General features: G+C 34.9%; 3 protein-coding genes and 1 long non-coding RNA gene across 4 annotated transcripts; all 4 read left to right on the top strand.

Moving 5' to 3' along the window:
* Positions 1-644: 644 nt before the first annotated feature.
* Positions 645-13,936, top strand: LOC121429152. Its single transcript, XR_005971874.1, has 3 exons — positions 645-727; positions 13,001-13,115; positions 13,610-13,936. It is a non-coding gene; the product is annotated as an uncharacterized LOC121429152 (long non-coding RNA).
* An 11,321-nt stretch (positions 13,937-25,257) lies between these two features.
* LOC121429082 lies at positions 25,258-31,939 on the top strand. The gene is made up of 5 exons (XM_041625986.1): positions 25,258-25,331; positions 29,641-29,714; positions 30,555-30,662; positions 31,411-31,536; positions 31,883-31,939. Exons 2-5 carry the CDS (start codon positions 29,658-29,660, stop codon positions 31,937-31,939), a joined length of 348 nt encoding a protein of 115 aa, XP_041481920.1. The 5' UTR covers positions 25,258-25,331; positions 29,641-29,657.
* A 10,302-nt stretch (positions 31,940-42,241) lies between these two features.
* Positions 42,242-44,567, top strand: LOC121429084. The gene is made up of 4 exons (XM_041625989.1): positions 42,242-42,336; positions 43,178-43,285; positions 44,034-44,159; positions 44,511-44,567. The coding sequence occupies exons 1-4, from the start codon at positions 42,280-42,282 to the stop codon at positions 44,565-44,567; spliced, it is 348 nt and encodes a 115-aa protein (XP_041481923.1). The 5' UTR covers positions 42,242-42,279.
* A 17,300-nt stretch (positions 44,568-61,867) lies between these two features.
* LOC121428494 lies at positions 61,868-66,522 on the top strand. The gene is made up of 4 exons (XM_041625126.1): positions 61,868-61,937; positions 62,782-62,889; positions 65,876-66,001; positions 66,348-66,522. The coding sequence occupies exons 1-4, from the start codon at positions 61,881-61,883 to the stop codon at positions 66,402-66,404; spliced, it is 348 nt and encodes a 115-aa protein (XP_041481060.1). The 5' UTR covers positions 61,868-61,880; the 3' UTR covers positions 66,405-66,522.
* The last annotated feature ends 5,567 nt before the right edge of the window (positions 66,523-72,089 follow it).

Below are 72,089 nucleotides of genomic sequence, written 5' to 3' on the forward strand. Positions count from 1 at the left end.
AACGAATCGAAAAGAAAAAAACTAGATAAGACTAATAAATATTACACATATTTGAAGGCTATAACTCTTTTATTTTTTTTTAATAACGTTTAGTAGAGATTTAGCTATAATTTTGTGAGAAGAAAAAAACTTTTTTTTTTGGGGGGGGGTGACAGATTACAATATGACAGAAATATATTACATATGTTATGTGATGTATAATGTATTATTCCGGGGATTAAGGAAAAAAATTACAATTGATTTTCATTTCACGCTTAGGAATGGCAAATCAGCATGGTGAAACCAACCCTATTGACGAAAATCACGGTGAAAAAAAGGTAAGGAAATAGGAATTTTCTAATTAGACAATGAATGTATAAGGCAGTGATATAAAGTGTGGATTTTCTCAAATAAAAGTATTCAGTTATTAAAAGTCACTTTGGACATACTGATTTGGAGATATCTTCATAATCTTAATTCTAATTGATGATGATGATAATGATGATGATGCACAGCATTTGTATAGCGTCTGTCAAAGATAATTACTATATTTAAAAAATCAATTTACTTTCGTTTTTATGTGATATTTTTCGAGTGTGTATGTATATTGGTTTGTATTTTATCAGTCTTTTATCTTTTTTATTTTTCTTTGTTTTCATTTTGGTAGATATCGATGAAGATTGACATCCATACATTCACTAGGCCTACGACGAAGTTCAATAAAACTGTAGTAGAAATTGTGCTGAAGGTGAATATATCAATAAAAACGGGAAACTTCACTGCTCACTGCAATATCATTCGAAATTATTAAAACAAATGATGTCATAGAGTTTAATAATGCACTGGAAAAAATAAGCAATATGAATAAAGCTTCGGATGGAGATAATACCTCAAGAACAAAGTTGATAAATGTGAATGTTGCACCTGATATTTTAAACTTTCACCAACTCAAAATAAAATAAAAAGTGCAGCTACTAACACATAGGCTTATCGAAATTTCATTTTAAGTCAAACATTTCTACTATGCAAACCTCATTAAGTATGTTAAAAATCCTCTCGGGTCTATTCTTTTTAATGGCTATCAATAGATCCTAAACATTAATACTGGCACTTTCCAGATCACAATATGAATAAAAGCTCCTGATACAAAATAAAACTTAAAGAACAAAGTTGAAAAATTATAACGCAGCCCTCTAAATGCTGTTTCAAAACAGTTTCCAACTCAGATAAGGTATCAGAAAAGTACTACACAGAATATACTTATTGATATTTTTTTAAGTTAATCATTCCAAATAATGCAAACGTTAATAAATATGTTAAAAATCGTATTGGGGCTATGTCATGACATTTACGGGTCGTGTACGTGGTTAGAGCATTGGACTCATAATAGTATAAAAGTTGAGAGTTCGAATCTTCGTTCTGCAATTGTCTCCACTTTGATAAAAGACCCGAGAGTAATTTATGTTGTCTATGCCTGATTGATGCAGGAGTCACATTTCCAATACGATGTCCGCATGATGAGTCGAAAACAGCCGTTTTAACAGATTTTTACGTTAACCACATATATAAATATACTAAAGAAGCAGTTGTTAATCAGGCAGCATCATATTATGTCATAATTTCATAACGGCTACTTCGACAAATTAGCCAAGTCTGTTTTTTCATTTTTATGTGATTGGTGACTTCACAAGGAACAACTGAATAAAATGAATACTAGACCATGTTAAGGGTCATATTGGGTCAATGTAAGTCAATATTTAATAAAATAATGCCCTGATTGTGACTCGTAAACTTATTTGTGTTGTTATACTAAGCAAAAGATGTGCAGTGTACATAGACGTCGACTTCATCATTGCGTTATCATGGTATTGCAGGAATACCTCGATACGACTTGACAAACCCTTAAGGGGGTTTTACACAGAGATCTGCGTAGAGTTGCGTACCTATGCGTAGAGACTACATGTACGCAACGCAACGCCTCCCTTCGTTTTGCCTTCGAAACTCTACGCACAATCGGTACGGGGGCGCGCAAAAATTAAACATGTACATTTGGCGCACTGATGAAGTCTGCGCAAGTCGACGCAAGCCAACACAACACTACGCACCTGTACGCCAATCATACGCAACACTACGCAAATGTACGCCGTTCCTACGCAACACAACGCCAAAACAATGTTTCTCAAAACACTTTTTAAAACTTGCGCATGGAATGGCTGAAAATAATTATATCTTAAAAAATAGCCAGGAACATTGATGAAGTGGGCTGATGATGAAATGCACCCTACTTATCGTTATTTCACATTTTCATACAATGTGTACGATATGTCTTTCTGACAATAAAGTAAGTTGCAACAAATATCCAATGCATAATTAAATCGGTTACCAATACTTTCCTTTTAAATTCTTGGTAGACAAAATTGGAATAAGCATAATTTAATATAATACAGAAGAGCAGGTAGGGATATAATACCATTTTTTTTAATATTCATATTACATATAGCTGTTTTACTGTAATAACTATTACAATGCAAAAATGTAACATAAATTTGTTATTGTCCGATTTTGATCAAATTTTTCAGTGTTGTGATTGTCTGTATTTTCTTAATCTGTTTATATAATATTATTGTAAGCCCGTGGTATAAATTTGGTGTGCTCATGCTGTATTCTACTGTTTCTCTCCTAACCCTCTTTTTGGGGTGGGGGGGTGTCGCTTGCTTAGCAGAGCGCTGATTTTTCGACGGTGGCGGTGGCGTCGTCAACATTGAAATCTCAACCAAAGTTAAGTTTTTGAAATGACATCTTAACTTCGAAAGTATCTTCAAACTCGGACATAAGATTAATCAGTATCAGTGAACATCCTGCGTGAGTTTCAGGTAACATGACCAAGGTCGAAGGTAACTTAAGGTCAATGGACTTTGGTCATGTTTAGGGTAGTTGTTGAATTTCCATCATGACTTTGAAACTTTGAAGTTTATGGATATACTAGTAGTTCATGAAATGTGAACATGAGTGTAATCAGATAGCACGAGTCTTAGGTCACATGGTCAAGGTCACACACTCGAAACAAATCGGTCAAAATGACTATAGTTAATAGGGAACAGGTTTTTCTGACCAGAATATACGTGAGAAATGTTACTAGACATGTCAATTGCAACCAGGGGAGTATTTCATCAACATTTTCATCCGACAAGTTGTCAGATCTGACATCTTTCTCTGATGTTGATTGGCTGAGAGGTACTGTTACTATGGTAACTGCCGGATAAAGTGGGACTTGTCGGAAAAAAAGTCCGACAAGTCCTTTCATAGCTCGCCCCCAGTTGATTACTGATTTAATCAATTTGACTGATTTGTTTTCAGAGTGCATTTTTCATTGTGATGGTGGATGGTTGCTGATTTTCTTTCTTGGTTTCTTCCTACTTACTGAGCTGCCTGGAAGTTTTTTTGCCAGAAAGAATAATCACATGTCATTGAAGTAAACCATGGCAAGGTTCTAAAACGAAAGTTATCTCTCTTGTTTCACCAGTTGGCGCATTGTCCACCCTTGTCTTTGGTCATCAGTCCAACATCGTCATAATCATGATGTGCTCATTTTGCGAGCCCCAGAATCCGGGATATTATTAAGACTGATGCCTAAGATTCTGAATTTAGCATCCTATAATATAATTGCGTCTACCATAATCAAAAGCATACATAAACGATGCCAACTACATCAAACATGTCTTTGATGCACCTGGATGGCCAAACCTACATTTGCTTAGGCCACATCTTCGACAATCCTAATACTAACTTGAACAAGAAATATATATATCAATAAACAAGGTTTGACTCGAATTGACTACCATTTCGCTTCTGACTCTGCATAGCCTACTACATCTATCCACTTGTATTATTGGGTTGCAACAATATCATACATTACAAACCACAATAAACAAGAGTGCAGAGATGGTCAGATAACAACATATCAAACAATTTTACACTGTGGTCACCAGCAACTACATATCAGCACACCGTAAGATTGGTTTTAACCCCTGAATATACCTTTAATAACTTATCATGACCTGTTAAATATATAAGCATATACACCTAAAGTCAAAACAATACATATCGCCCTTAATCATAAATATTAATGTATATTGTTCTCAAATGAGCTCACCTCCCCCCCCCCCCTGACTCTTTATATCTTCTGGATAAGGACTTCTGAAGATAAACTTTATATCAATACCGAAAATAATAATAAAAAATACATAAACAAAACACGAATAATATACGAAAAATGAGCTTTAAACACTTTTAGTGTAAGTCAATTAAGGGTATTGGGTTTTGTACACTTTTTAGTTCAGTGTAATAAGAAAAACACTATGATTTATCACTGACAATTCGGGAAATGTTCAAATATTGACCGCAATTTACCCCCATTTTGACTCCTCAGATCACTGGCGTACCGTGGGTCACGGCATGGGGGGGGTGTTACACCCACAAATGTAATAATCGCCCACAAATGTAATAACGCCCACAAATGTAATAACACTTTAACCACAAATGTAATAACGCCCACAAATGTAATAACACTTTACCCACAAATGTAATAATTTCACCCACAAATGTAATAATGCACTTTACCCACAAATGTAATAATTTTTGATCGCCCACAAATGTAATAATGACTTTACCCACAAATGTAATAAATTTGAAGGGATTTTTGGCAAATCCGTTCTGAACTAAAATCGTATAGTAATGCGTTCATTTAGCACAAAAGTGCAAAGTCTCTTTTCCTGACCCGGTCAATTAACAAATTATAATATAAATCTAAAGTCTTTATTCCAGACCCGGTTGTTTCAAAAATAATAATATGAGCCCAAAGTCTTTATTCCAGACCCGGTTGTTTTCAAAAATTATAATATAAATCCTAAGTCTTTATTCCAGACCCGGTTGTTTCGAAAATAATAATATGAGCCCAAAGTCTTTTTTCCAGACCCGGTTGTTTAAAAGATATTAATATGAGCCCAAAGTCTTTATTCCAGACCCGGTTGTTTCAAAAATTATGATATAAATCCAAAGTCTTTTTCCAGACCCTGTTGTTTCAAAAATTATAATATAAATCCAAAGTCTTTATTCCAGACCCGGTTGTTTAGAAATAATATAAGTCCAAAGTCTTTATTCCAGACCCGGTTGTTTAAAAAATAATCATATGATCCAAAAGTCTTTATTCCAGACCCGATTGTTTCAAAAATGATAATATAAGTCCAAAGTCTTTTCTCCAGACCCGGTGGTTTCAAAAATTATAATATAAATCCAAAGTCTTTATTCCAGACCCGGTTGTTTCGAAAATAATAATATGAGCCCAAAGTCTTTATTCCAGACCCGGTTGTTTAAAAAATATCAATATGAGCCCAAAGTCTTTATTCCAGACCCGGTTGTTTAAAAAATTATAATATAAATCCAAAGTCTTTTTCCAGACCCTGTTGTTTCAAAAATTATAATATAAATCCAAAGTCTTTATTCCAGACCCGGTTGTTTAGAAAATAATAATATAAGTCCAAAGTCTTTATTCCAGACCCGGTTGTTTGAAAAATAATCATATGATCCAAAAGTCTTTATTCCAGACCCGATTGTTTCAAAAATGATAATATAAGTCCAAAGTCTTTTCTCCAGACCCGGTTGTTTCAAAAATTATAATATAAATCAAAAGTCTTTATTCCAGACCCGGTTGTTTAAAAAATAATAATATAAGTCCAAAGTCTTAATTCCAGACCCGGTTGTTTAAAAAATAATCATATGAGCCAAAAGTCTTTATTCCAGACCCGATTGTTTCAAAAATGATAATATAAGTCCAAAGTCTTTATTCCAGACCCGGTTGTTTAAAAAATAATAATGCAAGTGCAAAGTCTTTTTCCAGACCCTGTTGTTTCAAAAATCATGATATGAATCCAAAATCTTTTTTCCAGACCTGGGTGTTTAAAAAAATCATGATATAAATCCAAAGTCTTTTTTCCAGACCCGGTTATTTCAAAAATTATAATCTTAGTCCCAAATGAGATACATTAATGATATTCCAGTGGAATAAAAATGAGAGTCGAGCTTAGTCTTTTCTCCAGACGCTAATGGTAAATTGAAAATCAAGCATAGTCTTTGCTCCAGACCCGGTAACTAAAAGCTGAAACTTTATAGTAATGTGTTTATATAGCACAAAAATGCGAAATTTTTTTTCCAGACCCGGTTAATTAAAAAATTATAATATAAGTCCAAAGTCTTTTTTCCAGACCCATTTATTTCAAAAATTATAATAATTATAAAAAAAAACAAAGACCCACGATCCTATTTATGTTGAATAACATGAAAATGTAGCGTAGTCTTTCTGTCAGACCCAGTTATAAAAGTCATTAAAAACACAACAACAACAAAACAAAGACCCTGCAACCATTAAAGGTCAAGTCCTCTTCAGAAAAAATGTTGATTTCAATCAATCGAAGAAAATCAGAAAAGCACAATGCTGAAAATTTCATCAAAATCGGATGTAAAATAAGAAAGTTATGACATTTCAAAGTTTTGTTTATTTTGAACAAAATAGTTATATGAACGAGCCAGCTACATCCAATGAGAGAGTCGATGATGTCACTCACTCACTATTTCTTTTGGTTTTCATTGTTTGAATTATACATTATTTCAATTTTTACGAATTTGACGATTAGGACCTCCTTGCCTAAAGCACAAAATTTTAAAATAATAAATTTCCACGTGTTGCAGGGAGGAATGAAACTTCATTTCACATGACAATGACGAGAAAATAAAAATACTTCATATTTCATTTAAGAAAATACAAAAGAAATAGTGAGTGAGTGATGTCATCAGTTCCTCATTGGCATACCGACCGAGATGTGCATATAACTGTTTTGTGAAATGAAGCGAAACATTAAAATGCCATAACTTTTATTTTTAATTTTACATCCGATTTTGATGAAATTTTCAGTGTTATGCTTGTTGAATTTTCTCTTTTTATTCAAATCAAGTTTTTGTTGGGGTGGACTTGTCCTTTAAAAAAAATAATTTATTGTATATTCCTTCCTTTTTTCTATGAAAAAACCTAAATAACAAAACATTAAAATACATATGAAAAAAAATGAGAAATAAGATATCAGTAAACAATATGGGGATTACTTCCCGAAAACGATAAAGTTGTTTATTGACGATCTATGATATATTATATAAAAGAAAAACATTTTAACAAGAGGGGATAACCATTCCATTCCATGTTTTTATTTGGCAATAAGTCATGATTGACCATTTTTGCCACCCACTGTATGAGAAGTAGGGTAACAATTTTATTTAGTATTATTTTTATTACTTCTTTTTGTCTCACCTGCATAGCAGAGTGAGACTATAGGCGCTGCTTTTCCGACGGCGACGGCGGCGGCGGCGTCAACATCAAATCTTAACCTAAGGTTAAGTTTTTAAAATGACATCATAACTTAGAAAGTATAAGAACCTAGTTCATGAAACTTGGCCATAAGGTTAATCAAGTATTATTAAACATCCTATCAGAGTTTCATGTCACATGACCAAAGTCAAAGGTCATTTAGGGTCAATGAACTTAGACCATGTTGGGGGAATCAACATCAAAATCTTAACCTGAGGTTAAGATTTTGAAATATCATCATAACTTAGAAAATATATAGACCTAGTTCATTAAACTTGGACATAAGGTCAATCAAGTATCACCAAACATCCTGCATGAGTTTTACGTCACATGACCGAGGTCAAAGGTCATTTAGGGTCAATGAACTTTGGCCGATTTGGGGTATCTGATGAATTACAATCAAAACTGAAAAAGGTTTTGAATCTGATTCATGAAACTTGGACATAATAGTAATCAAGTATCACTGAACATCCTGGGCAAGTTTCAGGTTACATGGTCAAGGTCAAAGGTCATTTAGGGTCAATGAACTTTGGCCGAATTGTTTTTTTTTTGTGCGAATTACCATCATAACTTTGAAAGTATGTTGGTCTAGTTCATAAAACTTGGACATAAGAGTAATCAAGTATCACTGAACATCCTGTGTGCATTTTAGGTCACATGACCAAGGTCAAAGGTCAATGAACTTTGGCCATAATGGGGGTATCTGTTGAATTACCATCATAACTTTGCAAGTTTATTGATCTGACTTTTGAAACTTTGACATAAGAGTAATAAAGTATCACTGAATATCCTGTGCAAGTTTCAGGTCACATGATCAAGGTCAAAGGTCATGTGAGGTCAATGAATTTTGGCCACATTCGGGGTATTTGTTGAATTACCATCCTATCTCTGTAAGTGTATTGGTCTAGTTCATAAAACGTGGAAATAAGAGTAACCAAGTATCACTTAACATCTTGTGCGAGTTATAGTAGTTTTCAAAGTCAGCACTGCTGCTATTTTTGAATCGCGTGATGCAGGTGAGACGGTCAGAGGCATTCCACTTGTTTATTATTATTATTTCTTGTATATTCATTCCTTTTTTTATGAAAAAAAAACACAAAACCTTTAAATACATATACAAAAAACTGAGGAATAAGATATCAGCACACAATATGGGGATTACTTCCCGTAAACGATAAGGTTGTTGATCGACGATCTATGAGATATTATATAAAAGAAAATCATTCTTGCAAGAGGGGATAAAGTTTTAACAAGTTCTTCGGTATTTTAAATTTTCAGTGTACCAAGCACCATTTGCAATATATTCAGCATTTCTTTTTATTAGTTACAATTCCAATAATCTCAGTGGCCTAAGATATATTTTCTGCGGTTATATTGACCCGTTAAGTAAGTAAAGAGAGAGAGAGAGAGGATTTATGTGATCAAGAAGTGATAAGATAAGAAAAAAAAAACTGATTTGAAATGACTGAAAGAGAGACAGGCAAAGAAAGAAGGGCCCCCTCCCACACCCGTACCAGAGTTACGGAGTTAGGCTGTCCCGTCGGTGGATTCAGGTCCATCAACATCTTGAGGTTTAATCTTTCCAGGGGGCAAACGTGTGTGTGTGTGTGTTTGAGTTTTGTCAGACGTGTCTAAATCAGATATGATTATTTACGTCTGGGACCAACCTTTAACGTCACCATCCGAAAGACGTGACCAGGGCTCAAACCTCAAACCTCTGCATCAATTTGTAACTTCCCCACATAGCTTGGATTACAGGCGCACGCCACAACGACCAGTGTGTGTGTGTGTGTGTGTGTGTGTACTTGAGTTTTGTCAGACGTACGTGTATCAATCAGATATTATTATTTACGTCTGGGACCGACCTTTAACGTCACCATCCGAAAGACATGACCAGGGCTCGAACCTGGACCCTCTGCATCAATTTGTAACTTCCCCACAGCTTGGATTACAGGCGCACGCCACAACGCCCAGTCTTTAAATATGGTGTAGTCTTTGCTCTAGACCCATGCAGTTATTTCAAAATAGGAAAATATTAGAAACGATAAAAACAGACAAACAATATTAACTATGACACCACAATATCATTGATGTAGAATAACGTTGTTGTTGTTGTTGTTATTTTGGGTTTTTGAGGCGCGTACCATTCAGATCTGAATATTTACGCCTTTTATTAATTTGACGTTTTTGTGGTATTCAATTCAATTCAATTTTATTTATTTCACTTCCATCAAACAAAAACAAGTTGTATACCAACTTACGGTATGCCTTATTACAGGGTTTTATAGTTTGGGAGATGCTGGTGTCTAAGTTTTTAGATTAATCTTTTGCTTAACTTGTATTTTAAGAGAACTGGATGCGGGGTAAAGACAACTCTCTAAACCCAAGCATTTAACTGGGTTTAATTTTAAAGATTGGTCTTAGCTTTGATTTTTTTTCAATATTTGTTTATCTTATAAATAGCTGGGTCTAGACGAAGGACTAAGCATAATAATAATGTTATTCAACAGGAATAAGAATATGACAAAGCCTTATGTTTTTAAGATTGTTTGAATTAATTTCTAAATGACTGGGTCTGGAATAGAGACAACGCTCTAAACATGTGCTTTTGTACTTGGTCTTAATTTGGAGGATTGTTGGTTCTTAGATTCGTTGTTGGGGGTTGGGTTTTATTGTTTTTTTATTCTTGATATAATTGTGTCTGGAGGAAAGTCTACAGTCGATCTCCATGTTATTCCACAGTAGTTAGATTATTGGGTATTTGTTTTAGACAATTTTATTTTTAAATAATAACCAAGTCTGGAAAATGGACGTTTTCTTTGCAAATGCATAATTACAATGTTTTGTAGGGGTCTTAGTATTATTATACAAAAGAATCTGGGTGTGGGGTACAGACATGTTTTTTACTGGGTGTAACTTTTGAAAACTGGTTTTAGATTTGATTTTCTTTTTTAATTTATTTCTTAGATAACCTGGTCTGGAGGAAAGAGTACGTTTTACAACTCATGTTATTCCAAGAGAATTATGATAGGGTCTTATGTTAGATTTTTTTCGTAATTTTTGTAATAATTAGGTCTGGAATAAAGACAACATTCTAAACCTCTATTTAAAAACATGTTCTTAGGTTCAAGGATTGCTTGGTATTAGATTTGGAGTTATTTATATTTTTACTCTTAGCCTTATTTTGAAAAACAAATGACTGGGTCTGGCTGAAAGACTCCGCTATATGTCCATGTTATCCAGCATTAATAAGATTATGGGGTCTTTATACGGTTTTTGTTGTTGTTGTATTGTTATTTACAATTTTTGAATAACAGGGTTTGGAGAAAAGGCTAAGCTCGATTTTCTTTTTTTCCACTGGAATATCATTATGGTATCTTAGTTTGGATTTATATTATAATTTTTGAAACAACCGGGTCTGGTGAAAGACTTAAGACTTATATTATCATTTTTTAAACAATCGGGTCTGGAATAAAGACTTTAGGCTCATATGATTATTTTTTAAACAACCGGGTCTGGAATAAAGACTTTGGATTTATATTATAATTTTTGAAACAACCGGGTCTGGAGAAAAGGCTTTGGACTTATATTATCATTAAACAATCGGGTCTGGAATAAAGACTTTGGACTTATATTATCATTTTTGAAACAATCGGGTCTGGAATAAAGACTTTAGGCTCATATGACTATTTCTTAAACAACCGGGTCTGGAATAAAGACTTTGTACTTATATTATAATTTTTGAAACAACCGGGTCTGGAATAAAGACTTTGGGCTCATATGATTATTTCTTAAACAACCGGGTCTGGAATAAAGACTTTGGATTTATAGTATAATTTAACCGGGTCAGGAAAAGAGACTTTGCACTTTTGTGTTATATGAACGCATTACTATACGATTTTAGTTCAGAACGGATTTGCAAAAATTCCCTTCAAATTTATTACATTTGTGGGTAAAGTCATTATTACATTTGTGGGCGATCAAAAATTATTACATTTGTGGGTAAAGTGCATTATTACATTTGTGGGTAAAGTGTTATTACATTTGTGGGCGTTATTACATTTGTGGGTAAAGTGTTATTACATTTGTGGGCGTTATTACATTTGTGGGCGTTATTACATTTGTGGGTGCAACAGGGGGCACCAGCAAAATTTCGAGTCACTTAGGGAGCACGCGAAGCGCGCTCAGTTGCCAAGTATACTGACCTAATAAAGACTTAATAAAGACATTTTAAGGACATGCAGTGCCATTAACGAATATGTATCTCACTGATCAAATAATGTGAGCGCGAGCTGATTTTTTTTTCATATTTAGACCTAAAAAGGGACATTATAAGCAATTTTTTGTAATCATGATAATTATGTACCTGTCTCGCTAAACAAACAATGCGAGCGCAAAGCGCGGGCTAAAATTTTTGTATAAAATAATATTGACCCCAAACAGGGACATTTTAAGGACTATATTTTAGGATTCCATCAAGAGTATAAATATCTCAGTATAGTCATCTAATGATAGTGCCATCCTTTGCTGATTTTGTTTGAATTACATCTAAACACAGAAGCACTTTTTGTGTAATCATGAGTATAATACGCATCTCACTAATCAATTAATGCGAGCGCGAAGCGCGAGTTGTTGTTTTTGTTTAAATATTTAGATCAGAAAATTGTAATTTTAAGGACCGATTTTAAGAATTCATGAAGAGCAGACATCTCACCAATCAATTAATGCGAATGTTAGCACGGACAGGAAATGTTTTTTATTAAGACCTTAAAATAGAGTAATCACTTTAAGTAGTCATGAAAAAAAAGCAAATGTCATTACATAAAACAATAATAACTCGAATTGCGAGTAAATATATTTGGTGTATTCTGACTTAAAAACATGGGGTTTTAGTACAAAAGGATTATATATCTCATTAAACAGTCTATGCGAGCACCAGGAACAGTGAAGACATAGGCCCAGAACAAATAATGTTTCATAAAGTTATGAAAAAATGCTTCTTATGTAATATAACATAACATAATATGATATAACATAAAAAACAATAATTTCTTCTTTCCCCACTACGTTTCTCTTCATTCCTTCCTCTTTTTCTCCTCTTTTCTCCTTTCCCCATTTTTTTTGCCAGCCGATGGGGGGGGGGGGGGCACGTGCCCCCTATGCCCCCCGTAGTTACGCCACTGCCTAACATGGTCAAGATGACCATTAGAAATATGTCACCAAGTTGAAAGTTGTTCCTTGTGATGTCAGCATTTACAATAAGTGAATAATTATGCTGCCTGACTATATTTCGGCTCTCCGTACGGCCAGCGTTTGCCAAATGTGACTGTCCCATAACTAAGAAGAAAAGTGATCACTACATTGGCCTTATTGATTATGTACCAACTTTGCGGGGACAAAAACTGTCAGAAACTCTATTCTAACTCGATATGGGCCCAATTTAAAATATGCATGAATGCTATCACTTCTCTCATTTCACGTTTTTCGGTGAAGCTAAATGACGGGAGAAATTAAATAAAGTAAATTACGCATAATTTCTCAAGTATATAATAGTCTTCTAACTCCATCTCATCATTTACTTTACAATTAATTTTCTACATTTTAAAGGAAGAAAAGGAGGTCGTGACAATGGACGTAGAGGAAGAATCAAATATCAGTGTGGGAGTGGACACTGCTCCCGTAACTTCGGGATCGGGGACACTTGATGAAGAACCAATGTCTTGTAAGTAATACAGAGGTTCTTTCTATTACTCTGTTTTTCTTCTCCGCGAGAGGGGAGTAATAGGGGGGTAATAGTTAATTTTGGCCAAAGCTACAGCGTTGGAAATTATGAATACATAGTCCGTAGAATTTCATAATACTCGATTTTCGAGAACAAAGATTTCAGAATAAAGATTCGGTCGACTATATATCAATGGCAAACACTGCCGTACATAAAGCGGGGATGGACCCCAAAATTTTTACGAAAAACGAGAAACGAAAACGAATGAAATATGAAAATATCTTACGAGTGTTATGTTAAGATCTAAGCAAAGATAATATCTTAATAGGGTCAATTTGGTGCTCGTTCGCAGCCTTTAGAAAAAAATATTGCCCCATACGCCATTTTGGCCCCCACAAAATGTTCGTCTCATTGTGCTACTTGAAATGGTATGTCATATTTATTGTTCATTGTCCTACTTTTCAATTTATCATGTTTCCATTATTCCATGATAGGGTCTTCTGTGGACTGATGGAGGGAGACAAGGTTCTCTTGTATTTTCAGAGGATCATCGCAGATTTATTTGGGAGAGGGGGTTGTACATGTTGTAGGGTGGGTTAGACAATGGATCTGATGAAAGGAGACGTTGTTCTCTGGGATTACCAGAATTGATCGTGATCACACTCTTTAATTTGGAAATGGGGTGGGGAAGGGTGGATTGTAAAACAATGGATCTGATGAAGGGAGACAACACTGTAAAAACGCTGTTCAAAATTTTGAGCACGTTGTTTAAGTCCGTCACTAACAACTACCGTTTAAACATTTTAAACAACTGTTTAAAATAAACAACTGTTTAAACTTTTTAAAAAATTGTTTAAACTTTTTAAACAACTGTTTAACCTTTTTTAACAAGTTTTTAACAACAGTTTAAAATAAACAACTGTTTAAACTTTTTAAAAAATTGTTTAAACTTTTTAAACAACTGTTGTTTAAAACAGTTTAAACAAATTGTTGTTAGAGTGACAGGCTTAAACAACGTTATTTTTTGTTATTTTTGTACTTTGAAGGTTCCCTTGGATTATCAGGGCAGTGATCGTGATCACATTCTTTAGTTGGGAGAGGGGATGGGGGTGTATGGTATTGGATTTGATAAGGGGAGGCAAGGTTCTGTTCGATCAACAGAGGAACGATACCTATTACTTTACAAATTGCATATTTCCAAAATTTTCTGAAATAAACGCTTGAAATATCTTACTACAGTATATTTTGCATGTGCTGCATTTAATTGACTACGATTTCCCCCAATCAATTACCATACCTGTATGATCTACTAAAAGCAACGCGTTTTTGTAATCATGGTCTACGCAAGGGTATTTTAATGGGAGGGGTGCCGAAATATGCATCTTGATTTATGTTCTTTTATCAACGCATGTTCAACAGAAGAAATTCTGAAACACATTTTCTTACACAGCAGTACATTATTTTTTTATTCATAATGCTCGGTAAAGTATGTTGTTGTTAAATGTTATTTGTCTTCATTAATTTTGTAAATTTCATGTGTTGATGTATTTTTTTCTTACTTGTAAGACATATTTTGGGGGTTTAATGGACAAATTAAATTATGTGTAATGTATAGTTCGTATAATTCAGTAATTTAATATTTGTACAGCGCATAGAGTCTCTTGACTATTATGCATATTATTACATAATGTAATTAAAAAAATACCTTGTTCATATTTGCGTATAAACAATGATTGCACATTTCGTCGGCCTTATGCCAAAAGGGCCTTAACTGCTTTTGGCCATTCCGAGATAATGGCGTTTATAAAGGTTTTGGCCTCTCTAATAATCAAAAGTTTGTGGTCGTTTTTTTGCTTTTGAAGCCAATTTCGATAAACGTGTTAAGTTATTAAGTTTTACATGAAATGTGTTAAATTTATTATAAAATATTCAGAACCCCTAAAATCGGGTTAAGGCCCTTTTGGCATAAGGCCGACGATTTATTCCTCTTGAGTGTAATACATGTGAAATTATGAAGCAATATTATGTTATATCATAATGCTGAATGCACAAACAGATGTCGTTTATACGTTTGAATATAAAACACTGGTAGTTGAGCTTAATTCGATTTATTTGATTTATTGTTTTCTTTTGCATTGTGGATGACAACCAGAAATGTGATGATGATGATGATAATGATAATGAGGGTGATGAGGGTGATTATGATGTTAATGATGATGGTGATGATGATAACACCGATGAGAATGACGATGAAGATTATTATGACGAAGATGAAGATAATCATGATGACGATCATGATGATGATGGTAATATCACTGGTAATAATGACGGTGGTGGTGAATGATGTTAGGAATGTTATTAACTATTTCCTCCGTTTCCCTCCTCTCCTTTTTTGTCTTCTTCTTTTTTTCTTCTTCTTCTTTCCTCCTTCTTTTCTGTTTCTTCTCACTGAAATATTGTGATAAAACCTGGCACATAAAATTATTTGTCGCTAAAAATGACAAAATAACAGGATATTCTTTTCTCCCCCTCTCCCTCTCTCTCTCTCTTTCTCCATCTATTTTTTCGGTTTTCGTGTCTTTCATTACGTTCTCTTTCTATTCCCTTCTTCAAACTACCTTTCAATTTCCAGTCATTAAAAAAAAACAGTAGTGGATACGTCACATTCTCCTACACTCATGTGGCGACACCTTTTTATTCATCTATTTAGATTAAAAAGTATTATGAGCTCATATACTTCATATAATAGAAAGGTGGCTTAAACAATAAAATGATATAAATTTCATTAAAAAAAACGTCAGATACATTGCAATGCATGATATAACATAAAAATGAATATGAATCTTTTAAAGATTCAAGCTTTTACAATTGGCAAGGATGGGGAAAAAATAAAATAGAGTAATTGAAAGTAAATGATTAAGAACCGGGTAAATAGCTAAATCATAACTTACTTGCTAAAGATATATTGGATCGCGAAAAAAAACATATGTTTCACGTCAATATACGAGTATCGGGATTATAGATTTGAGGTTTAGGCCCATAGATAACATACTAAGATTAAATTTTATTTTATTTACATTCACTATATATTAGGTAGGTGTATGAATAAAATACATAAATTCAATTGACACTAAACTCTCAAGTCAAATTTTACGAAAATATTGTCGTGAAAATTATCAAAGTGATAAAAAGAATATACTCCCAAAGGGAAACTTTACATTCCATAACATTTAGAATGATTGTATTAATATATTCAACACAATATTGTTAATGAATGGACACCGATGAAGATTCTTTGTGATTATGATCGGAATCTCACAGGAATCGAACCTGTCCCATCTCATCAACTTTATTGTGTGATTTTTGGTTTAGCCAAAAATTGAAAGGTGCTGTATTACAAGCTCAAAAAATTGTTATTTCCTAAACAAGTTTGACCAGCTACCTTCGGTTATTTCTTACCCTACCACAACAATGAGTCCCTTGGCAAGGCCTACATTTGGAACTCTCAACCCAGGTGTAGTAAATGGGTACACGGTAGGAAAGAACTCCTTGAATGCTTGAGCACCCGATTGAGGTAGCGGTGCTAGATCCAGGATAACAGTAGGCCTATGCTTTGCTTAGAAACATTAAAAGCGCCATGTACTACATGAGATCACGTGATATCCCATAATTCCCAGTCATGATTTCTGATGAGTTTCGATGTAAATAAAATTTTAACTCTGTTACTTGGAATCAACAAAGGGCATTAACCACCCACACCCCCATTCTTGACAAGCCTCAAGCAAGATTGGTGCCGATGGCGCTTCGACCTAGCAACCATGAATTATTGGGCGCCATTTTGAAAAGTGGTGCGCAGGTCGGTTGGAATGTTACAATAAATACCTTCTTATTGCTAAGAGTCCTGATTTGTATTGGTTGGTGTGAATCCATAAGGGTGGGGTGTAGCGGGACGGAAAGGGGGGGGGGTGCTGTAAGACTGAAAGAGGGGATAGTCTTGGTAAGGGAATGTTGTCAAAAATTATAATAATCCAGTCTATATATCAAATTCTCTACCAGTCAAGTACATTCACAAGTACGATAAACTACGATTTCAAATAGTACACTGTTAAAAAACCCTGCTTTTACAGAAAAATAAAAGAAGATTTTGCAGAAAGCAATACCAGAATCATTCTTTAAATTCATGAAACAGGAATTTTTCTGCAATTTAACAGAACAGGTCTGTTAGAAAAAGGGGAAAAGAGTGTTTTATTTAAGGAAATTTGTAAGATTACACACACCAAATACCAATTTCCTGTAAGATTACGCAATCTGGTAAGATTACAGGTGTTCTCGAGACTCTGCTGCAGGAACTTCTTTTAGTTTAAGGATAAATTTTCTAACAGTGTAGACATGCACGATGATGTATCGAATTTCATGAGTTCTTTAACTTAAGGGGGTACGAGCACGATCATAAAGAGATCATATCTTGTCGAGATTAAGGTCCTTCTCATTACAATTGTATAAATATAGCTTTCTTTTTACTTATGTAGATGTCCTATCGCTAAGGACTAGGACTAGACTTCTACAAGTGCAATAATGAAAAAAGTTAGACAACATTTACAGTCCAAAAATAAAAACCTCGCATGATATGCCCTATAGTTTTATCGGAGGATATACTATCTTCTAAAAAATGAAATAATTTTTGTGCAAGGAACAGCTAAAGAGGGAGAGACAGGAAATTCAAAGAAGTGTTGATACAGATCACACGTTCGTTCCCAAGAAAATATATATATCCAGCACGTGATTTATTGTGCGTATATAACAGGACACGTGACATGGGCCTAATTTTATTAGTGTATGTTTTACTTTGATTCTTAACAAAAATTATACACAAGCAGTTTCTACTCACATGTTCGATCTTTAATACAGCATGTACAGATGCGCATACATTCGTAATTCCGAAGCTTCGTAATTCCGAAGGTTTGGTTATTCCGAAGGTTCGTATTTCCGAAGGTTCGTAATTCCGAAGGTTCGTAATTCCGAAGGTTCGTCAATCCGAAAACGAAACAAGGTTCGTAATTCCGAAGGTTCGTTAATCCGAAAACAAAATGAGGTTCGTAATTCCGAAGGTTCGTCAATCCGAAAACGAAATAAGGTTCGTTAATCTGAAAACGAAATAAGGTTCGTTAATCCGAAAACGAAATAAGGTTCGTAATTCCGAAGGTTCGTTAATCCGAAAACGAAATAAGGTTCGTAATTCCGAAGGTTCGTTAATCCGAAAACGAAATAAGGTTCGTAATTCCGAAGGTTCGTTAATCCGAAAACGAAATAAGGTTCGTTAATCCGAAAATTAGATAAGGTTCGTATTTCCGAAAATGAAAATTATTCAGTTTGGTAACAAAAACGGTGTTGTCATTACAAGATTACACGATATTCTGCAATGATAGTAATAACGATCGATGATACATGCGTGTGTTGTGGCCAAAAGCATGTATTTCATTAAGAATAGGCGCCCTGATCAAGCAATTGCTGCCTAAGCAAATGGTTTAAAGATGCAGGGATCAAGTGTGTTGGTCGCGTGCGAGTAACCATAGATAATAGAATTTGTATTGGAGGGGATGTCATTTTTTATTACAGCTTCTGCTAGTAATAAAAATGAAAATAATACTAATAATGATCCTTGTGAGATGTTGAAAGCGCGAATTTGTTTATATACTGACCTGGGGCCCGTTGCATAAAACTTTTTACCTGAGAAAACTCCGGTTGTTTTTACCGGAGTTTTTGCTCTGTGCTAAAGGCATAATGGCGGAAATCAGACTAACCTTAGTTTTCAGTTTTTACCAGTTTTCTCAGGTAAAATGATTTATGCAACAGGCTTCTAAGTAATCTTTTAAGGACTGCATTTAGTGACTCATGAATAGAGTATATATCTCACGAACTAAATAATGAGAGCGCGAACCGCAAGCTTAAAATTTGTGATATTCCACCTGAAAACTGGACATTTTTATACTTTTTTGTAACCAGGAATAGAATGAGTTCCTCAATGAACAATATTTGATACGAGCGAGAAACATGAGCCAAAATATTCCGATTTTCCAACCTGAAAACTGGACATTCTAAGCATTCTTGTAAAAAAATAATAATAGGTGGGAGAACAGTTTTCAGAACTGAAGTGGCTTCCCAGGGTAAATAATATCTATATCATAATTATCATTATTATCATTCTAGGCCTACATGAAATTTCCAAAAGTTTGAGCGCGTGATTCGCTCGCAACATCTCACAAGGATGCCCTTTTAAAAGTAATTGACCATAAAGGCGAATACATCTTCATATTTGGTTTCTTTCCCCCAAACCACTTGCTCGCTACGCTCGCAAAAATGACACATAGATATATAATTTATCAATCAGTTATCACTTAAAATATTTTGCTCTATGCAATTACTACAAAACACACAACCTCTTTACACAGATGATAATCTCATGGTGAAAATATACGTTTGCCCCAAATTGCCCCTATTGGCCCCTTTTTTGGGCTTTGCTCTCCCCCCCCCCCAGGAAAATATGTTCCGCCGCCACTGGTTGAAACACGCATTGTCTTCATGGCTAACTGCAAAAATTTCTTAAAATGTCCCCTTTAGATCAGGTCAGAGCTTATATATTCAAAATGTCTATTTGCGCTTCTTGCTCGCAGTTATTATCTAAATTTAGTTACATAGGCATCTCGTTTTGAAGATCACAAACATATTGCCCATCATATTAAAAAAAATATAGCTCGCGCTCGCATTATTTAAAAAGGGTTTATCATGTTATTACATATTTACTTTCTTTTATAAGTATAAAGCTAATTATTGACTGTGAGGACTACCCTTTCAAAGAAACAAACAAAAATCAACTTTAAGCTGCCGATCGAGGAAAATATGGCTGGAAAAAAATTGCCCCTTCCCTATTTGACGATAGTTGGATCCGCCGGGAGGGAGGCAGGGGGCACTTCCCCCCAAATGAAATTAAAAAAAAAACCAGGGAAATTAATATTTTCCAAAATGGGAAAGTTCCTTTTTCAAAAATAAATATGCCGTTTTTCGTGTTTTTCGAAATAAAATACTCTTTTTAAAGTATACAAGTTAAGTTTTCAGGCTGGAATATTGCAAATTTTCACTAAATGTTTTCTTTAACAGGTTCCTTTTCTGGTCAGTATGTTTAAGCTCGCGTTTTGCGCTCGTGTTAATTTTTTAGTTAGATGCACATCTGTTTAATGACAGCAGAAATCTGCTCGGATTTTTAAAAACTTATTTTCATTTTTTATTGAAATTCCCTAAAGTTTTAACTTGTGATTCACGCTCGCAACACCTCACAATAATGCCATTTTAAGAATAATTGACCCCAAAAAAGTTTTACAACTTCACCTTTGAATTTGTTTTACCAAGCCGCTCGCTCATTATACTCTCTCCCGAAAAATAAAGCCTAAATATGCGTTTGCCTTAATAAGAAATCACTTAAAAAAAAGGTTTTTCTCTACTTAATCACTATCAAACACACAATGACTTCAAGCAGATGATAATCTTAAGGTGAAAATGTCAATTTTGACGTATGAGTTTCATTTTTTTGGCTTTACCCCCCAAACGAAAATTCGTTCGGCCGCCCTTGCCTTCCCATCCTCATAACAATTGAACGGCAACAGTGTCCCCCGCCCCCTCCTCCTTGCCTCTGCTTTCCCGGTTTTCATTTTTCGGATTAACGAACCTTATTTTGTTTTCGGATTAACGAACCTTTTTTCGTTTTCGGATTAACGAACCTTATTTCGTTTTCGGATTAACGAACCTTATTTCGTTCTCGGATTAACGAACCTTATTTTGTTTTCGGATTAACGAACCTTATTTCGTTTTCGGATTAACGAACCTTCGGAAAAACGAACCTTATTTCGTTTTCGGATTAACGAACCTTCGGAACAACGAACCTTATTTCGTTTTCGGATTAACGAACCTTCGGAACAACGAACCTTATTTCGTTTTCGGATTAACGAACCTTCGGAACAACGAACCTTATTACGTTTTCGGATTATCGAACCTTCGGAATAACGAACCGTCGGAATTACGCCACAAATGTTCGGATTAACGAACCCTTTTTCGTTTTCGGATTAACGAACATCGAGGTATAGGAAATTTACGTGTTTCGGAATTACGAACCTTCGGAATAAAGAACCTTCGGAATTACGAAGCTTCGGAATTACGAAGTGTAACCGTACAGATGTACCAAAATTCAATCCATCTTTGTCAAGGATTAATCAAACGCGACCAAGAATACACAGAAATATGTTTTTAAATCTAAAGCAGGCAAACTAACCGCATGTTTCATAGTGGCATCGAATAAGATCACACACTGTATATCAATTTGGTTGAGGAATCATTGCACTCCATCTGATCATCACAAAAATGAAAGTATTTCAAATCGGTCCTTCTACTCCAATGTAACATCCTTTTCGATCCAAAATCAGTTTGAAATTTGCTATACGTGCATGACGAACTTTATTTTCCAAAATATTTCTGTTAGGCATATGAGCAATACAACGACTATAGTAATTGTTATTCTCAAGCGTGCCAGAAAACCTGAAATGTAAAGCTGCCCCGTGAAATCATATTCTGGGACCGATAGCAGAAAGCGTTGCAAACGAAACTCCGCAAAATCGATGAAACGCTTTTTCCCGTCTATTTTTGAAGGGTGAAAAGATGTATGATTTAACATAAATCTTCCTCAACGGTGCTCCGAATATGGTTATTACAAGCTCTCCATTTACAACTGTATCTTTATATCACAAGAAAAACTCTAAATATTTCTCTATGATCAATATGATTGAGATAATGATTATAATGACTGAGCAGTACAATGTTCTCTCGAGAAAGCGACACGTTGAAATGGTAAAGCACTACAATGCGCACTGCGCGAGCAGCAGCTCTGCATGGGGGGGGGGGGGGTGTCAATACGTCATTACAGTTATGCTGTCAGACGATGATGATTGGCTGAAAATGTGATTCGTCATATCCTATATATATATATCCATTCAGAGAGGTTACAAATGGTAGTGACACAATATTACGGGGAATTCCATCCAGACCAGATTTTGATTGGTTATAGACGTCACGTGACATGTCTAGCCAATCATAGACAATCGTGTACCCTGCAAGGCCGCACCCAGCATACTTGCATCGTGCCATAATATTTCTGTTGTGATCATTTAGATATATACATCTCTACGGTTGTGATTCACTTCCTCATTATATATCATGTATATCAGATGATAAAACTAAACGGTATTTCTGGTCGAGAAACAAGCATAAATCGATTTTTTTTCTTAACCTTGGTTTTGCATAAATTATCATGCTTGTCGATCTGCTTACAGTGAATACAATAAGCCAAACCTAGAGATAAGCTATTGAATCCATGCGTTTGTCCTAAGAATGGAATAAAATTTAAAAAGAAAATTGGTGAATTTCCAAATTCTATGAAACTTGCTAAAATCATACCATTATTTCAGAAGGATGACACACTTGAAGTAGGTAACTATCGGCCAATCTCGTTACTGTCTTCTTTTTCCAAAATTTTTAGAAAAAATAGTGTTCACTCGAATGATAACTTTCTTAAAGAAAAATAATATCTTTTCAAACTTCCAATTTGGTTTTTAATAGGGAGAAACATAGTACTGTTCATGCTTTAATGACTTTTGTAGAAAAGGTTGCCCATTTAACTGACTCTTCTTCTCACACAGTTGGTATATTCCTGGACTTCTCCAAGGTGTTTGATACGATAAATCATGACATTTTACTTTATAAACTCAATCATATCGGTGTCCGTGGAAGGGCCTTGGAGTGGATCAGGAGTTACCTCTCGAACAGAAAACAATTTGTTTATTTAAATGAGCAAGAATCTGATTTTAGAAATATTACTTGTGGTGTTCCACAAGGGAGTCTTTTAGGCCCTTTGTTGTTTATTCTTTATATAAATGATTTTCATAAATCGTCCAATATACTGTCATTCATATTATTTGCAGATGATACTAACTTGTTTTTTCACACAGAGATCCAAATGTTCTTGTTGATGTCGTCAATGCTGAGTTGCGAAATGTTTTAGAATGGATAAGAACCAATAAACTGTCATTAAATCTTTTGAAGACGAATTACATATTATTCAGTAAGTCCTTAGCTTCATTACCGACTCAAATTATGTTTGACAATACCCCACTTAAGCAGGTTTCTCATACAAAATTTTTAGGTGTTTTGGTTGATAGAAAGCTCTCCTGGAAGTTACATATTGAAAATATTTGCAAAACAATCTCTCGAAATATTGGTATCATTAACAGACTAAAATCACATCTTCCTCAACGATCTTTGCTTATTCTTTACTATTCTCTTGTTTTACCCTACTTAAATTATGGGCTTTTGCTTTGGGGAAAAACCCATCAAACTCTGTTAGAAAAAATTATAATATTGTTACAAAAAAAAGTAATTCGTATAATCTGCAATGCTCCGTTCGTGCCCACTCAGATCCATTTTTCCTTGAACATAATATTCTCAAAGTAAACGATCTCTTCTTGTTTCATCTTGGAGAATTTATGTATAAATTCAATTTTGGTGCCCTCCCTTAGTTTTTCATGACATGTTTATAAAGAATCAAACTTCATAAATATCCCACAAGACAGTCTGAAGAATTTCATTTACCTTTACTAAAAACACTTTCAGCACAAAATACATTCATTTTTGAAGGTCCTAAATTTTGGAATACTTTGCGTATAGATTTGAAAAACTCCCCTTCACTCGCAGTCTTCAAAAGAAAACTTAAGACATTTTATTGGTTACGTATAAAACCTAGCTCTCCCTGTTGTACTTAGTTTGCCCTTTTCTTAATATTATCACTATTATCATGATTGCTATTATTGTGAATATCAATACCATCAACATTATTATTATCTCTATTATTCATGTCATTGTTATTATTGTTGGTATCCGAAGAACTCGTCACCACTTTTCAACAAGGCATATACACTTTGATTCGTTTTCTTTGCGCGTTTGCTTCATACTCGTTATACATTTTTAAATTTTCTTATTTTAGTCCACATGCGGTATGTTCTTCTCATCTTCTCCCATTGTTATTATTCGTACATTACTCATTTCATGCATCATGTTATTGTTTTTCACATTTTTATTCTCTCTTTTGGCCACTATCATTTTAATTAATATGTAATCTAATATTAATGAATAATTTGTTTTGAGGGGTCCACGATTTACAAGCACATCTTCACAGTGGACCTCTCCATTTCCAGCATGTTATTTTCAGCCACAAATATTCCATAATCCATATTAAGTTTCAAATGTATAATTTAGATGAATATATATACAGTGTATGTATATTGTGTTACATGTTTCTTTATTACATTTCAATTTTTATAACTGTATTTATGATGGATTTTGTCGACTGTTTTGTTGGAAATGAGAAAAAATAAAAAACTGAAAAAAAATGAAACTGAATGTGTTCAGTATTGTAAGTGTGCATTCATTTATAACACGGATGAGAACAACAAAACGTACGACTAGTCTCATTTGAAGACCCTGTTGAGGTTAGATAAGGAGTAATCAATAACATTTTTAATATCTATCTCGTTTAAGATAAGGCACCCATCTTCCCGAGCACCACCCCCCCCCCCATGATTTTCATCATTCTTCTTGTCTGGGGTTGGATTTTTATGTCATAGATCGATTATAAAATAAACTGAAATTAAATGCAAGTCTCCTGAATTACATCGTTATATTTGGCTGGATATAATGGTAATTCAAATCAAACTTTAGTCAATAACGTGCGTTAATAAAAACATAAAGTTGAAAAGGGAAACTATTCCAAACAAACATCATTTTTCCTTATTTTATCGATTTACTTTGTCATAACAGTATTAACCAGCACAAGCTGCATATATCTTTGGGTCTGCTATATATACTACAGTGGTTCTTCGTTAACTATCAGCAGGAGTGCGAATAAACTTGCCGCACTGTGATCACCTAACAATATTACCGATCGGTCACACGTGTCCTCTGCCAATCTTTTGGTAAATTACAAGCGTAAATACTTCATTTTGCTTTGCGCTGGGAGTGAGCTTCATGTAGTTTTTTAACCTTTTTTTACAATTTATCTTCTCACATCTATTTCACAGTCCATCTTGGTACGGAACGACTCATCTTCAACTTTCCAAAAAAGTAAGTAGGCCTTACTTTAGTTATTTTTTTAATCACAAATGCGGGATATAATTTCACCAAAGAAATTTTAGCAATAAGCATTAGTTGCCTAAATATGCAAGGGCTCTAATTTTCTGATTTTCAAATTTCATATGAAACTAGAAAATAATTGTAAACTGTTTCTTTCAGTGGTGCATTTTTGAAATATTTTAGAAAATTTGCATTTTAATTATGGTATAATCATGATCCTAATTACGAAATAATTGCGATAATTAACGCTTTCTTTCATAATCGTTTCTCTTCATAATTAATTTGTGCTGACATTCAAATGACACCGATCACTCAAAACCTTTTATTTTTTGGTTTTGAATATATGTCATAGATACTTTCATGGTTGCCAGTTGTCAAGGAAATATTGCTCTTTTGTCGAATTAATATTTGTTGAATAGTCAATTTCATTTTGCCGTACGCCTATGAATAAAAAAAAGAAAGTTGTTGAAGAATCTAACTCAGAGAGATCAGAAAAAATTATATAGAAAACTTAATCATAATCCTGAAATTTTATTTGTTAAAAGATATTTATACGTGCGAAATAAGGACGTAGGCCTGTAAATTTTAGAGAGATTCACATAAAATTATCTCTTTATAAATTAATTCATTATCAGATTTATAGTTTCTTTTTCACCGATTTGAACATCCGCGCACTATTGAATATGAAGATATAATGAGGCATTTTCAAAGGTTAATTATTTATAGAGAAAATTGATTTTTTTTTATCCTCTTATGTATTTTTCCAATAGATTCAAGAGAGTGCTTGAAGAATAGTATTTCGTTTCATAATAGTATTCATTAAATTCGTTCATTTTTAATTATGCAAGCCATTGTCCATGTTACAATATAAATCAACCAACGGTTTATTGATTATTCATATGATTGTAATCGATCATTAAAAATTTGACAATATTAAAAACCCCGCAAAAGGGTGTTGTGGATAAGTCTCTGGACTTTGAACCAAAAGGTCCGGGTTCGAATCAAGCCGCGGTACTCTCGTCCTTTGGCAAGGCGTTTATCTGCATTTGTCTCTCTCCACCCAAGTGTAGTAAAAGGGTGCCAGGTAGGTAGAAATTCCTTGAACGCTCGAGCGGCCGTGCTAATAGTAGCTGTGCTAGGGGTAATAAAAATTCACCGCTTAGACCATGTAGACATGTTAGAATAAAAAGATTAAGCGAAATATAAAATGTTGTATATGTTTCTTATCTAAAAATTTCGTGCACCAGTTTTATGTGTCAATAATATGTACACTAAACTTTTGGGGTCTTTTTTCTTGTATAATAGAAGAGAAGTGCATGTAGGTGCAATGACAAGGATTCGAATCCTGAATGTTTTATGTTTTGTCAGGCGATATAACCACTTGGTCACGGCAACTTCACGATTTTTGTTTTCTCATACGTGGGATGGGGAGAGGGGTAGCTGGTGCAAAATATCTACAGTGAAAATCGAACTTTCTTGTTTTGTTTTCATAACAAAATATTGGTTAAAAACTACTTTAATGTCAACTCTTTAATTCTAATGTCAAAAGAAGAAAACTTTTATGGAAAATAATGAAAAGAGCATGCAGATAGGAAGAAAGGGTAAAAGGGATTGCAAAAGAGAGAGAGAGTTCAAAAGAAAATAGGGTAAATGGATTCGTTTGCTTCACTCCTTCGGTTGTGCGCTTCGGACAGAAAATGGATGAAAAAAATACTTTGGGACTCTATCTATCCTGGGAGTCCAGATGCTATAGTCCTAATGATCAGGAGTCATGGTAATAAAAAGAGTAATCACTAGTCATAATTCAGCGAAGGGTCACGAGTCATAATATATAGAGAGGGTAGCCAGGCCGGGGGCTTGGACCCAGAATTGGAAGGTATACGTTGCGGGCAAATAAAAACAATAATAAGGGGCATTGAGACTGACTAATCGTGAAAAAGACGGTCTTTGGAACTTTGCAAACTGTTTGAGACTTTGCTGACAACGATGGCCTCTGTAAAGTAACAATGTACACTGCTGACCGACCAACTCTGGCGCGCTTAGTGCGAGTATGCATTTTAGGAGTGAATCATAAATATTAAAATTTGTTTGATTATATAATAAATACATTAAAAAAAAGATGTAGCCCACCCACCTTCCATTATAGTCATATATTTTATCACATCTCTATGATATTGTCTGTCTGTGGATCGAATACGGACTTCGATGCGTGCGTGCGAACCGAATTCACATACATGCAAAAAATGGCGACGCTCTTTGGAACGAAGAGGCAACGAAAAAATAAAAGTTTTTGAACGGTAATCATTGTGATCATTTTATTTTTCGCGAAGAGAAATGTTCTATGCATTGGAATAGTAATTTAAGTGTAAGAACGGTGGTCTGCTTCTTATACGCACCACTCTCACATAAAAACCTCCACTCAATAAAAAAAAAACAATATAGTTATAATCGAATAATGGTCTGCTAATTATAAACTTGCTGGTCGTGCATGAATTTATTTCCGTTTGTCCCAATATATGTATGAAAAGGAATGCCCTTGGTCTACAGAGTAAAAATAAAACCTTGTTTAAGTCTTATACAACACTCTTTGTAGTCTTTTAGATAATTTAAACAAGTGTTTAGCATAACCGACTTGCGTTCATTATGAGCGGCGTCGGGCCTTGGACCCCCCCCCCCCGAAAAAACACGAATAAGGGGGAAAAGAAGAAATCGAAAGGAATGGAACCAAAAGGGGGCCATCTTCTGTATTCTTATCTCAAAATCTATCACAAACTTTGATTTTTGTATTAAAAAGTGTTTTTTTCTCCCGCTTCGCTCTCTCAAAATTGTAGGTTTTTATTTGTTAGGGTGAGAGATATTTTGCCTAATACGTCATGTCTTGCCCCCCCCCCTCCCCCCAAAAATGTGTTACTCAATACACCACTGCTATAACCTGCTGGGTGTATGCGACTAGTGAGGTTTTCTTCAATAACGTAATGAACAATTTCCTTTAAACTATATAAATTATGATTAGAATTATTATTGTAATTTTTGTTTTGAGGGGGGGGGGATTACAAAATAATTTCTTGCCCTTCATTCAGTCAGTCAAGCCCATGAATTCACGTTTGTTCGCTTGGTCTATGTAATCAGTTTAGACATAATACAGTGCAATGTAAATCATTACCATGCAAATCACAGTGAGATTGTACGGGAAAGACGACTGAATGTAACCATTTTATTATCAACATAGCCAGATAGATTAAGGCAAAATCGTTTGATAATATTCTATAAAATATCTACTAAAACAAAACACATCATATTACCTTCAGTCATATTGACTTTATTCCGATGTATGATGACTCCAATAAATGAGGAAATTGTACATCATAATATCAACAATTTGCTTGCAGTGGAAATGCGCCCGTAATGATTATTATACATGTATATACAGTATGTATTATAGAGCTGTGTTTTACAGTTGTATATGTATATCATAATTTCTTCCGCTTGTGCTTTGGACTTTGATCATCGCATATAACCCTCTAAACAAAGAAAAATCAAACGCCATACGATGTAGCAGGGGCCGCGGAACGGTTTTCAAGGGGGGGGGGCTGACCATGCAAAAAATCACAATCCTATGGTCATTTTTACGTTTTTGTACACAGTTTTGGAAAAAAAAGTGGGGGGGGGGGCTAAAACCCCCCGCTTCCTTGGCCCCTGATTCGGCAAAAGAGAAAAATCATATCACGGGATATCGATGGAATTTGTTAGGTTTATCTTTTTTTTAATGAAAATTAGGAAAGATTAGAGGAGAGACAAATCGACGAGAAAAAAAAAATCAGACTGGTATAACAATATTGCACTGGTCAGAGGGCTCATAACTAAAAAAGACCCGTTTACTAGAAATTAAGCTAAGTGAGAAGAAAGAGAATAAATTTGTTATAAATGACAGATCATAATTATACGACAGAAAAGTATTTTTACGAGGTATTTGATGTTTAATAATGTATTTTTTTGGCGCCTTAGAATAAAGAAGGAAGGAAAAGTGATTTTTTTCTCCATTTCATGCATAGAAATGTCAACTCATCACTCTTAGAACAAATCAGTCAAATTGACTAAACCATTAGTCAGATGGGTGCAACTGATATGGCAATCACTCATAGTCACATTTTGACACATATTCTAGTCAGAAATAACCCTTTTCTAGTAAAATACGATTAGAAAATAGTTTAATACGACTAGAATAACAGTTGCACCCAGCTTACCCTATCATAACAAGTCATTTTAAGTGTATGTTTTGCAATATATATTTGGTTTCTAGAACGAGTATCAAAAGACATGGCAACTCAGCATCGTGAAACATACCCCAGTGACAGAGACAACGCTGAAAATAAGGTAAGAAAATAGGAAGTTTATAAAACATAGAATAAGAGAGTACGTGATATTGATATTGGTCCACCCGATAGAATTGTTTAGTTGTCAAAAGTCCTTTTGGGAATACTAATTTGGAGATATTTTCAATAACTTAAATCTAATTTTGTAGTAATTCACTAAAAATAATGTTCATTAACTTTTGCTTTCATGTGAGATTATGGTCTACTTTGGCGTACCGTGGGTCGCGGCATGGGGGGGGGGGGCATCAGCAAAAAAATCGAGTTACTTAGCAAAGTGCACTCAGTTGCCAGGTATACTGACCTAATTTTAAGGACAGTGCCATTAAACAGATATGTATATCACTGATCAAATAATGCGAGCGCGAAGCGCGAGCTGAAAATCTTTTATATCCAGACCTAAAAGGGACATTAAAAGCAAAGTTTTGTAATCATGATACGTACTTGTCTCGCTTCAACAAACAATACGAGCGCGAAGCGCGAGATGAAATTTTTGTATAGACCAGAAACAGGGACATTTTACGGACTATATTTTAGGAATCAATTAAAAGTATGCATCTCTCACCATAGTCATCTAATGTGATTGCCAAGCGCTTGTTGGTTTTGTTAGAATTGGTATAAACACATGAAGCACTTGTAGTCGTTGTAATCATGAGTACCATAGGTATCTCACTAATCAAATATTGTAAGCGCGAAGCGCGAGCTGAAAACTTAGAAAATTCAGACTTGAAGAGGGGTATTCTAAGGCTTGTTTGCAGGAATTCACTATAAATTCACAGTTTGTATTTCATCAGATTTTTTTTATATTTAAAAAAAAATCTTTTCTTTGTTTTTATTTTGTTAGATATCAATCAATCTCCAAGGTTTACGTCTTGAAATTTATTCAACTCGCCAGACCAAATTCTCCTGCTCCATTGATGAAAATGAAGTAGAAATCGTGTTGAAAATCAAGGTGAGTAGATCAATAAAAACGGTAAAATTCACTGTGATATTTTTCAAAATATTGTTTAAATAAATGATTTCATACAGTATAATGATGCAAATTTGAGCAAATCAAGCAATATGAATAAAGCTACGGATGCAAGTAAAACTTGAAGTACAAAATTGATAAATGTGAATGCTGCCCTCTATGTGCCGTTCTAAGACTTTGACCAACTCAACTAATCAGACAAGTACTGCACACAATAAACTTATCGAATTTTCAATTCCATATTCATTTTAAGTCATTCACTCCTCGTATGCAAACCTTAATAAGTATAAATCCTCTTGGTGCTAAATTTTGTCACGACATTGACGGGTCGTGTGGTCTAGTGGTTAGAAGATCGTAAAGTTGTGAGTTCGAAACCCCGTTCTACCAATTCGAAAAACAAAATACCCAAGAGTCCTCTGTCGTCTGAACATGCTAAAGGTCAGCCACTGTGCCTGATTAATTTCGAAGTAACATGTTCCCTATGTAATAGGTTATATACCAGCTTTGCATTTATCAGCAAAAAAGTGAAAATAAAATAAAGCTGTCAGAAGTGATCAACTCAATATAGACCCTATTCATAAATGCTATCACTTTTCTCATTTCACCTTTTCGTATAGGCGTGCCATAAAACGGGAAAAGGAAAATAAAGTAAATTCTGACATTTTCTCACTATAATATAGATTTCTCTCCATCTCATCATTTATTTTGTAATTCCCCCACACTTTTAAAGGAAGAAAAGGAGGTCTTGAACGTGGGTGTACAGCCTCAGGACGAAAGAAACACCGGAGCGGGACTAGACACTGCTCCCGAAACTTCGGGGTTTGACACACAGGATGACGATATAATGTCTGAAATTGTAAGTATACAGCGCTTATTTTTCTATTTGCCCCCCCCCCCTGTCTTCTTCTCTGTGGTGTGTGTGTTTTGGGGGATGGGGGAGCCAATTTTAGCAAACGTTAGCGTAGAGAAATACAAATCCATGTTTATGGGTGTGCATGTGACATTATGTCCAGAGAATGTTATAAACCTCAATTTTCGAGATTTCTTTTTTGGAAAAATTAGTAGATATTTGTTCCTCTATTAGTCATTTCATTGATATTTCATGTCAAATTATACACATGGTAAGGAAATATGTTTTCACTTGTATTGTATGAATCTTATTATTTACCTTAAATATTTTTCTCATTTCTCATTTTCCACAGGGACCTCTGCGATCCGATGAAGGGAGACAAGGTTCTATTGAATTACCAGAGGAGTGATCGTGATCACATTCTTTAGTTGGGAGAGGGGTTGTAGGGGCAAATGGTAATACAATAGATCTGATGAAAGGAGACTAGGTTCTCTGGGACTGCTAGAGCAGTGACCACGGATCATAATAAGCATAACAATAAATAAATAAAAGGAAAGAAAAAAATCAAACATGATGATAACAAATAATACAAGATCAATAATAGAAACGGACACAAATTAACCACCCCACCCCAGACATGCCAGAGAGTATTTGGAAACCGGTACAAAGACACATACCCCACTGAGCATGTGTGGGCGCAATCCAACAAAATCTGAAATCATGCCCTAATACGAGAAAGTAAGCAAGACAGCAACTACATCTAAGATGATATTAAAATTTTGACATAATGAATTTACAAAACCTTGACAAAATTTTCAAGTATTTTGTATTTCTCATATGAAACAGCTTGTGTACTTTAATCACATTTGGTTTACAGAATAATACCCTCTAAAGCTTTCCTTTCATTTTTAAAAGCAGGACAATTTAACACAAAATGAAGCTCGTCACCCGGCTCTTGCGAGTCACATAAAGTACAAGATTGCAAACCTTGATTAGGCAAGTAACGACCATTAGCAACAGGCAATCTATGATTTCCACAACAATATTTACAGAGTTCAATCCTATCTGCAAAATCTAATTTCACTAAATAGTTCTCAAAACTAAAATCTTGTTTAAATATACTATAATTCATGCATAAACGATTTCTATTAATTTCAGTATTCCATTCATGTTTGGCAATATCCTCCAATCTGAGATTCACAGTTGACTTAACCCACTTAACGTCCAAGACCATATTCTCAGCACTCCACAGGTTAGACATCCCACATCTATCCAAAATGTCTTTTACTTTCACTATCCATGGTGACTTATAAAGGTCCCCAATAAGGAGTCGATGGGATGGGGTAAATTAAAATTTACCCCCCACGGATCTTCGCCGGTGTTCGATTGATGTGATACCAATTGATATGATTCTGATTCACATGATTTGTGAGGGGGGAAGGGGTCAGTTTTCCTCCCCAATACAGTTGTCATAAACATGATTATGTTTCTAATTTGCTCATGTTTATGTTTGGTTTGGAAAGATAAAGACCGGTGCCAGAATTCTTAGATTAAGGAGAAGCAGGGGAGGGGTATGATCGCTATCTAAGAAGGGGTATGATGTAGATAATACCAATTCATTATGATATAAATAAGGATTCAATGGGATGGGGTAAACTATAATTTACCCCCCCCCCCCGAAGATTTTCGCCGGTGTTCGACTGATCATGCTGATGTGATACCAATTATTGATATGATTTTGATTCACATGATTTGTGAGGGGGAGGGGTCAGTATTCCTTCCCAATACAGTTGTCAAAACATAACTATTCATAATTATTCAACTACTTTGGTATGTGTATTGAATTGTTACATTTCTTATGCAAATCAAAGTGGAGTTTTGAATAATTACTTTTGATAGATACTATAATTATTTTGTTCTTCTTGTGGAAATAAAGAAAACGAAAATGAAGTGAAATTGATTTTGTCTTAATTTGGTGGGAACATGTTTATTATCCCTCATTGTGCTGTCGCGACTGATATTATATAACAATGCCTGAAATGAAATAGTATTTTATAACAATGACTGAAATGATAACAATGAAATGATGTTTACAGTTAGTGATCAATAAACATAAAGTTGTTATTAATTCAATTATATTTGTATTTCATGTGAAATTGTGAAGAAATATTATGTTGTATTATAATGCTGAATGTCCTGACAGCTGTCGTTTATATTGTTTGTATATCAGTCGAGCTTCAATCGTGGCTGACAAACAGAAATGTGCATGATGATGATGATGATGACGATGGTGAAAGTGATGATGATTGCTAAGATGATGATGATGAGGGTGGTGATGATGATGGTTTTGAAGATGATGATGATGGTGATGATGATTGCGGTAATGACGATGATGATGATGATAGTGAAAGTGATGATGATTGCTAAGGTGATGATGATGAAGGTGGTGATGATGATGAGGTGGTGATGGTGATGATGATTACAATAATGATGCTCAAGATGATTGAGATGAAAAATGTAGATCATTAAAGATAACAGAGATAAGAATGGTTGTGATGAAAATGATGTTGGGATGACACTAATGATGATGATGGGATTAAACTGGAGATAATGACGGTGGTAGTGAAAGGATCTTATAGATATTCATGACGGTTTACTTCGTCTTCCCCTTCTAGTCTTCTTTCCTCTTTTTCAATTCTTCTTTTGCTTCGTCTTCTGCGTCTTTTCCCCTCCTCTTCCTCCTTCTTCTGAAATTGTAATAATCTAACAACTGTTTGTCAGCAAGCAAAAGGACAGGAAATAGCAAAATAATAAAATTGTATTTCTCTATCTATATCTCTCCCCCTCTCTCTTTCTCAACTCATTTCGACTTTCGTACTTTTCATTCCCGTTTCTCTCTATTCTTTTATTCAATGTATCTCATAATTTCTTTTTATCTCAAGGCGGTAATTGCAAATTGACGGATTTGTTATAAATTAGTTTCATACATGCCTTTAAGCGACACTCGCGTACTATGTACTTACATTAAAAGGTTTGATGAGTTCATATAATTGATATCTTAGTTACAACTAAAATCAAAGTAACATAAACTCATATACAAACAAATCTCATACAGTGTCATATAAGATTATAAAAATGGAGATAAATATATCGGGTTACCTGTTAGACTCGGAAAGGGATAAGAGAAGGGAAGAGGGAGAGATGGGTGAGAAAAAGGGGAGAGGAAGTGAAAGGGAATGATCTGAAACTCGGAATCAGGAGTGGCATGTGAAAGCTACAGAAAGACAAGTAAGAAATCTGAGGGTTATATGGTGTGCAAAATGAAATTAAAATAAAATAATTCAAAGAAAATTAGGAAAAGCTAAATATCTAAATCATAACTGACTTGCTAAAATGTGGAATTTTTTTAAAACTATTCTCTTAAAATGTATGAGGAAACAAGATTGTTCTGAATCTAGATTTGAAGTTTGAGCCCAGCTTCCCTTAGGATAATGAACTTTATCTAAAAATTACTATATTTAAAAATATAATTACACATACGTCACGATGAAAGCAAATTAAGTTTCATCCTCAATTTTCCACCAATTTAAAAATCTGAAAACATCAATAACAATTTGTAATGCCAAGTCATGCCGGCCTTTATTATTGGATCAAAAGATTCAATATTAGTTAAGTTTATGAATACAAAATAAAATTCTGTAGCTACCTGTATACATTTACGGTCAAATATTACACAAACATTACAGAGAAAAGGATCAATGATAAACAGAATATATCCCCACACCTAATAATCCATGATATTTAGATATTTTTCCTATTATATTTATCACATTTTACTTTCCCATTTCATAATATTGTATATTTGTACATTTGTACAATCGAATGTATTTCCACTTTTCATTACCTGTTAATACTTAGCTCTTTCTCAATTGGTTAATAGAAATTATTTCTTCAACTCGCTATAGGGGACCCACGCACAAGCAATGCTATTGTGGATCCCCTCATTTCCATTCACGAGGCTTGATACTATTTTAAACAAGCCTTTATATATGCCGAGGTAAAATTGATCTTGTCCTCATAATTTGATTTGTGTCTGTATTTGATTTATATTTGTCATGGAAATTAAATAAACTTCTTGAATCTTGAATGAAAAATGATTGTATTGTTATCATATTCAACACAATAATGATTATGAATGGACACCAATGAAGATTCTTCGTGTTCGATATTGATATGATCGGAATCTCACAGGAATCGAAACTGTCCCATCGCATCAACTTTATTGTGTGATTTGGAGGTTAACCCGAGATTACAATTTTGGAATTTTACAACAAAATCCCTTCTTATCAAAGGTAAATGCCAAGAGTCTTGACTTGTATTGGTCGGCACGAATCAGAAAATAGTGGGGTGTAAGACCGAAAGAGGCAATGGTAAAAGAATGTTAGCAAAAAATTAAATTATCCAGTCTTCTCTACCAATCAAAATAGATTTACAAGTATGAAAAATTCAACATTAGAATAGTCGGCCTGCATAATAGAGCATAGCCTTTGGGGATATAATTATAGGTCCTTTTAATGATAATTTTATCAGTACAGTTTACAGGTTATTTATCTACAGTTTTCTGATTATTCATATATGCAATTTTCTATCTATTTATCTTTATATTTATCTAGGCCTAAATAATGTTCTATGGATAATGGCTATATGCTAGGCGTATACTTCTACAAATGCAATAATTAAAATGTTAAAAACAAACAGTAAAAGAATAACTTATGATGTAGGCATATATTACATTCATATCGAAGGATGAATTATTTACATTCAAGGAACAGCTAAGGGAGAGGAAAACAATTCAAATAATTATTGATATACACACATTCGTTCACAAGAAAAAAACAACACGCGTTTTACTGTGCGTATAGCGTACATAACAAGACACATGACATAATTATATGACATTTTAACCATTATTTATGTTTTTTACTTTGATTCATAAGAAAATCGTACACAAGCAGTGTCTACTCACATGAAATCTGAATTGATCTTTAATCCACCATGTACAGATGAACCAACAATCTATCCACCTTTGTCAATGATCAATCAAACATAGGCTATATTTTAAAATTTAAAACAGGCAACCGGCATGTTTCAAAGTGACATCGAATAAATTCTCACCCCGTAAATCACAAATATGGGTGAGAAATAATTTCACTACATCTGTTCGTCACAAAGATTGTTGGTATCCGAAGAACTCGTCACCACTTCTCAACAAGGCATATACACTTTGATTCGTTTTCTTTGCGCGTTTGCTTCATACTCGTTATACATTTTTAAATTTTCTTATTTTAGTCCACATGCGGTATGTTCTCATCTTCTCTCATTGTTATTCTTCGTACACTACTCATTTCATGCATCATGTTATTGTTTTTCACATTTTTATTCTCTCTTTTGGCCACTATCATTTTAATTAATATGTAATCTAATATTAATGAAAAAATTGTTTTGAGGGGTCCACGATTTACAAGCACATCTTCACAGTGGACCTCTCCATTTCCAGCATGTTATTTTCAGCCACAAATATTCCATAATCCATATTAAGTTTCAAATGTATAATTTAGATGAATATATATATGTATATTGTGTTACATGTTTCTTTATTACATTTCAATTGTTATAACTGTATTTATGATGGATTTTGTCGACTGTTTTGTTGGAAATGAGAAAAAATAAAAAAACTGAAACTGAATGTGTTCAGTATTGTAAGTGTGCGTTCATTTATAACACGTACGACTAGTCTCATTTGAAGACCCTGTTGAGGTTAGATAAGGAGTAATCAATAACATTTTAATATCTATCTCGTTTAAGATAAGGCACCCATCTTCCCGAGCACCACCCCCCCCCCCATGATTTTCATCATTCTTCTTGTCTGGGGTTGGATTTTTATGTCATAGATCGATTATAAAATAAACTGAAATTAAATACAAGTCTCTTGAATTATATCGTTACATTTGGCTGGATATAATGGCAATTCAAATCAAATTTTAATCAATGATGTGCGTTGATAAAATCATTAAGTTGAAAAGGAAAACTATTCCAAACTAATATTATTTTCCTTATTTTATCGATTTACTTTGTCTTAACAGTATTAACCAGCACAAGTTGCATATATCTTTGGGTCTGCTATATATACTAAATATTCCACAAGATTAATTGAACATATGTCTGGTTTCATAATGCGTTTAACACTTTCTGGTTACATTACGCGACACTTTCAGTTGTTCTTGTTCCACCCACAATGCTTTGCGCTGGGAAAACCGCATCCAGTATCTAACACTACTTTTCAAGCTTTCCTGTCACATCTACTAGTATTTTACAGTGCATCTTGGTAAGGAATCAATTCATCTTCAACCTTCCAAAAAAGTAAGTAGGCCTTACTTTATTTTTTATTTTAATCACAGATGCGTGATAATAATTTCACCAAAGAAATTTCAGCAATAAGCATTCATAGCCTTAATATGCAAGGGCTCTTATTTTCTGATTTTCAAATTTCAGATGAAACTAAAAAATAATTGTAAACGGTTTCTTTCAGTGAGGCATTTTTTTAATACTTTACAAGATTTGCATTTTAATTATGGTATAATTATGATCATGAATACGAAATAATTGCGATAATTAACACTTTCTTTCATAAATCGTTTCTCTTCATGATTATTTTATGCTTTGTAAGACATGTAAGACTGACATTCAAATAACACCGATCACTCAAAACCTTTTATTTTTTGGTTTTAAATATATGTCATAGATAATCAGTGAGATACTATCATGATTGTCAGTTATCATGGGAAATATTGCTCTTTTGTCGAATGAATATTTGTTGAAAAGTCAAGGTCAATTTCATTTTGCCGTACGTCTATGAATGAAAAAAGAAAGTTGTTGAAGAATCTAACTCAGAGAGCAGAAACAAATTATATAGAAAACTTAATCATAATCCCGAAATTTTATTTGTTGAAATATATTTAAACGTGTTAAATAAAGAGGTAGGCCTGTAAATTTTTTGAGAGATTCACACAAAATTATCTCTTTATAAATTAATTCATTATCAGATTTATAGTTTCTTTTTCACCGATTTGAACTTCCGCGCACAATTGAATATGAAAATATAATGAGGTATTTTATAGAGAAATTGATTCTTTTTATCCTCTTATGTATTTTTTCCAACAGATTAAAGAGAGTGTTTGAAGAATAGTATTTCGTTTCATAATAGTATTCATTAAATTCGTTCATTTTTAATTATGCAAGCCATGGTGCATGTTACAATATAAATCAACCAACAGTTTATAGATTGATTATTCATATGATTGTAATCGATCATACAATGTATCGATTAAAAACCCCGCAAAAGGTGTTGTGGATAAGTCTCTTGACTTTGAACCAAAAGGGCCGAGTTCGAATCTAACCGCGGTACTAGCGTCCTTTGGAAAGTCGTTTATCTGCATTTGTCTCTCTCCACCCAAGTGTAGTAAAAGGGTACCAGGTAGGAAGAAATTCCTTGAACGCTCGAGCGGCCGTGCTAATAGTAGCTGTGCGAGGGGTAATAAAAATGCACCGCTTAGACATGTTAGAATAAAAAAATTAAGCGCAATATAAAATGTTGCATATGTTTATTATCTAAAAATTTCGTGCACCAGTTTTATGTGTCAATAATATGTACACTAAACTTTTTTTTTCTTTTATATTAGAAGAGAAGTGCATGTAGGTGCAATGACAAGGATTCGAATCCTGAATGTTTTATGTTTTGTCAGGCGATATAACCACTTGGTCACGGCAACTTCACGATTTTTGTTTTCTCATACGTGGGATGGGGAGAGGGGTAGCTGGTGCAAAATATCTACAGTGAAAATCGAAATTTCTTGTTTTGTTTTCATAACAAAATATTGGTTAAAAACTACTTTAATGTCAACTCTTTAATTCTAATGTCAAAAGAAGAAAACTTTCATGGAAAATAATGAAAAGAGCATGCAGATAGGAAGAAAGGGTAAAAGGGATTGCAAAAGAGAGAGAGAGTTCAAAAGAAAATAGGGTAAATGGATTCGTTTGCTTCACTCCTTCGGTTGTGCGCTTCGGACAAAAAATGGATGAAAAAAATACTTTGGGACTCTATCTATCCTGGGAGTCCAGATGCTATAGTCATAATGATCAGGAGTCATGGTAATAAAAAGAGTAATCACTAGTCATAATTCAGCGAAGGGTCACGAGTCATAATACATAGAGAGAGTAGCCAGGCCGGGGGCTTGGACCCAGAATTGGAAGGTATACGTTGCGGGCAAAAAAGACAATAATAAGGGGCATTGAGACTGACTAATCGTGAAAAAACAGGTCTTTGGAACTTTGCAAACTGTTTGAGACTTTGCTGACAACGATGGCTTCTATAAAGTAACAATGTACACTGCTGACCGACCAACTCTGGCGCGCTTCATGCGAGTATGCATGGTAGGGGTGAATCATAAATATTAAAATTCGTTTGTTATATAATAAATACATTTAAAAAAAAGATGTAGCCCATCCACCTTCCACTATAATCATGTATTTCATCATATCTCTATGATTATTGTACATTGTCTGTGGATTGAATACGGACTTCGATGCGTGCGTGCGAACCGAATTTACATACATGCAAAAATGGCGACGCTCTTTGGAACGAAGAGGCGACGAAAAAATAAACGTTTTTGAACAGTAATCATTGTGATCATTTTACTTTTCGCGAAGGAAAATGTTCTAAGCATTGGAATAGTAATTTGAGCGTAAGAACGGTTGTCTGCTTCTTACACGCACCACTCTAAAATGAAAAACCTCCACTCAATAAAAAAAGAATAATATATATATAGTTATAATCGAATAATGGTCTGCTAATTATAAACTTGCTGGTCGTGCATGAACATATTTCCGTTTGTCCCAATATATAATGAAAAAGAATGCCCTTAGTCTACAGAGTAAAAATAAAACCTTGTTTAAGTCTTATACAACACTATTTGTAGTCTTTTAGATAATTTAAACTAGTGTTTAGCATAACCGACTTGCGTTCATTATGAGCGGCGTCGGGCCTTGGACCCCCCCCTGAAAAAATACACGAATAAGGGGGAAAAGAAGAAATCGAAAGGAATGGAACCAAAAGGGGGCCATCTTCTGTATTCTTTTCTCAAAATCTATCACAAACTTTGATTTTTGTATTAAAAAGTGTTTTTTTCCCCGCTTAGCTCACTCACAGTTGTTTATTGTTTTTTATAGGAGAGAGAGGGAGATTTTGCCTCATACATCATGTCTTGCCCCCCCCAAAAAAAAAAAAGGTGTCACTCAATACACCACTGCTATAACCTAATGGGTGTATGCGACTAGTGAGATTCTCTTCAATAACGTAATAAATAATTTCACATTATGATTATAATTATGATTGTAATTTTTGTTTTGAGTGGGGGGTACATTGACATAACAATTTCCTGCCCTTCATTCAGTCAGTCAAGCCCATGAATTCACGTTTGTTCGCTTGGTCTATGTAATCAGTTTAGACATAATACAGTGCAATGTAAATCATTACCATGCAAATCACAGTGAGATTGTACGGGAAAGACGACTGAATGTAACCATTTTATTATCAACATAGCCAGATAGATTAAGGCAAAATCGTTTGATAATATTCTATAAAATATCTACTAAAACAAAACACATCATATTACCTTCAGTCATATTGACTTTATTCCGATGTTTGATGACTCCAATAAATGAGGAAATTGTACATCATAATATCAACAATTTGCTTGCAGTGGAAATGCGCCCGTAATGATTATTATACATGTATATACAGTATGTATTATAGAGCTGTGTTTTACAGTTGTATATGTATATCATAATTTCTTCCGCTTGTGCTTTGGACTTTGATCATCGCATATAACCCTCTAAACAAAGAAAAATCAAACGCCATACGATGTAGCAGGGGCCGCGGAACGGTTTTCAAGGGGGGGGGGGGGGCTGACCATGCAAAAAATCACAATCCTATGGTCATTTTTACGTTTTTGTACACAGTTTTGGAAAAAAAAGTGGGGGGGGGGGCTAAAACCCCCCGCTTCCGCGGCCCCTGATTCGGCAAAAGAGAAAAATCATATCACGGGATATCGATGGAATTTGTTAGGTTTATCTTTTTTTTAATGAAAATTAGGAAAGATTAGAGGAGAGACAAATCGACGAGAAAAAAAAATCAGACTGGTATAACAATATTGCACTGGTCAGAGGGCTCATAACTAAAAAAGACCCGTTTACTAGAAATTAAGCTAAGTGAGAAGAAAGAGAATAAATTTGTTATAAATGACAGATCATAATTATACGACAGAAAAGTATTTTTACGAGGTATTTGATGTTTAATAATGTATTTTTTTGGCGCCTTAGAATAAAGAAGGAAGGAAAAGTGATTTTTTTCTCCATTTCATGCATAGAAATGTCAACTCATCACTCTTAGAACAAATCAGTCAAATTGACTAAACCATTAGTCAGATGGGTGCAACTGATATGGCAATCACTCATAGTCACATTTTGACACATATTCTAGTCAGAAATAACCCTTTTCTAGTAAAATACGATTAGAAAATAGTTTAATACGACTAGAATAACAGTTGCACCCAGCTTACCCTATCATAACAAGTCATTTTAAGTGTATGTTTTGCAATATATATTTGGTTTCTAGAACGAGTATCAAAAGACATGGCAACTCAGCATCGTGAAACATACCCCAGTGACAGAGACAACGCTGAAAATAAGGTAAGAAAATAGGAAGTTTATAAAACATAGAATAAGAGAGTACGTGATATTGATATTGGTCCACCCGATAGAATTGTTTAGTTGTCAAAAGTCCTTTTGGGAATACTAATTTGGAGATATTTTCAATAACTTAAATCTAATTTTGTAGTAATTCACTAAAAATAATGTTCATTAACTTTTGCTTTCATGTGAGATTATGGTCTACTTTGGCGTACCGTGGGTCGCGGCATGGGGGGGGGGGGCATCAGCAAAAAAATCGAGTTACTTAGCAAAGTGCACTCAGTTGCCAGGTATACTGACCTAATTTTAAGGACAGTGCCATTAAACAGATATGTATATCACTGATCAAATAATGCGAGCGCGAAGCGCGAGCTGAAAATCTTTTATATCCAGACCTAAAAGGGACATTAAAAGCAAAGTTTTGTAATCATGATACGTACTTGTCTCGCTTCAACAAACAATACGAGCGCGAAGCGCGAGATGAAATTTTTGTATAGACCAGAAACAGGGACATTTTACGGACTATATTTTAGGAATCAATTAAAAGTATGCATCTCTCACCATAGTCATCTAATGTGATTGCCAAGCGCTTGTTGGTTTTGTTAGAATTGGTATAAACACATGAAGCACTTGTAGTCGTTGTAATCATGAGTACCATAGGTATCTCACTAATCAAATATTGTAAGCGCGAAGCGCGAGCTGAAAACTTAGAAAATTCAGACTTGAAGAGGGGTATTCTAAGGCTTGTTTGCAGGAATTCACTATAAATTCACAGTTTGTATTTCATCAGATTTTTTTTTATATTTAAAAAAAAATCTTTTCTTTGTTTTTATTTTGTTAGATATCAATCAATCTCCAAGGTTTACGTCTTGAAATTTATTCAACTCGCCAGACCAAATTCTCCTGCTCCATTGATGAAAATGAAGTAGAAATCGTGTTGAAAATCAAGGTGAGTAGATCAATAAAAACGGTAAAATTCACTGTGATATTTTTCAAAATATTGTTTAAATAAATGATTTCATACAGTATAATGATGCAAATTTGAGCAAATCAAGCAATATGAATAAAGCTACGGATGCAAGTAAAACTTGAAGTACAAAATTGATAAATGTGAATGCTGCCCTCTATGTGCCGTTCTAAGACTTTGACCAACTCAACTAATCAGACAAGTACTGCACACAATAAACTTATCGAATTTTCAATTCCATATTCATTTTAAGTCATTCACTCCTCGTATGCAAACCTTAATAAGTATAAATCCTCTTGGTGCTAAATTTTGTCACGACATTGACGGGTCGTGTGGTCTAGTGGTTAGAAGATCGTAAAGTTGTGAGTTCGAAACCCCGTTCTACCAATTCGAAAAACAAAATACCCAAGAGTCCTCTGTCGTCTGAACATGCTAAAGGTCAGCCACTGTGCCTGATTAATTTCGAAGTAACATGTTCCCTATGTAATAGGTTATATACCAGCTTTGCATTTATCAGCAAAAAAGTGAAAATAAAATAAAGCTGTCAGAAGTGATCAACTCAATATAGACCCTATTCATAAATGCTATCACTTTTCTCATTTCACCTTTTCGTATAGGCGTGCCATAAAACGGGAAAAGGAAAATAAAGTAAATTCTGACATTTTCTCACTATAATATAGATTTCTCTCCATCTCATCATTTATTTTGTAATTCCCCCACACTTTTAAAGGAAGAAAAGGAGGTCTTGAACGTGGGTGTACAGCCTCAGGACGAAAGAAACACCGGAGCGGGACTAGACACTGCTCCCGAAACTTCGGGGTTTGACACACAGGATGACGATATAATGTCTGAAATTGTAAGTATACAGCGCTTATTTTTCTATTTGCCCCCCCCCCTTGTCTTCTTCTCTGTGGTGTGTGTGTGTGTGTTTTGGGGGATGGGGGAGCCAATTTTAGCAAACGTTAGCGTAGAGAAATACAAATCCATGTTTATGGGTGTGCATGTGACATTATGTCCAGAGAATGTTATAAACCTCAATTTTCGAGATTTCTTTTTTGGAAAAATTAGTAGATATTTGTTCCTCTATTAGTCATTTCATTGATATTTCATGTCAAATTATACACATGGTAAGGAAATATGTTTTCACTTGTATTGTATGAATCTTATTATTTACCTAAATATTTTTCTCATTTCTCATTTTCCACAGGGACCTCTGCGATCCGATGAAGGGAGACAAGGTTCTATTGAATTACCAGAGGAGTGATCGTGATCACATTCTTTAGTTGGGAGAGGGGTTGTAGGGGCAAATGGTAATACAATAGATCTGATGAAAGGAGACTAGGTTCTCTGGGACTGCTAGAACAGTGACCACGGATCATAATAAGCATAACAATAAATAAATAAAAGGAAAGAAAAAAATCAAACATGATGATAACAAATAATACAAGATCAATAATAGAAACGGACACAAATTAACCACCCCACCCCAGACATGCCAGAGAGTATTTGGAGACCGGTACAAAGACACATACCCCACTGAGCAGGTGTGGGCGCAATCCAACAAAATCTGAAATCATGCCCTAATACGAGAAAGTAAGCAAGACAGCAACTACATCTAAGATGATATTAAAATTTTGACATAATGAATTTACAAAACCTTGACAAAATTATCAAGTATTTTGTATTTCTCATATGAAACAGCTTGTGCATTTTAATCACATTTGGTTTACAGAATAATACCCTCTAAAGCTTTCCTTTCATTTTTAAAAGCAGGACAATTTAACACAAAATGACACTCGTCACCCGGCTCTTGCGAGTCACATAAAGTACAAGATTGCAAACCTTGATTAGGCAAGTAACGACCATTAGCAACAGGCAATCTATGATTTCCACAACAATATTTACAGAGTTCAATCCTATCTGCAAAATCTAATTTCACTAAATAGTTCTCAAAACTAAAATCTTGTTTAAATATACTATAATTCATGCATAAACGATTTCTATTAATTTCAGTATTCCATTCATGTTTGGGAATATCCTCCAATCTGAGATTCACAGTTGACTTAACCCACTTAACGTCCAAGACCATATTCTCAGCACTCCACAGGTTAGACATCCCACATCTATCCAAAATGTCTTTTACTTTCACTATCCACGGTGACTTATAAAGGTCCCCAATAAGGAGTCGATGGGATGGGGTAAATTAAAATTTACCCCCCACGGATTTTCGCCGGTGTTCGATTGATGTGATACCAATTGATATGATTGTGATTCACATGATTTGTAAGGGGAGAGGGGTCAGTTTTCCTTCCCAATACAGTTGTCAAAAACATGATTATTAATTATTCAACTACTTTGGTATGTGCATTGAATTGTTACATTTCATATGCAATTCAAAGTGGAGTTTCAAATAATTACTTTGATAGATGCTACAATTATTTGTGCTCTTATTGTGGAAATAAAAAACATTAAAATAAAATGAAATAAAGTGAAATTGATTTAGGCTTAATTTGGTGGGAGCATGGTTATTGTCCCTCATTGGTGTGTCGCGACTGATATTATATAAAAACGACTGAAATGAAATTGTTTTGCATAACAATGCCTGAAATGAAATCATATTTTATTACAATGACTGAAATGATAACAATGAAATAATGTTTTCAGTTAGTAATCAATAAACATAAAGTTGTTATTAATTCAATCCTCTTTGTATTTAATGTTAAATTTTGAAGAAATATTATGTTGTATTATAATGCTGAATGTCCTGACAGCTGTCGTTTATAATGTTTGTATATCAAAATAGTCGAGCTGCAATCATGGCTGACAACCAGAAATGTGCATGATGATGACGATGATGATGATGGTGAAAGTGATGATTGCTAAGATGATGATGGTGAGGGTGGTGATGGTGATGATTTTGAAGATGATGATGATGGTGATGATGATAATGATGATGTTGATGATGATAGTTAAGAGGACGACAATGATGATGGTGATGATGAGGGTGGTAATAACGATGGTGATGATGGTGACAGTGATGATTGCTAAGATGATCATGATGATGATGGTGGTGGTGATGATGATGATGGTGATGATGATGGTGGTGATGATGATGATGATGATTGCCAAGATGATGATGATGATGATGATGGTGGTGGGGATGATGACGATGGTGATGATGATGATGGTGGTGATGATGATGATGATTGCTAAGATGATGATGATGATGGTGGTGATGATAATGATGGTGGTGATGGTGATGATGAGGGTGGTAATGACGATGATGATGATGATGGCGAAAGTGATGATGATTGCTAAGATGATGATGATGATGATGGTGGTGATGGTGATGATGAGGGTGCATGGTAATGACGATGGTGATGATGATGATGGTGAAAGTGATGATGATTGCTAAGATGATGATGATGATGGTGGTGATGGTGATGATTTTGAAGATGATGATGATGGTGATGATGATAATAATGATGTAACAGTTGATGATGATAGTTAAGAGGATGATGATGAGGGTGGTGATGATGATGATGGTGAAAGTGATGATGATTGCTAAGATGATGATGATGATGGTGGTGATGGTGATGATAGTGGTGATGATGATGATTGCTATGATGATGGTGGTGATGATGATGAGGTGGTGATGGTGATGATGGTGGTGATGGTGATGATTACAATAGTGATGCTAAAGATGATTGAGATGAAAAATGTAGATCATTAAAGATAACAGAGATAAGAATGGTTGTGATGAAAATGATGTTGTGATGACATGATGATGATGATGGGATTCTACTGTAGATAATGACGGTGGTAGTGAAGTGATCTTATAGATATTCATGACGGTTTACTTCGTCTTCCCCTTCTATTCTTCTTTCCTCTTTTTCAATTCTTTTTCTTCTCCTTTTCTTCTTCTTTTGCTTCGTCTTCTGCGTTTTTTCCCCTCCTCTTCCTCCTTCTTCTGAAATTGTAATAATCTAACAACTGTTTGTCAGCAAGCAAAAGGACAGGAAATGGCAAAATAATAAAATTGTATTTCTCTATCTATATCTCTCCCCCTCTCTCTTTCTCAACTCATTTCGACTTTCAAACTTTTAATTCCCATTTCTCTCTATTATCTTATTCAATGTATCTCATAATTTCTTTTTATCTGAAGGCGGTATTTGCGATTTGACGGATTTGTCATAGTTTCCTACATGCCTTTAAGCTTTAAGTTTAAGCGACACTCGTGTACTCATAAAAGGTTTGATGAGCTCATATAATTGATATCTTAGTTACAACTATTAAAATCAAAGTAATAATAATAATACAAACAAATCTCATACAGTGTCATACAAGATAGAATGTAAAATTGGGGATGAAACTATTGGTTTAGCTGTTACAATCGGAGAGGGATAAAAGAAGGGGAGAGAGAAGGAGAGATGGATGAGAATGAGGGGGGAGAGGCTGAGAGGGGGGGAGACGGTGAGAATGGGGAGGGGTTGAAAGGGAATGATCTGAAACTCGGAATCAGGAGTGGCATGTGAAAGCTACAGAAAGGCCAGAAAAAAATCTGAGGGTTATATGGTGTGAAAAATTAAATAAATATTAAATAATTTAAAGAAATTAGGAAAAGCTAAATATCTAAATCATAACTGACTTGCTAAAATGTGGAATTTAAAAAAAAAAATAATTCTCTTAAAATGTATGAGGAATCAAAATTGTTCTGGATCTAGATTTCAAGTTTGAACCCAGCTTCCCCTGTGATAATATACTATAATCTTTATTTTACAATACAAGGCATACGGCATGATAAAAGCAAATTACGTTTCATTCTCAATTTCTTACCAAGTCAAAAATCTGAAAACATCAATGATAATTATGCAATGCCATGTCATGTCGTCCTCTATTATTGCATCCAAAATGGAATTTCATTTACAAAATATTAGTTAGGTTTCTGATTAAGACGTGAAACCCTGCAGTTACCTATACTTCTACGGTCAAATAATTTATTACACGAATATTATTGTGAAAATAACAGTAATAAATAGAATATATCCCCCTTCCCATGTAAGGACACTGAATACTCCAGTACATTTAGAATGATTTTATGATTATGTTATGTTCAACACAATAATGACGATGAATGGACACCAACGAAGATTCTTCTTGATATTGATACGATCGGAATCTCACAGGAATCGAACCTGTCCCATCGCATCAACTTTATTGTGTGATTTGGGGGTTAACCCGAGATTACAATTTTGGAATTTTACAAGAAATACATTCTTATCAAAGTAATTGTCAAGAGTCTTGACTTGAATTGGTGGGCATGAATCAGGAAGGAGTGGGTATAAGACCGAAAGCGGCGATGGTAAAGGAAAGGAATGTTGGCAAAACAAATAAATTATCAATCTATTAAATTCTCTACTAATCAAATACAAGTATGATAAATCAAAAATTCGAATAGTAGGTTTACACAGTTACACGAGTTTCTTTAGCAAATTATGGAGTAGAAAACTAGACGTCTGTTTCGAGGAGTTTTTAAACATTATTATTTTATATTTCTCCTCGTATACAGACGGGTCGCAATCGTGCAGACGCCACTAGAGGGGTTAACAATGCAAAATCAACCCCGACGGGGCTCATCGAAGTTTGTCTTTATTTTATAAAAATATACAAAAAGAACTGGACCAAAATAAAGATTGTTATTCCGTTTTGGTTGTGAAGAGATCATAAGTTTTAATCAAAATTATACACAAGCAGTTTCTACTCACATGTTCGAAATTGATTTGATCATCAATCCATCATGTATCATAATTGATGTACTAACATTCCATCCACCTTAATTTGTCCATGATTATTCAAACGCAACCAAGAATACACAGAAATGTATTTTTAAATCTAAATTCTAAAGCAGGAAAACTAACCGCATGTTTCAAAGTGACATCGAATAAGTTCCCCCGGAAGTTCCCACACCGTAAATCAATGTGGTTGAGGAACCATTACACATCTAAACATCACAAAGATAAAAGTATGGACCGATCGCAGAAAGCGTTGCAATCAAACGAAACTCCAACAAATCAGGCCGTTTTTCGTCTATTTTTGAAGGGCAACGGTGCTCCAAAGATGATTATTACAGGCTCTCCATTATAGCTGTATCTTTATTTCACAAGAAAACCAGAAACATTTCTCTATGATCTATCTGATTATGATGTTAATCAATGAGTATTGACTGGACACCTATTCAATGTTCACTCGATGAAGCCAAACGTCGAAATAGTGAACCACTGCAATGCACATCGCGAGCTCTGTAATCTGGTGTTAGCACGGTGAAGCAAGATGATGATTGGCTGAAGACGTAAATCGTCATATCCTCTCTATCCAATCAGAGATGGTTCTAAATGGTTGCGACATAACATTACAGGAAATACCCTCAAGATCGGTGTGAAGCAGAATGTACATATTGCTTGGTTATAAACTTTATCGCATACATTCGTAATTCCGAAGCTTCGTAATTCCGAAGGTTCGGTTATTCCGAAGGTTCGTATTTCCGAAGGTTCGTAATTCCGAAGGTTCGTAATTCCGAAGGTTCGTCAATCCGAAAACGAAATAAGGTTCGTAATTCCGAAGGTTCGTTAATCCGAAAACAAAATAAGGTTCGTAATTCCGAAGGTTCGTTAATCCGAAAACGAAATAAGGTTCGTAATTCCGAAGGTTCGTTAATCCGAAAACGAAATAAGGTTCGTAATTCCGAAGGTTCGTTAATCCGAAAACGAAATAAGGTTCGTTAATCCGAAAACGAAATAAGGTTCGTTAATCCGAAAACGAAATAAGGTTCGTTAATCCGAAAATTAAATAAGGTTCGTATTTCCGAAAATGAAAATAATTCATTTTGGTAACAAAAACGATGTTGTCATTACAAGATTACACGATATTATGCAATGATAGTAATAACGATCGATGATACATGCGTGTGTTGGGGCCAAAGCATGTTTCATTAAGAATGGCGCCCTGATCAAGCATAGGCTAATTTCGATTTTATCTGAGCAATTGCTGCTTATAAGCAAATGGTTTAATTAAAGATGCAGGGGATCAAGTGTGTTGGAAGCGTGCGAGCAACCTCTAGATAATAGGATTTGTATTGGAGGGGATGTCATTTTAATAACAGCTTCTGCTGGTAATAAAAATAAAAATAATACTAATAATGATCCTTGTGAAATGTTGAAAGCGCGAATCGCAAGTGAAACTATGTAACAAGACGTGAAGTGAGCATTCCGAGCATTTTTTGTAATCGTGAGAAAGATTCTTTCTAAAGAATTAATGCGAGGGCGAGCTGTAATTTGTTTATATACTGACCTGGGGCCCGTTGCATGAAACTTTTGGCGGAAATCAGACTAACCTTAGTTTTCAGTTTTTACCAGAGTTTTCTCAGGTAAAAAGTTTTATGCAACAGGCTTCTGCAGAAAGTAATCTTTTAAGGACTGCATTTAGTGACTCATGAATAGAATATACATGTATATCTCACGAACTAAATAATGAGAGCGCGAACCGCAAGCTTAAAATTTGTGATATTCCAACCTGAAAACTGGACATTTCATACTTCTTTTTTTGTAACCAGGAATAGAATGAGTTCCTCAATAAACAATACTTGATGCGAGCGAGAAACGTGAGCCAAATTTTTCCGATTTTCCAACCTGAAAACTTGACATTCTAAGCATTCTTGTAAAAAAAAAAATAATAGCTGGGAGAATAGTTTTCAGAACTGAAGTGGCTTCCCTGGGTAAATGATATCTATATCAATATTATCATTCTAGGCCCACATGAAATTTCCAAAAGTTTGAGCACGTGATTCGCTCGCAACATCTCACAAGGATGCCCTTTTAACAGTATTGACCAAAAAGGTGAATTTTACATCTTCAGATTTGACTTTTTCCCCCAAACCGCTTGCTCTCTACGCTCGCAGAAATGAAACGTAAATATATAACTTTAGTGATCACTTAAAAAATTGTGCTCAATTTAGTTACTACAAAACACACAACCTCTTTACACAGATGATATTCTAATGGTGAAAATATCCGTTTGCACCAAATTGCCCCTATTGGCCCCTTTTTTTGCTTTGCCCCCCCCAAAAAAAAAAAAAAATTCGTTCCGCCGCCATTGGCTAAAACACGCATCGTCTTCATGCATGGCTAACTGCAAAAAGTTCTTAAAATGTCCCCTTTAGATCAGGTCAGAGCTTATATATTTAAAAATTATCTTCGCGCTTCTTGCTAGCAGTTATTATCTAATTTTAGTTACATAGGCATCTCGCTTTGAAGATCACAAACATATTGCCCATCATATTAACAAAAATATATAGCTCGCGCTCGCATTATTTAAAAATGGTTTATCATGTTATTACATATTTACTTTATTTTATAAGGATAAAGCTAATTATTGACTGTTAGGACTACCCTTTCAAAGAAACAAACAAAAATCAACTTTAAACTGCCGATCAAAGAAAATATGGTTAAAAAAAATTGCCCCCCCCCCTTTATTTGACGAAAGTTGGATCCACCGGGAGGGAGGCAGGGGGCATCAAAAATGGAATAAAAAACAAGGGAATTAATATTTTCCAAAATGGGAAAGTTCCTTTTTCAAAAATAAATATGCCGTTTTTCATGTTTTTTCGAAATAAAATACTCTTTTTAAAGTATACAAGTTGAGTTAAGTTTTCAGGCTGGAATATTGAAAAATTTCAGCTTGCGCTTCGCACTCTCATTCGATTGGTAAATATTCATCCTAAAGAGGTCACTAAATGCTTTCTTTAACATGTTTCTTTTCTGGTCAGTATGTTTAAGCTCGCGTTTTGCGCTCGTGTTAATTCTTTAGTTAGATGCACATCTTTTTTAATGACAGCAGAAATCTGCTCGGATTTTTAAAAACTAATTTCCATTTTTTATTGAAATAAGCTAAAGTTTAGCTTGTGATTCACGCTCGCAACACCTCGCAATAATGCCATTTTAATAATTGACCACAAAAAACGTTATACAATTTCACCTTTGAATTTGTTTTACCAAGCCGCTCGCTCATTATACTCTCTCCCGAAAAATAAAGCCTAAATATACAAATTTTGCCATAATAAGAAGTCACTTCAAAAAAGTTTTTCTCTTCTTAATCACTAACAAACACACAATGACTTCAAGCAGATGATAATCTTAAGGTGAAAATATCACCAAAGTGCCCATTTCGTTCGTTCGGCCGCCCTTGCCTTACCATCCTCATATGATAATTAAACGGCAACAGTGTCCCCCGCCCCCCTCCCCTTGCCTCTGCCTCTGCTTTCCCGGTTTTAATTTTTCGGATTAACGAACCTTATTTTGTTTTCGGATTAACGAACCTTATTTTGTTTTCGGATTAACGAACCTTATTTTATTTTCGGATTAACGAACCTTATTTCGTTTTCGGATTAACGAATCTTCGGAAAAACGAACCTTATTTCGTTTTCGGATTAACGAACCTTCGGAAAAACGAACCTTATTTCGTTTTCGGATCAACGAACCTTCGGAATAACGAACCTTTTTTCGTTTTCGGATTAACGAACCTTCGGAACAACGAACCTTATTTCGTTTTCGGATTAACGAACCTTCGGAACAACGAACCTTATTTCGTTTTCGGATTATCGAACCTTCGGAATAACGAATCGTCGGAATTACGCCACAAATGTTCGGATTAACGAACCCTTTTTCGTTTTCGGATTAACGAACATCGAGGTATAGGCAATTTACGTGTTTCGGAATTACGAACCTTCGGAATAAAGAACCTTCGGAATTACGAAGCTTCGGAATTACGAAGTGTAACCAACTTTATAATGAATGTACATTAGGTTTCATCCCAGAGAAAACTCTGAAAACAATACTAAAATACAATATCAATGCCAAGCCTTGCCGGTGTTAACATTTCGTTTCTAAAATTAGATTTTATTTACATTCAATATTAGGTATTTGAATAAAAAATGAATTCAATTAAGGTAAAATATTACGAAAAATTTAGTGAACTTTATCAAAGTGATAAATTGAACATCCTTCCATAGGGATAATTTATATTCAATGACATTTAGAATGATTGTATTAATATATTCAACACAATATTGATGATGAATGGACACCGATGAAGATTCTTTGTGATCGATATTAATATGATCGGAATCTCACAGGAATCGAACCTGTCCCATCTCATCAACTTTATTGTGTGATTTGGGATTAGACGAAGATTGAAATGTGCAGTATTACAAGCTCAAAAAAATATTTTTTCTCAAACACGTTTGACCAGCTACATATAACGTACTCCACTAGCGTCCTTTTGCAAGGCCTTAATGTACATTGATTTGGCTACTCTCAACCTCGGTGTAGTAAATGGTTATCCGGCAGGAAGAAATTTCATGAATGCCCGAGCACCCGATCAAGGTAGCAGTACTAAATCTGGGGTAACAATATATGCTGTACTTAGAAACATGTTAAAAGCGCTATGTGGATGTAGCATATCATTAAGTAACGGATCAGATTGAAAATAATGTGATAGAATTTACTATGTACTACTGACATGAGATCACGTGATATTCCATAATTCCCATTCATGATTTCTGATGAGTTTCGATGTAAATAAAATGAATCAACAGGGCATTAACCACCCACACCCCCATTCTTGACAAGCCTCAAGCAAGATTGGTGCTGATGGCGCTTCGACCTAGCAACCATGAATTATTGGGCGCCAATTTGAAAAGTGGTGCGCAGGTCGGTTGGAATGTTACAATAAATACATTCTTAATGCTAAGAGTCCTGACTTGTATTGGTTGGCATGAATCCATAAGGGTGGGGTGTAGCGGGACGGAAGGGGGGGGGGATGATGTAAGACTGAACGAGGGAACAGTCTTGGTAAGGGAATGTTGTCAAAAATTATGATAATCCAGTCTAGATATCAAATTCTCTATACCAGTCAAGTACATTCACAAGTACGATAAACTACGATTTCAAATAGTAGGCATGCACGATGATGTATCGAATTTCATGAGTTCTTTAACTTAAGGGGGTACGAGCACGATCATAAAGAAATCATATCTTGTCGAGATAAAGGTCCTTCTCATGACTATTGTATAAATATAGCTTTCTTTTTACTTATGTAGATGTTCCACGGCTAAGGACTAGGACTAGACTTCTACAAGTGCAAGACAATTGCAATAATGAAAAACGTTAGACAACATTTACAGTCAAAAAATAAAAACATTGCATGATATGCCCCATAGTCTTATCGGAGGATATACTATCTTCCAAAATATGAAATAATTTTCATGCAAGGAACAGCTAGAGGGAGAGACAGGAAATTCAAAGAAGTACTGATACAGATCACACGTTCGTTCGCAAGAAAAAAATATATATGCAGCACGTGATTTATTGTGCGTATATAACAGGACACGTGACATGGGCCTAATTATATTAGTTTATGTTTTACTTTGATTCTTAACAAAAATTATACACAAGCAGTTTCTACTCACATGTTCGATCTTTAATACAGCATGTACAGATGTAACAGCATTCAATCCACCTTTGTCAAGGATTAATCAAACGCGACCAATTAAGAATACACAGAAATATGTTTTTAATTCTAAAGCAAGAAAACTAACCGCATGTTTCAAAGTGGCATCGAATAAGACCCCACATCGTATATCAAATTGGTTGAGGAATCATTGCACTCCATCTGATCATCACAAAGATGAAAGTATTTCAAATCGGTCCTTCTACTCCAATGTAACATCCTCCTCGATCCAAAATCAATTTGAAATTTGGTACGTATACTTTATTTTCCAAAATATTACTGTTAGGCATATGCGCAATACAACGACTATAGTAATTGTTATTCTCAAGCGTGCCAGAAAACCTGAAATGTAAAGCTGCCCCGTGAAATCATTCTGGGACCGATAGCAGAAAGCGTTGCAAACGAAACTCCGCCAAATCGATGAAACGCTTTTTCCCGTCTATTTTTGAAGGGTGAAAAGATGTATGATTTAACATAAATCTTCCTCAACGGTGCTCCGAATATGATTATTACAAGCTCTCCATTTACAACTGTATCTTTATATTACAAGAAAAACTCTAAATATTTCTCTATGATCAATCTGATTGAGATAATGATTATAATGACTGAGCAGTACAATGTTCTCTCGAGAAAGCGACACGTTGAAATGGTAAAGCACTACAATGCGCACTGCGCGAGCAGCAGCTCTGCATGGGGGGGGGGTGTCAATACGTCATTACAGTTATGCTGTCAGACGATGATGATTGGCTGAAAATATGATTCGTCATATCCTATATATATATATCCATTCAGAGAGGTTACAAATGGTAGTGTTAGAATATTACGGGAAATTCCATCCAGACCAGATGGACACATTTTGATTGGTTATAGACGTCACGTGACATGTCCAGCCAATCATAGACAATCGTGTACCCTGCAAGGCCTCACGCAGCATACTCGCATCTTGCCATAATATTTCTGTTGTGATCATAGAGACATCTCTACGGTTGTGATTCACTTCCTCATTCAATATATCATGTATATCAGATTATAAAACTAAACGGTATTTCTGGTCGAGAAACAAGCATAATTCGATTTTTTTTCTTAACCTTGGGTATGCATGAATTATCATGCTAGTCGATCTGCTTACAGTGACTACAAAAAGCCAAACCTAGAGATAAGCTATTGAATCCATGCGTTTGTCATAAGAATGGAATAATATTTGGAAAAAATATATATATAACGGCTTAAGGCTGAAGAAATCGAGCTACAAACATAAGGTAGAGGTGCAATGGCCGAGTGGTCGAGGCGCCTGGCTATACATGGAAAGTCGGGGATTCTATCCCCGGCCGCGGCACCTATGCCCGTGAGCAAGGCATTTAAACTGCAATGCTCTTATCTTGCTTTCAAATAAATGGAAATGCTATATGCATTACTGGTAACTAGGTGTACTTTTTTTTTAAAGGTCCGTATTGCAATATACAAGTTGTGCTCATTTGTCTCACAATGATAGGCATGATGAGGGCCTTACCATATCTCAAATAAACATGTGCAGGCTAAATATTACTTTAAAAATGGCCATAGGCATAGACAAACATACAATATGATTGTTATCTCCAACTTAGATACATCCTGTGGTTTTCAGGAATGTATGTAAATGTATTACCATTTTACTCAGGTACTGTTTATGATTTAAAAAAAAACCGCTCCACTGTTAATACAAATGAAGATAAAACACAGAAAGGATTAATTAACAGGGAAATGTATGGAAATCATAGTAAAGCTTAACAAAATTCATACACATTTTCTGAGTTCTAAAGTCCTACCACCATAAGTTCGATTTAATTTGTGTAGACCTATAAAATCGATAATGTATACGTAATATTTCCATTTTTCAAACAAACAAATATTAAAACTGTTATGAAAATCAAGTGCCTACTCTGTTTTAGGCCCGCGCATTTTTTTTATCCTTACTTAGTCTAAAACTGTCATCACACTTTTCACAATTCATCAGATAAAGTATGTATAAACTATGAAAAAGATTATAATATACAAAAAAATCATAGAAATGTGGCTAAGGCCCGATAACACAAAGGATCTGCACTTGATTGTGAGCATTATGTTACAATTGATCATACACAACAAGCAATGCAAATTATTGCAGAAACCAGCTCTAGAATCAATTGTTTAGCGTAATGTTACAGGGCTCCTGTATGTGTTTAGTATTGTAATGACGCGTTCCTTCATAGTGCTAGTGTAGTCTCTTTTCCAGACCGTGTTAAGATTAGACCAGGACACATTCTTAATATTTATCTCGTTTAAGATAAAGCACCCATCCACCCCAGACCCCCTCCCGATCTTTATATTAAATTATCCTTGCCTTGGTTCGGATTTTGTGTCATAGATCGATTATACCCATCTGCAACTAAATCGCAAGCTTCTGGAATTACATCGTCATAGTTGACGAGAAATACGGGGTAAATCAAATCAATTTCAAATTAATAATCTGATTTTATTAAACTGTTTCACTTATTAAAGCAAAATTAGTCAAAATAATTATGTCTTTTAGAAATATTCCATTTGCTTTGACAGAAAAACATTAACCAGCACAGGCTGCATTTCATTATGGGTACAGTATATATACAAACATTGCTGCAGCGAAGACTAATTCTATCTGAAGTTATGACAGAACTTCAACTAGTCAAACAGTCAGCTTGACTGGTTGGCAAATAAAAATAGGAACTCCCCCCCCCCCCCCGATATGTTCAATCACCGTCTCCCTGAGCGTTCGTTCTATGTTCCTCTCAAGGCATATCAGTTTTTTTCTTCTTTCCTTTCGTTGCAAATTTTAGTCCACCTACATTATTTCATTTGAACAGAGTCTTCGGCAGGAGAAGCTGAGTTCATCTTTTAGTAAGTACGTCTTACTTTTTTTTTACTTTCACCATTAAAACCTATAATTTCATCAAAACAATTTATTTAGTGCAATAAGCATGCTAGTCTACTAAATATGCTGGGTCTCTTTTAATGATTCTGATGAAACTATTTGTTGGAAAATCAAGCAAGTTAAAGCTTGTCTTAAATTCATTTTTTTTTTCATTTTCTATACATGTATCATATATTATCAGTGAGATATCACGATTATCAGTTGCCATGGAAATATTTCACGCTTGTAGAAGAAATGTTTGCTGAAAATTGCAAACATTTCAAGTTTCCGTTCTCTTATAAAAAAATAGAAAGATATTGAGGAATTGATCTCAGTGATTCAACAAAAAAAAAATAGAAAACTTAACCATGATCATAAATTTCATTTGTTAAAAAACATTTATATACGTGTGAAATAGATATAGGTATGCTATAAATGCTTGAGAGATTCACACAAAATTATCCCCTATATAAATGAATTTATCTCATATTTATGGTTTATTTACATCACTAATTATTAGCGCCCTACATATTGTATATGAAAATATGAGGTATTTTCAAGGGTTGACTTTTTATGGAGAAAGTGGGCTCTTTTTATCCGCTTCGGTATTTTTTTATGATTCAAGAGAGCGATTACAGAAAAGTATTTCGTCTGGAATAGCATTCATTAAATTCATTCATTTTGAAGTCCTACGAGCCATGGTGCATGTTACAATTGAAATCAACCAACACTGTTTATAAAGACAGGTAATTATTCATATGATTTTAATCGATCATGCAATACATCGATTAAAGACCCACAGAAAAGGTGTTGTGGATCAGAGGATAAATCTCTGGATTTTGGACCAAAAGGGCCGGGATTCGAATCTAACCACGGTACTCGCGTCCTTTGGCGAGGCGTTTATCTGCATTTGCAACTCTCCACCCATGTGTAGTAAATGTGTACCAGGAAGGAAGAAATTCATTGAATGGTCGAGTAACCTTTAAGAGTAGAATTGCTAACACTAGCTGTGCTATTAAGGGTTAATAGTATGCCGCGTTTTAGAAACAATGTATTAAGAACCACATAATGTTGCATATTATTATCATTCATAATTTCGTGCACCATGTAATATATTACTCATAAAACATGTTCATCTTTGTTCATGTATGATAAAAGAGAAGTGCAGATTAGTGCCTCGCTATGTAGGCGCAATGACAAGGATTCCAATCCTGAATGTTTCGTTTTGTGCGGCGCATTAATATCTCTAGGTCACAGCAACTTCAATTTTTCTTTCAGTTATTACAAAGAGTTACTTATTCAGTTTTATTTTAAAACAGGGTAGTCCTTTCAGTGCATATAGGCCTGCTTAAAAAAGAGCCCTGTAGAAATAGAATGGTTATCAATTCTGAGTGAATGTCATGAGAAGAAAAAAAAATGATGGGCAAATAAAAAGCAGAGTGGAAGAAAGAGAAGAGATAGACAGAAGAAAAGAACTCCCTCAGTTGTGCGCTTCTGACAGAAAATGGCTTGACCAGTAATACTTTGGATTCCACACTTCCTCGGAGTCTCCCAGTTGCAGACATCAATATGAATATTCATGACTTTCGTCTTCGGAATAAGAGTACGCATGAGCGTGGACTTGTGCAGTCTTATTTTGAAGACGAAAGTTATGAATATTCATATTGATCTCCGGAATTGCGGTGAAAAAAAAGATAGTATGCGTTGCGGGCAAAGGTGAATTAAAAAAAAATTAACCGGGGGCGCATTGAGACTGACAAATCGTTAAAAAAAAGACGGTCTTCGGAACTATGCAAACTGTTTATAATTTTAGTGACAACGATAGCGGCTCTGTAAAGTAATGATGTACACTGCTGACCGACCGGCTCGGGCGCGCGTAGTGCGAAAGCATGGTAGGGGTGAATCATAAATATTGTAATTTGTTCTTGATTATATAATAAATACATAAAAAGCCCACCCCACATTTCATTATAGTTATAGATTTTATCACATCTATACGGACTTCGATGCGCGCGTGCGTGCGAGCGTGCAGCGTGCGAACCGAATTCACATACATGCCGAAAAGGGGAAGCTCTTTAACGAAGAGGCGACGAAAAATAAAAGTTTTTGAACGGTGATCATTGTGATCGGGTTTTTTTTGCGAAGAGAAATGTGCTAAGCATTGGAATAGTAATTTGAGAAGAACGTTGGTCTGCTTCTTTTATATACGCACCACTCTAAAATAAAAACCACCACTCAATAAAAAAAAAGAATATCTTTAGTTATCATCAAACCAGGGTCTGCTAATTATAAACTTGCTGGTCGTGCATGAAGATATTTTCGTTTGTCCCAATTTAGAGTGCCTTTAGTATACAGAGTAAACATAAAACCTTGTTAAGTTTTATTCAACACTCTTTATAGTTTTTTAATAGTTTAAACAAGTGTTTAGAATAACCGACTTGAGTTCATTATGAGGGGCGTCTGGCCTTGGACCCTCCCCCCCCCTCCGAAAAAAATACACGACTAAGGAGGAAAAAAAAGGGTGTCATCTTTTGTATCTTAATCTCAAAATATATCACAATTTTGATTTTTGTATTAAACAGCGTCTTTTTTCTCCCGCTTCGCTCTCTCCCAATTGTTGGTTTTTATTTGTTAGGGTGAGAGAGATTTTACCTCATACGTCATGTCTTGCCCCCCCCCCACAAAAAAAATGTGTTACTGAATACACCATTGCTGTAACTTGCTGGGGGTATGCGACGAGAGAGATTCTCTTCAATAACGTAATAAGCAATTTCATTTAAAATATATAAATTATGATTATAATTATTACTGTAATTTTTGTTTTGAGGGGGGATGCATCGACAAAACAATTTCCTGCCCTTCACTCAGTCAGTCAAGCCAATGAATTCATGATTGTTCGATTGGTCTATGTAATAAGTTTAGACATATATACAGTGCAATGAAAATCACCATGCAAATCACAGTGAGATTGTACGGGAAAGACGACTGAATGAAACCATTTTATTATCAACATAGCCAGATAGATTAAGGCAAAATCATTTGATAATATTCTATAAAATGTCTACTAAAACAAAACACATCATATTACCTTCACATTGACTTTATTCCAATGTATGATGACTCCAATAAATGAGGAAATTGTACAACATAATATCAACAATTTGCTTGCAGTGGAAATGCACCCGTAATACATGTATATACAGTATGTATTATAGAGCTGTGTTTTACAGTTGTATATGTATATCATAATTTCTTCCGCTTGTGCTTTGGACTTTGATCATCGCATATAACCCTCTAAACAAATAAAAATCAAATGCCATACGATAGTAGTAGCAGGGGCCACGGAACGGTTTTCAAGGGGTGGGGCTGCATGACCATGCAAAAAATCACAATCCTATGGTCATTTTTACGTTTTTGTACACAGTTTTGGAAAAAAAAAGTGGGGGGCTGAAGCCCCCCGCTTCCGCGGCCCCTGATTCGGCAAAAGAGAAAAATCATATCACGGAATATCGATAGAATTTGTAACTAACATTTGGTTTATCTTTTTTTAATGAAAATTAGGAAAGATTAGAGGAGAGACAAATCGACGAGAAAAAAATCAGACTGGTATAACAATATTGCACTGGTCAGAAGGCTCATAACTAAAAAAAAACGTTTAGTAGAAATTAAGCTAAATGAGATGTGGTGAGAAGAAAGAGAATAAATTTGTTATAAAGGACATATCATAATTATACGGCAGAAAAGTATTTTTATTATAGTTATTTGATGTTTTATAATATATTTTTTGGGGCCTTAGAATAAAAAAGGAAGGAAATTCATTTTTTTTTCTCCATTTCATGCATAGAAATGTCAACTCCTCACTCTCAGAACAATTCAGTCAAATTGACTAAACCAGTAGTCAGATAGGTGCAACTAATATGGCAATCACTGACAGTCACATTTTTAACATATATTCTAGTCAGAAATAACCCTTTTCTAGTAAAATACGATTAGAAAAATAGTTAAATACGACTAGAATAAAAGTTGCACCCAGCTGACCCTATCATAACAAGTCATTTAAGTGTATGTTTTGCAATATATATTTGGTTTATAGAACGAGTATCAAAAGACATGGCAACTCAGCATCGTGAAACATACCCAAGTGACAGAGACAACGCTGAAAATAAGGTAAGAAAATAGGAAGTTTAAAAAACATAGAATAAGAGAGTACGTGATATTGATATTGGTCTACCCGATAGAATTGTTTAGTTGTCAAAAGTCCTTTTGGGCACACTAATTTGGAGATATTTTCAAGAGCTTCAATCTAATTTTGTAGTAATTTACTAAAAATAATGTTCATTAACTTTTGCTTTCATGTGAGATTATGGTCTACTTTGGCGTACCGTGGGTCGCGGCATGGGGGGGGGGGAGCATCAGCAAAAAAATCGAGTCACTTAGCAAAGTGCACTCAGTTGCCAGGTATACTGACTTAATTCTAAGGACAGTGCCATTACACAGATATGTGTATCACTGATCAAATAATGCGAGCGCGAAGCGCGAGCTGAAAATCTTTTATATTCAGACCTAAAAAGGGACATTATAAGCAAAGTTTTGTAATCATGATACGTACCTGTCTCGCTTCAACAAACAATACGAGCGCGAAGTGCGAGATGAAATTTGTGTATACACCAGAAGCAGGGACATTTTACGGACTATATTTTAGGAATCAATTAAAAGTATGCATCTCTCACCATAGTCATCTAATGTGATTGCCAAGCAGTTGCTGGTTTTGTTAGAATTGGTATAAACACATGTAGCACTTGTAGTCGTTGTAATCATGAGTAACATAGGTATCTCACTAATCAAATATTGTAAGCGGGAAGCGCGAGCTGAAAACTTAGAAAATTCAGACTTGAAGAGGGGTATTCTAAAGCTTGTTTGCAGGAATTCACTACAAATTCACAGTTTGTGTTTCATCAGATTTTTTTTCAATATTTTTTAAAAAATCTTTTCTTTGTTTTTATTTTGTTAGATATCAATAAATCTCCAAGGTTTACGTCTTGAAATTTATTCAACTCGCAAGACCAAATTCTCCTGCTCCATTAATAAAAATGAAGTAGAAATCGTGTTGAAAATCAAGGTGAGTAGATCAAAACAAGTGGAATGCCTCTGGCTGTCTCACCTGCATCACGCGGTTCAATAGCAGCGGTGCTGATTTTGAATACTACTCTAACTCGCACAAGATGTTCAGTGATACATGGTTACTCTTGTGTCCACTTTTTATGAACTAGACCCATAAACTAACAGAGATATGATGGTTATTCAACAAAAAACCCAACATGGCCAAAGTTCATTGACCTTACATGACCTTTGACCTTAATCATGAGACCTGAACCTTGCACAGAATGTTCAGTGATGCTTGATTACTATTATGTCCAAGTTTCATGAATCAGATCCATAAACTTTCAGTTATGATGGGAATTCAACAGATATCCCCAATTCGGCCAAAGTTCATTGACCCTAAATGACCTTTGACCTTGGTATGTGACGTGAAACTCATGCAGGATGTTCATTGATAGTTGATTAATTTTATGTCTAAGTTTCATGAACTAGGTCCATATATTTTCTAAGTTATGATGACATTTCAAAAACTTAACCTCAGGTTAAGATTTCGATGTTGATTCCTCCAACATGGTCTAAGTTCATTGACGCTAAATGACCTTTGACCTTCGTCATGTAACATGAAACTCTAATAGGATGTTCAGTAATACTTGATCAACCTTATGGCCAAGTTTTATTAACTAGGTCCATATACTTTTTAAGTTACGACGTCGTTTCAAAAACTTAACCTCAGGTTAAGATTTGATGCTGACGCCGCCACCGCCGCCGTCGGAAAAGCGGCGCCTATAGTCTCACTCTGCTTCGCAGGTGAGACAAAAACGGTAAAATTCATTGTGATATTATTCAAAATATTGTTTAAATAAATGATTTCATACATTATAATAATGCAATTTAAAAAAATCAAGCAATATGAAGCTACGGATGCAAATAAAACTTGAAGAGCAAAATTGATTAATATGAATGCTGCCCTCTACTTTCCGTTCTAAGACTTTGACCAACTCAACTAATCAGACAAGTACTGCACGCGCGTTTCCGTTTTACACCCTGGCGAAGGCATTTTCCGGAAAAGTAGCTAAAAAGCGACTAGTGAAGAGTCTACGTCTACGTTTGTTTACATCATCAGCTGGGCGCGCGATCCAAAGTCCGCACCGAAGTTATCCGCAGAACATACCGTACTGTCTTGCAAATGCAGCTGCATGAGCTTATACTTTCCAGGTTTGATCATTTGCCTTGCCGACTTGCTGATGTCTGTCTTTCTATCTGTCTATATTTCTATCTCTCAAATTCTATCCCTATCTATCTATGTAACTGCAGTATCTATCTATCTAATAATCTTTTCTGTCTCTCTCATTCTTTATCTAACATCTATCTATCTCAAATCTCTCTATCCATCCATCTTTGTGTCTTTCTCTATTTCTCTCTCTCTCTCTACCTACCTATGTAACTACAGTATCTATCTGTTAATTTGTCGCTCTTCTCTCTCATTCTTCTATCTGACATCTATCTATCTCTCAAATTCTCTATCTCTCTATCCATCTGTCTGTCTTTCTCTATTTCTCTCTATCTATTTATCTATTTTTAACTAGAGTATCTATCTATCTGTTAATTTGTTAATAATCTTCTCTGTCTCTCTCATTCTTTAATTATCTATTTAATATCTCTCTCTATCTATCTATCTATCTATCCATCTGTCTGTCTTTCTCTTATTCTCTCTATCTATTTATCTATTTTTTTAACTGATCTATCTGTTAATTTGTTAATTGTCTCTCTCCCTCTTCTATCTAACATCTATCTATCTCTATCTATCTATCCATCTGTCTGTCTTTCTCTACTTCTCTCTATCTATTATATCTATCTATCTATGTATCTATATATCTATCTGTTAATTTGTCTATCTTCTCTTTCTCTCTCATTCTTTACCTATCTATCTAACATCTATCTATCTGTCTCTCAAATTCTCTATCTCTCTCCCTCTCTAGCATTTTCTCTCTTTCTCTTTGTCCGTCCATATTTCTATCTACTACATCTCTCTCTCTCTTTCTATCTATCTATCCACCTCTCTCTCTCTCATTTCTATCTATCTATCTATCTATCTGTCTATCTTGTCTCTATTTATTTATCAGTCTTCTATCTATCTTTCGGCAGCTTCTAAGTGTATCAATCCATCAAACTTCAATTTGTCTTCCCATTTAAGTATCTGTTTATTTTGATTTTGTCTGTCATTCTATTCATTTAGTTAATAATTTATTTTTATAAAAAAAACTATCATAAACAACGAGACTGCAAAAGCATGTTCGGATTTCACTCCTGACTGCCGCTCTCTCTGTACATGAAGTGCCGAGGAACTCTGTGCTCTGATCAGTAACTGTGCAAATTGCATGCGGTGGTGGACTCGCCTGTGTCGCACGCTGCATGCAACCAGCGACGTGTGTAGACTCTTCACTAGTCGCTTTTTGGCTACTTTTCCGGAAAATGCCTTCGCCAGGGTGTAAAACGGAAACGCGCGTACTGCGCACAATAAACTTATCGAATTATCATTTCCATATTCATTTTAAGTAAATTACTCCTCATATCATCTTGGTGCTAAATTATGTCACGACATTGACGGGTCGTGTGGTCTAATGGTTAGAAGATCGTAAAGTTGTGAGTTCGAAACCCTTATGTACCAATAATTTGAAAAACAAAATACGCAAGCGTCCTCTGTCGTCGAGAAGGTCAGCCACTGTGCCAGATTGATTTCGAAGTAACATGTTCCCTTTGTAATAGGTTATATACCATCTTTGCATTTATCAGCAAAAAAATAAAAATAAAATAAAGCTGTCACAAGTGATCAACTCAATATAGACCCTATTCATAAATGCTATCACTTTTCTCATTTCACCTTTTCGTATAGGCGTGCCATAGACGGGAAAAGGAAAATAAAGTAAATTCTGACATTTTCTCACTATGAAATAGTTTTCTCTCCATCTCATCATTTATTTTGTAATTCCCCCACACTTTTAAAGGAAGAAAAGGAGGTCTTGAACGTGGGTGTACAGCCTCAGGACGAAAGAAACACCGGAGCGGGACTAGACACTGCTCCCGAAACTTCGGGGTTTGACACACAGGATGACGATATAATGTCTGAAATTGTAAGTAAACAGCGCTTATTTTTCTATTTGCCCCCCCCCCCTGTCTTCTTCTCTGTGGTGTGTGTTTTGGGGGATGGGGGAGCCAATTTTAGCAAACGATAGCGTAGAGAAATACAAATCCATGTTTATGGGTGTGCATGTGACATTATGTTCAGAGAATGTTATAAACCTCAATTTTCGAGATTTCTTTTTTGGAAATATTAGTAGATATTTGTTCCTCTATTAGTCAATTCATTGATATTTCATGTCAAAAATTTACACATTGGTAATGGAAATACGTTTTCATTTGTATTGTATGAATCTCATTATTTACCTAAATATTTTTCTCATTTCTCATTTTCCACAGGGACCTCTGCGATCCGATGAAGGGAGACAAGGTTCTCTTGGATTACCAGAGGAGTGATCGTGATCACATTCTTTAGTTGGGAGAGGGGTTGTAGGGGCAAATGGTAATACAATAGATCTGATGAAAGGAGACTAGGTTCTCTGGGACTGCTATAGCAGTGATCACGGACCATATTAAGCATAGAGGGGGAGGGGCGGGGGCGGTGGGGGGGGGGGGGTAAGTGTGAAGGATAAGACAACCCCGTATTTTCCAAAATGCATATATCCACATTTTTTTCTGAAATAGACGCCTGAAATACTTTATTAAAATCTTCTTGTACTGCAAAGAGTTTTTTGGTGTTTATTAGGGGCTGTAACCATGGTAACATGTTATCTGAATGAGAGGGACTCCTAAACTCAAATTTTCATTTTCATTCCTTAATTCATTTCCAATTTACATTGAAAAATGTATATGAAAGTCATCAAATATGCCTGATTGCATTGTTGCAAAACTGAGAACAATATAAATTTACAAATACGAATTTATCGTTTGTTAAAGAGTAATTTCAGTTATCATACACCTTGTATATTGAGATGTAATATTCGAGGAAATACGGAAATTCACAAAACAGCATAGTGCGCATGATAATGTGGACCCAGAGAACATACAAATGCATTCATGAAGAGAGCAAAAAACAAGGGCAAAAAATAAATTATCAGATGAAAAAATAAAATCTGAGACCGTTGTACCTAAATCTTTGCTTTGTAAGTACTGTGTTAATCGATAGGTCTTCCTCAGAACTCTTTCATTTGTATCTTCGCTTTTCGGGTTACCTGCTCAATATCATTCGTATTTTAATGTGAATATATCTTTCTAATATTCGCTTAGAGACAGTTAAGATACTCTTTATGAATTATGAATATATCTGTGTCGTGTTTCTGCATATACTCTAGACATATGAAAGGATTTTGTGTAAACTGGTTAGTTTTATCATGTTCATGTTTGGTTTGGAAAGATAAAGACCGGTGCCAGAATTCTTAGGTTAAGGAGAAGCAGGGGAGGGGTAGGATAGCTATCTAAGGAGGGGTATGATGTAGATAATACCAATTCATTACGATATAAATGACAATGGCAATGATTTTATTTCTTGACGACCCCTCCTGGGGGGCATAGAAGAATTATAACAACTTATAACAATGGCAATAATAGGCATAAGAAAAATACAAAGGTAACAAAAATATATAAATAAAAAGAAAGAAAAAAAATCAAACATGATGATAATAAACAACACAAGATCAATAAAAGAAACGGACACAAATTAACCACCCCACCCCAGACATGCCAGAGAGTATCTGGAGACCGGTACAAAGACACATACCCCACTGAGCATGTGGGGGCGCAATCCAACAAAATCTGAAATCATGCCCTAATACGAGAAAGTAACCAAGACAGCAACTACATCTAAGATGATATTAAAATTTTGACATAATGAATTTACAAAACCTTGACAAAATTTTCAAGTATTTTGTATTTCTCATATTAAACAGCTTGTGCATTTTAATCACATTTGGTTTACAGAATAATACCCTCTAAAGCTTCCTTTCATTTTTAAAAGCAGGACAATTTAACACAAAACGAAACCCGTCACCCGGCTCTTGCGAGTCACATAAAGTACAAGATTGCAAACCTTGATTAGGCAAGGAACGACCATTAGCAACAGGCAATCTATGATTTCCACAACGATGTTTACAGAGTTCAATCCTATCTGCAAAATCTAATTTCACTAAATAGTTTTCAAAACTAAAATCTTGTTTAAATATACTATAATTCATGCATAAACGATTTCTATTAATTTCAGTATTCCATTCCTGTTTGGCAATATCCACCAATCTGAGATTCACAGTTGACTTAACCCACTTAACGTCCAAGACCATATTCTCAGCACTCCACAGGTTAGACATCCCACATCTATCCAAAATGGCTTTTACTTTCACTATCCATGGTGACTTATAAAGGTCCCCAATAAGGAGTCGATGGGATGGGGTAAATTAAAATTTACCCCCCCCCCACGGATTTTCGCCGGTGTTCGATTGATGTGATACCAATTGATATGATTGTGATTCACATGATTTGTGAGGGGAGAGGGGCCAGTTTTCCTTCCCAATAAAAACATGATTATTCTTATTATTCAACTTCTTTGGTATGTGCATTGAATTGTTACATTTCATATGCAATTCAAAGTCGAGTTTCAAATAATTACTTTGATAGATGCTACAATTATTTGTGCTCTTATTGTGGAAATAAAAAACATTAAAATAAAATGAAATTAAGTGAAATTGATTTAGGCTTAATTTGGTGGGAGCATGGTTATTGTCCCTCATTGGTGTGTCGCGACTGATATTATATAAAAACGACTGAAATGAAATTGTTTTGAATAACAATGCCTGAAATGAAATAATATTTTATAACAATGACTGAAATGATAACAATGAAATAATGTTTTCAGTTAGTGATCAATAAACATAAAGTTGTGATTAATTCAATCCTCTTTGTATTTCATGTTAAATTGTGAAGAAATATTATGTTGTATTATAATGCTGAATGTCCTGACAGCTGTCGTTTAATATTGTTTGTATATCAACATAGTCGAGCTGCAATCGTGGCTGACAACCAGAAATGTGCATGATGATGATGATGATGACGATTGTGAAAGTGATTATGATTGCTAAGGTGATGATGATGAGGGTGGTGATGGTGATGATTTTGAAGATGATGATGATTGTGATGATGTTGATGATGATAGTTAAGAGGATGATGATGATGGTGGTGATGGTGATGATGAGGGTGCATGGTAATGACGATGGTGATGATGATGGTGAAAGTGATGATGATTGCTAAGGTGATGATGATGATGGTGGTGATGGTGATGATTTTGAAGATGATGATGATGGTGATGATGATAATGATGTAACAGTTGATGATGATAGTTAAGAGGATGATAATGATGGTGATGATGGTGATAATGAGGGTGGTAATGACGATGGTGATGATGATGATAGTGAAAGTGATGATGATTGCTAAGGTGATGATGATGATGGTGGTGATGATGATGAGGTGATGATGGTGATGAAGATTACAATAATGATGCTCAAGATGATTGAGATGAAAAATGTAGATCATTAAAGATAACATAGATAAGAATGGTTGTGATGAAAATGAAGTTGTGATGACACTATTAATGATGATGATGGGATTAAACTGTAGATAATGACGGTGGTAGTGAAGTGATCTTATAGATATTAATGACGGTTTAGTTCGTCTTCCCCTTCTAGTCTTCTTTCCTCTTTTTCAATTCTTCTTCTTCTCCTTTTCTTCTTCTTTTGCTTCGTCTTCTGCGTCTTTGCCCCTCCTCTTCCTCCTTCTTCTGAAATTGTAATAATCTAACAACTGTTTGTCAGCAAGCAAAAGGACAGGAAATAGCAAAATAATAAAATTGTATTTCTCTATCTATATCTCTCCCCCTCTCTCTTTCTCAACTCATTTCGACTTTCGTACTTTTCATTCCCGTTTCTCTCTATTCTTTTATTCAATGTATCTCATAATTTCTTTTTATCTCAAGGCGGTAATTGCAAATTGACGGATTTGTTATAGTTTCCTACATGCCTTTAAGCGACACTCGTGTACTCGTGTCCTTGCATTAACATGTTTGATGAGCTCATATTGATATCTTACTTCCATCTAAAATCAAAGTAATAATAATAATACAAACAAATCTCATACAGTGTCATACAAGATAGAATGTAAAATTGGAGATGAAACTATTGGTTTAGCTGCTGCACTCGGAGATGGATAAAAGAGGGGAGAGAGAGCGGAGAGATGGATGAGAATGAGGGAGGGGGGGGGGGGGGGAGAGAGACGGTGAGAATGGGGGGGGGGGAAGTGAAAGGGTATGATCTGAATCTCGGAATCAGGAGCGGCATGTGAAAGCTACAGAAAGACAAGTAAGAAATCTGAGGGTTATATGAAAAAAAAATGAAATAAAAATAACACAATTTAAAGAAAATTAGGAAAAGCTAAATATCTAAATCATAACTGACTTGCTAAAATGTGGAATTTTTATAAAAACTATTCTCTTAAAATGTATGAGGAATCAAAATTGTTCTGGATCTAGATTGAAGTTTGAACCCAGCTTCCCCTGTGATAATATACTATAATCTTAATTCTTGATTTTTTTTTATTCTATCTAGAAACCAAAGCTCTCACTATTCTATTTCAAAGAATTGTATACGTGGTTTTGGACATGCCAAATGTTAGTATGTAAGAGGGCATCGCTTGCAAATCCTAGAGTTTATTCATCTCTTCAGCTCAGGTTGCGTAAACTGTAATCTGACGATACCCCTGTGGTCAACTGGTTGAATATTAGCTGATTAATGCCATGGTCACGTTTGTTCTACGGTGGCCGTGCGGTGGGCCGAGAACAGTCGTTTTGACATTTTTTGTCCAACTACATATAGGTGGTTTGAATCAAAATTGATAAAGCGGCTGTTTTCGACTCGCCGTGCGGCCGCCGTGGAACAAATGTGACCATGGTATAAGTTTAGCAACCCTTCTTACGAATTACTCCTAAGTTGTATCTGCATGTTACTCCTGCCTCTTTGTATTTTTTCTTTTTTTGCATTTTTATCAATTTGATACCAGGTCTTTACCACCTGTCATGCTCCTCCAATATTATTAGGCATTTTAGCTATAATTGTTAGCAACTGCTTGGTTTAATTCCAATGATTAGAGCAGAAAATGATATTTGACTTCACCTGACAACATACTAGTACTATTTATTTTTTTCTATATTCTCCAAATCTATACATTTACAATATTGGTTATGCAAACTCATGCATCGCACTCTTGCGGATACCCCCCCCCCCCCTATTACGTGTCATAATTTCCTGAAGTACACAATTTATCTCCTGAGTATTTCAAATTGTACATGTTTAGCGAACAGTTCTCGACACGCAACGCTTGATCCTCGATCAATTGACCCAACATTCACTGAGTCAGATGTAGATTTTGTATATCTAATTACATAACCAATGACAATCTGAACTTGGTGCTAGCAAACATTTTGTTCTCTTTTTTTTCTCTCTTTTTTTTAAATCAAGAATGGCCCGTTTCTGAGTGTCAACTTGTCAGGCCTTATATCCTTCTGTTTAATATGATAACATGCATCCATCCGTCTAATGTATGCAATTACTCGAACAATAAACCAAATACTTGAGCATGTTATTCGCTATATATCAGTCGAGTCAGCTGAATGCTTTCAGTATGCTCTTTTTATTTTTAGACAAACGGCTGCTAAAGCATATCATGATGTGCATATTGTTTCTTGGATGAATGTAGCAGCTCCCAATGTTGCATGCTTTTCTTGCATGTTATTACAATGCCTACAACTTCGATAAATTATCTTTTGAATCTACTATTGCATTCATTATGTTTCTTCTGTGATAGCAATTTTCTTGGGTACCTTAATTGCCCTGCTCCAAATTCTCAAGCACAATTGACATAAATTGTGTCAGCTGCGGCATTCACCAATTACCATACTGCATTATCATGACAGTAATAGCCCCTATACTTGTTTAACATGTTTAACTTCCAATCGCTGTTGATGCATGGAGCTACAGCTTTATGGTTGATGCACTGCATTTGGAATTCAACGGCCTCATTTCTGACTAGATACAGTTGCATAACGGCGGAAAGGTTGAATTCGAT

Source organism: Lytechinus variegatus, chromosome 15 (assembly GCF_018143015.1).
Source record: "Lytechinus variegatus isolate NC3 chromosome 15, Lvar_3.0, whole genome shotgun sequence".
Lineage (NCBI taxonomy): Eukaryota > Metazoa > Echinodermata > Echinoidea > Temnopleuroida > Toxopneustidae > Lytechinus > Lytechinus variegatus.

What these genes read in the sequence shown, in the direction of transcription:
- LOC121429082 (XM_041625986.1), top strand. Translation starts at nt 29,658, where the DNA reads ATGGCAACTCAGCATCGTGAAACATACCCCAGTGACAGAGACAACGCT. An exon ending in AAATCGTGTTGAAAATCAAG is followed by an intron (nt 30,663 to 31,410) that starts GTGAGTAGATCA and finishes ACACTTTTAAAG; the next exon opens with GAAGAAAAGGAGGTCTTGAA. An exon ending in ACGATATAATGTCTGAAATT is followed by an intron (nt 31,537 to 31,882) that starts GTAAGTATACAG and finishes CATTTTCCACAG; the next exon opens with GGACCTCTGCGATCCGATGA.
- LOC121429084 (XM_041625989.1), top strand. Translation starts at nt 42,280, where the DNA reads ATGGCAACTCAGCATCGTGAAACATACCCCAGTGACAGAGACAACGCT. An exon ending in AAATCGTGTTGAAAATCAAG is followed by an intron (nt 43,286 to 44,033) that starts GTGAGTAGATCA and finishes ACACTTTTAAAG; the next exon opens with GAAGAAAAGGAGGTCTTGAA. An exon ending in ACGATATAATGTCTGAAATT is followed by an intron (nt 44,160 to 44,510) that starts GTAAGTATACAG and finishes CATTTTCCACAG; the next exon opens with GGACCTCTGCGATCCGATGA.
- LOC121428494 (XM_041625126.1), top strand. Translation starts at nt 61,881, where the DNA reads ATGGCAACTCAGCATCGTGAAACATACCCAAGTGACAGAGACAACGCT. An exon ending in GAGACAACGCTGAAAATAAG is followed by an intron (nt 61,938 to 62,781) that starts GTAAGAAAATAG and finishes TTATTTTGTTAG; the next exon opens with ATATCAATAAATCTCCAAGG. An exon ending in AAATCGTGTTGAAAATCAAG is followed by an intron (nt 62,890 to 65,875) that starts GTGAGTAGATCA and finishes ACACTTTTAAAG; the next exon opens with GAAGAAAAGGAGGTCTTGAA.